This window comes from Scyliorhinus canicula, chromosome 15, assembly GCF_902713615.1.
Source record: "Scyliorhinus canicula chromosome 15, sScyCan1.1, whole genome shotgun sequence".
NCBI lineage: Eukaryota > Metazoa > Chordata > Chondrichthyes > Carcharhiniformes > Scyliorhinidae > Scyliorhinus > Scyliorhinus canicula.
This window is the reverse complement of record NC_052160.1, coordinates 15,761,070-15,833,158: the sequence shown is the minus strand read 5'-3', so window position 1 is coordinate 15,833,158 and position 72,089 is coordinate 15,761,070.

Genomic DNA, 72,089 nt, shown 5'->3' with positions numbered 1-72,089 from the left:
CTATCTACATCTATCTGCAAACCCCGCATGGTTTCTTCTCAACATACTTTCCTGCCTATCTTTATGGTGGTCTGCATATTTAGCTATTTTGGGCGGGATTCTCTGACCCGCCACACCTGAAAATGGGTGTGGCTCACCCCCCGCCGGCAGCGAGATCCACCATCCCAGCAGCCGGCCAATGGATTTCCCATTGTGGGCACCCCTAGGCCATTGGGAAATCCACGGGTGCGAGTGCACTGCCGGTGAAATGGAGGATCCCGTTGATGGAGAATCCAGCCCCATGCCTTTGTTCCCCTTGTCTAAATCATTGATATAAATTGTAAAAAGTTGAGGCCCCAGCATAGGCTCCCACAGGACACCACTTGTCACATGCTGCCAATCAGACAAAGACCCATTTATGCATACTCCCTGTTTTCTACCAGCCAGCCAATCTTCAATCCAGGCTGATATGTTAGCCCCTGCACCATGAGATGTTAGGGAAGGGCTGAGGGTCACCAGGGGGTTGATCGGGGTCACAGGGGATAGATCGGGGAGGGAAGTCCGAAGGTCATCATGCCTGAAGGGGAAGGCACCCCCAGTCAGAAGGGTGCTTCTGATAGAGGCGTCTTCCTATCCAAGATCGACCTTTCTTTATTTCTGGGTTTACCTTCCTGAGGTATGATCTACCCAACAGCCTAAAAATTGAGGCTAGGTGGGAAATGGCCCTTACGTAGCCATTAATTGATCTCTTGAGAGCCTCAATTAGGGAAATGGCGTGTTTCCCAGCTCAGGCCTTGCCCTCCCCAGTGTGAAATTGCTGTGAGGCTCGGGTGGGCGGGAACCCAGAGGGAAATCACATCCATGTCATTTCACACTCACTCCCTGCCTCAGAACCCGCTGTGGGGGGAAGCTTAAAATCCTGGCCAGTATCTTTTTTTGTGACCTGGTGTCATATTATATTTGATAATGCTCCAATGAAGCACCTTGGGATGTTTCATTACGTTAAAGGTGCGAAAAGTTGTTTATTACAATTAACTGGAGAGGCACAGATCTTTCTATTGGCTGTCCTCTACAGTATAAATAAGCCAAGGAACAAATGGAAGCTTAGACCATAAATGTGTGGGTCTTTGAAAGTGCTATTGAATTATGGGAGAGTAGACCACCGGGAATGTGGCCGCCACCTTTCTACCACAATTAACCGACCCATGCAACACCAATACTGAGGGATGAAGTAGTTTGATTAGGGTGCTCAGGGCATCATGAATATGGGGCAGGTTTGATGGAGCAGCTAATTTTTTCCTTTGCATCAATGACCTTTGTTCCTATTAATTTCTCAGTTGCCTATACTCTGAACACGGAGGCGCATTCTTAGTAATTTTACATTGCTTTGGGAGAGGAAAGGGTCAAGAGGGGAAAGCTGTGTATGATAACCCTCGTTTGGACCATGGGAAGGTTGGCTGATTGATTTCCCCGTGGGCTTTTCGTAGAATTCAAGTTTCCATGGTGAGTGGGTGGAGGCCGGCCCAGCTGGGGTTCATTCGTGAGACCTTTCAATGTAGCTCCCAGACCCGGACCGGCAGTTCCCAATAGTCCTGGGCTGGGACGTTTGTTTTGTGGGCCTTGGTAGTGGCTTCACTCTGCGCCTTCTGGAATTGTTACGCTATAATTGCCTTGAACCTATTGCTTTGCCAGTTTAATGTCACCGTCTTCGATACCGGTACAATGGAAATGGCAAAGAACAAAGAACAATACAACACAGGAACAGGCCCTTCAGCCCTCCAAGCCTGTACCGGTCATCTTTGCCAAAACCATCAGCGCTTCCTTATGCCTTGTGCCATATCCCTCTAAAGAACCTCCATGTAACAAAAGTGCTGTCATTAAAAAGCTCAGATTTTAGCCAGTTCTTTTTTGGAGAGCCAATTTCTTGTATTTAGTGCCCAGCTCCTACAATGCCCAAGTGCAGTTTGCAAGGGTTGCATACAGATGCTCTTAAATCTCCTTCTTGGAGTCTGAGCCCACATGTTGTAAAGATTGATGTTGTCCCACTGCACACTTACTGATGAGGTCCAGCTGGAGGAACGGGAGGTTGGGCTCGGGGAAAAAAATGAAGGAGAACTAAAATTTCTGGAGTTTGAAACGTTTTTAAGGACAAAAGAACCCCCGCAATGTTCAAAGATACACTAACAAAAACCTAACCATATCTGTGAGAATTGTGAATCATTTGATTTCCAATTGGACCATTGGCCTGTAGATTCATAGATTCATCGACTTTTACAGCACCGAAGGAGGTCATTCAGCCCATCATGTCCATGCTAGCCAAAAAAGATCTGATGACACTTATCCCGTTTTCCAGCTCGTGGTTCATAGCCCTGGAGGTTACGACAGTGCAAGTGAATATCTAAATACTTCTTAAATATTACGAGAGTTTCTGATTCAACCACATTTTCAGGCAGTGAGCTCCAGACTCCCACCACGCTCTGGGTGAAAAGGTTTCTCCTCAACTCCTCTCTTAGCCTTCTACCTCTTACCATCAATCAATTCCCCCTGGTTAGTGACCCGTCTGCTAATGGAAAAGGTGCCTTCCTATTTACCCTATCTTATACCCTCATAATCTTGTACATCTCCAACAGGTCCACTCTCAACCTTCACTGCTCCAAGGAAAACAGCCCCAGCCCATCCAATCTCTCCTCATCGGTCAGACCCTCCAACTCAGGCAACATCCTGGTAAATCTCCTCCAGTGCCCCCTCCAGTGCAATCACATCCTTCCTCTAATGTGATGGCCAGAATTGCACATAGTACCTCATGTTCCAATATGACTTCCTTACTCTTATGCCCCATGCCTCGGCTAATAAACGTAAGTATCCCATATACCTCTTATCTATCTATCCTGCCACCTTCTGGGATCTGGGGATTATGCACTCCAACGTCCCTCCGATCTGCAGTACTTTCCAGGGTCCTACCAGTTATGGTGTAATCCTTTGCCTTGATAGCCCTCCCCAAGTGCTTTACCTCATAGTTATCTAGGTTGCCACTGCTCTGACCAGTCCATAGATATGGACTGGACTTGTTCTCACTGGAGTTTAGAAGAATGAGAGGGGATCTCATAGAAACATATAAAATCCTGATAGGACAGGACAGGCTAGATGCCAGAAGAATGTTCCCGATGTTGGGGATGTCCAGAACTCGGGGTCACAGCCTAAGAATAAGGGGTAAGCCACCCAGGACTGAGATCAGGAAGAACTCTCAGAGAGTTGCGAACTTGTAGAATTCTCGACCACAGAAAATAGTTGGGGCCAGTACGTTGGATGTATTCAAGAGGGAGCTGGACGTGACCCTTGCGGCTAAAGGGATCAAAGGGTATGGAGAGAAAGCGGGAATGGGATGCTGAATTTGGATGATCAGCCATGATCATATTGAATGGTGGTGCAGGCTCGGAGGGCCAAATGACCTACCCCTGTACCTATTTTCTATGTTTCTATGTAATCCTCCTGCAGTCCACATATCCATTCTGTGACAACAGAACTATAAGTGCCTAAAAAGTGCTTAAAAAAATAATTTGTCCATAGTATGTGGGTGTCACTGATCAGGCCAGAATTTATAGCCCATCCCTAATTGCCCATGAGGAGGTGGTGGTGAGCTGCCTTCATGAACTGCTGCAGTCCATGTGATGTAGGCACCTGTTCCTGGATTTTGGCCCAGCAACAATGAAGGAACGGCGCTATATTTCCAAGTCAGACTGATACGTGGCTTGGAGGAAAACTTGCAGGTGGTGCTGATCACATGAATCGTTGGGGATCTAAATGTTCATTTCATGCATATATGTATCAGAATGATCATGCAGTTGTCCATTGATGATTTCATTTTCTGGGCAGATGCATAGAGATTGCTTGCTGGCCACAGAAAGTCTCAATGGTATTTTGTTCAATTACATGTAAAAAATTGTGTAACGGTCCTTGTGAACACAAGCTTGCAGCTGCAAATCATAAACCTGGTAAGATCGTTTCCAGAACCTACATCTGTGTGCTTTAGTTGCATGTACTTGCTGTGTACGTGGCACCACTAAATCTATTGCCACTGCTTCCCTGCCGAATGACTATAGAAACTACCGATCCTTTTATTGCCATTCTTTGCTACTTCGAGGTTTGACTATCCCAATGCTCTCCCAATCGGTCTCCCGCCTTCCTTCGGGTGCACCCTGTGTAATCTCAAGCTCATTGAAAACTCTGCTGCCAGTATCCTTAACCAACTCTTTTTCACTCATCGCTGTGCTCGCTGACCTTTATTGCCTCATGGTCCAGCAATAACTTCGTTTGAAAATCCTTGTCCTCGTTTTCGAATCTCTCCATGGCCTTGTCCCCCCCCCCCCCCCCCCCCCCCTCCTCCCCCCCCCCCCCCTCCCCCCATCCCCCCACCCCTGCAACCGCCTCCAGCCCCACAACCTTCTGGGACACGTGGGCGGTTCCAACTCTGGACTCTTACACGCTCTCGCTTTATTTCTCGTCTTTATTCACGGTTTTCAACAACGTGGGCCCACAGCTCTGCACCTTGCTCCCTCATCCTCACCACTTTTCTACCTTTCCCTCCTGCTGATGCATGACCCTTGAAACCTCCCTCTTTGACCAAACTGTTGCTTACCTGTTCTAATATCTCTATGCGGCTCGGTATCACATTTTGTCTCGCGGTCTGTTTGACCACGTTCAAAGTTCCATACAAATGCAACTTTCTCTTGCTGTTCCCTTAATGTTTTTTACCATCCCCTCAACATTTCTGATGCCGACAGCTATTTGCTAGACGCAGGTCATTGGGTGATTGTCCCCAGCCAAGGAGTAGATCTAGAAATACTGGCATGTTTGGCGATGGCCTATTTATTCGTGTAACACCAGAGACTAAACTTTCTATCCACACCTGGTCTATATTTGGCCTCTTCTGCACCTCTGGTATCTTCACTCTGTCTGCTTTTGTAACTTGATCCTAGGCATTTATTAACATTTGGGAATCTGTCTCGTCTGGTCAGAATATGAAATGAGATTCTGCTGTAGTAAAGCGTCTAATGGGTTAGACTTGCCCGCTTGCACTCATCAGCTCACATAAGGTTGCTGAAAGTGCAATCTAATAATGGCACATTGAGGAAAAGAGGCTTCAGGAATCTGAGGGAACAGGGCAGGCAACAGGGCAGCATGGTGGCGTGGTGGTTAGCACTGCTGCCTCACAGCACCAGGGATCCGGGTTCAATTCTGGCCTTGGGTGACTGTCTGTGTGGAGTTTGTACTTTCTCCTTGTGTCTGCATGGGTTTCCTCCGGGTGCTTTGGATGCATCCCACAGTCTAAATATGCATGGGTTTGGTGGATTGGCCATGATAAATTGTCCCTTAGCGTCCAATGATGTGCAGATTGGGTGGGGTTATGGGGATAGGGTGGGGGGTGGGCCTAGGCAGGATGCTCTTTCAGATTGTCGGTGCAGACTCAATGAGCCGAATGTTCTCCTTCAGTACTGTTGGGATTCTATGATGTTTCCTAAAAGGGCTAAAAGGATTAGGAAATAAACAACACAAGGGCTAAGAAAGTTGGGAGTGGATGGGGGGGGAACTAAAGGAGGTGAATTCGATATTAAATTAGATGCGGAAAGAGAAATAAATAAAGAGAGTTGAAGACAGATTGAATGAAATGAAATGAAATGAAAATCGCTTATTGTCACGAGTAGGCTTCAAATGAAGTTACTGTGAAAAGCCCCTAGTCGCCACATTCCGGCACCTGTTCGGGGAGGCTGTTACGAGAATCGATCCGTGCTGCTGGCCTGCTTGGTCTGCTTTCAAAGCCAACGAATTAGCCCTGTGCCAAACAGCAAGACAAAGAGAAAAAAAAAGCAAACAAAAATTTGATATTTTTAAATCTCCGCTAAAAATTCAAAACCTGATGGAATGAAAGTCCACACTTACAATAGTTAGCTTCAGTGCCAGAGAGGTCGATTGGCAGTAATTACCAGTTATCAAATTGTTAAAAGGGTACTTGTGCTGTGAACTACTAGCCCTAAATATATGCAGGAGCTTAGCTTGCATGCAAACACAACAACTTTATGATATTCACTGCATTCCAATGGTGAGTCAGACGGCCAAATCCCATTTTCACAAAGCTAATGGCAAAGTGTCACAACCCTGACATCAACATGTGTTGTCAACAGAATACATCCCAGATGCATATGTTTTTTAAACGTTTATAAATTTAGTGTACCCAATTCATTTTTCCAATTAAGGGGAAATTTAGCATGGCCAATCCACCTAGCCCGCACATCTTTGTATTGTGGGGGGTGAAACCCACGCAAACACGGGGAGAATGTGCAAACTCCACACAGACAGTGACCCAGAGCTGCAGTCGAACCTGGGGCCTCGGCGCCGTGAGGCAGCAGGGCTAATCCACTGCGCCACCGTGCTGCCCCCCAGATGCATATGTTAATGAAACCTAGCTCTTTAAGGACCGATTGCAGAAGTAGGGCTGCGCTGAGCAGAGCAAATAGCAAGCCTGAGCCTCAAAGGTTTACCAGTCTTTGTTGCATCCTTACAAGTGGCCAACAACGAAAGGGTCAGGTTATTTTTCCTTTATTATGACATGGTGCTAGGAGGAGCAGGATTGCTTCCCACAACGCCGAGGCACTCCTCAGAGCTGCAGCTAAGCTGCACAGTTCCCCTCCCTCTTTCTGCACTTCCTCTCATGACCTACCTGAGGGCTGAAGTTCAAGGAACAGATGTCCCAATTTTTTCATCTTAAAAACATCTCTGGAGGCTGATAGCAACCACAGCTGACTGGTAATATTGAAATGAAGCCTGGAACCAGCTTCTTATATGTGAAAGAAGTGCAGCAGCCATTCTGTGCCTGAAAATAGATCTAAACAAAAATTTAACCTAACGTGTTTATCTTACGTGAACTACAAATACGAGTTATATGGGGAATTGGAACATGGGGGCAGAATTCTTAAACTGCATCCAGGTGAGCTTTTTGAGCCAGCACATAGGAAGTTCTGCAAGAGAGGGGGCAGTGCTTGACCTAGTTTTAGGGAATGAAGCCATAGAGGTGGTAGAAGTGTCAGTGGGGAGCATTTTGGTGATAGTGACCATAACTCAGTAAGATTTAGGGTAGTTATGGAAAAGGACAAAGATGGACTGGAAATAAAAGTTCTGAATTGAGGGATTTTAATAGCATAAGACAGGATCTGGCCAAAGTTGACTGGGAGCAGCTACTTGTCGGAAAATCCACGTCAGAACAGTGGGAGTCAATCAAAAAGGAAATAGAGAGAGTACAACGCCATCATGTTCCCATAGAGGTAACGGGTGGAACCAAAAAGCCCTGCGAACCCTGGATGTCAAGGGAAATTCAGGATTGAATAAGGGAAAAACAGGAAGGCTTATGGCCAGATACAGGGGGCTGAAAACAATGGATGACTCAAAGCAGTGTTTTCCAAACTTTATTTCCCTGGGCAACTTTTGCTAACTGACTGACCTTTGGGACCCACACCGGCCGACCTTCAGGGCCCACGCTGGACGACCCATGCTACCCAAGCAGCCGACCTTTGCCACACACGCCACGTTCGCTTACCTTTAATGCAAAAGGGCACCTGCATGTTCCTCACAATCACACTCCAATCAGGTTCAAAGGAGGAGAGAACAATACACATATCAGGTGCAGACTTCAGCCTGGTCCATTTGTACCGTCTTCACCTTTGTGAAAACGGAAAATCCAGCCTCGCACATATAAGCCGTCGTGAGGGGCAATAGCAACAAAATGCTTGTTTTACTCAGCATTGGATACTCCTGGGAGTTGCTACTCCAGAATTTTGACAACCTCATGGGCTTTTGACATGTTTTTAATGTAGTATCACAGGTCAGGTACAGCAGTAGCCTCTTGTAGTTTGCAGTCAGCTGTAAGTTAATAACTGACTCTGGGGTCTCAACCTCAAAAGGAATTTTTCATCCACCACTCCTCTTTCAAAATCTGAAACTTCTCCTCGCATTTGTCAGTACTTCCCTGCATATAACGCACATGGGCTTTGCCTCCTTATTTGCATTGGCACAATTGACAAAACCATACCTCATGAAATCATCTCTATACTGCTTTGTTCCCGAGTTAAGTTTCTTCTTTGTCGGATGTTAACCAGAGGCCCTGGAGCTGTGCACAGAGATAACACTAGCAGTACTCTGTCCTGCCCTGGACTCTCCTGAAAAGCTCTCTCCAACAGATGCTGTTGTGAGATCCTGCCTAGTATATACACTGTCTATTTGAGCCTCTGGCTGTCTGTTACTTGAAGAAATTGATTCACCTTCACAGTCCTCTTGCCTTGTTTGCCAGAAGCTATGAAATGGAAGCAGCACTTCTCCATGATTTAGCTCCAAATGCACATGCATAGAGGGGACTTGACATCAGGTTTACCTTCAGGACTCATAACCTGCTCACTGCTGCCGCTTTTGGCTGGAAGACTGCATGCAGCTTCATATCCTTTCATTTAAAAGACCGCAGTGACCGCCAATCTCAATTTAAGTGCCGGTGGCGGCCATTGGATGCTTCTCCCGTGATGGGGCCACTGGGGAAATGCTCTGTCTGCAACCCTCCCGACACCCGCGTCCCATAGTTTGAAAACTCCCGGCCTTAGAGGTGTATAGAAAGTGCAGGGGGCTTCTTAAAAAAGAAATCAGGAGAGCAAAGGTGGGGGTGGGGGGGGGGGGGGGGGCATGAGAAAACACCGGCAAGCGAAATAAAGGAAACTCCCATTGTGTTTTATAAGCATATTAAGGGCAGGGGAAGAGTAGGTCCCATTCGGGACCAAAGTGGTAATCTGTGTGCAGAGCTGAAAGATGTAGGGGAAGTATTTTGCATCTGTATTTACTATGGAGAAGGATGATGTAGGTATTGAAAGCAGGGTGGGGGCTGTGCTATAATTGGACAGATTAAACATAGAACATACAGTCCAGAAGGAGGCCATTCGGCCCATCGAGCCTGCACCGACCCACTTAAGCCCTCACTTCCACCCTATCCACATAACCCAATAACCCCTCCTAACCTTTTTGGTCACTAAGGGTAATTTATCATGACCAATCCACCTAACCTTCATGTCTTTGGACGGAGCACCCGGAGGAAACCCACGCAGACACACGGAGAACGTGCAGACTCCGCACAGACAGTGACCCAGCAGGGAATCGAACCTGGGACCCTGGCGCTGTGAAGCCACAGTGCTATCCACTTGTGCTACCGTGCTGCCCTAATTAGCATTGAGAGAGAGGTGTTAGTGGTTTTAGCGGACTTAAAAGTGGATAAATCCTCAGGCCCAGATGAGGTGTATCCTGTGTGTGGCAAGAGAGCTGATTGCAGGGACTCTGACCTTAATTTTCAAATCCTTGCTGGCCACTGTTGAGTGCCGGGAGATATGTTCTGTGTTGTGGCCGTGGTAAAGATGCACACAGAACATTTGATTCTTTGACTAGTAAGATAGTTTATTAACAAAATGAACATGTGAAAAGGAACCAACAAACTATAGTACAAACAGTAACAAAGCATTGCATTCTCCTGGAGCTACTTCTAATGCGGCTGTCCTCTAGTATGACTTACTACCAACTCCCAGTTCTGTGGAGTCACATGGTGGATCTCTATCACCACCTGCTGGTCGGACGTCATATATCTAACCATCTGCATTACTACACATATGCATATCACCATACCAGGTGTAGTAATCCACGGAAGGCCGGAGTTCCGTCACCACACCAATATTTATTTACAATAACGATATTACAGGAGCAGCTACAAACAGTGCTGCTAGCAGTCCAGTCAACTTAAGACTGCTCACAAAGCCTACACAGGTGATTATATGGGCCCCCTCAATGAGCTATCATTGAGGGAGCTCATACTCCAATTGGCCAACCAATAAAGCCAATTGGAGTTCATTACACCTGGAATTGAAGGACAGCTAACATGGTACCATTATTCAAGAAGGAAAGTAGGGAAAAAACAGATCTGTGAGTCTAACATCAGTGGCAGGGAAATTATAGGAAGAAATTCTGAGGGACAGAATTAATCTCCACTTGCAGAGGCAAAGATTAATCAAAAATAGTCAGCATGGCTTTGTCAAGGGGAGATCATATCTAACAAATTTGATTGAACTTTTCGAGGAGGTGATGAGGTGTGTAGATGAGGGTAGTGCGGTTGATGTACTCTACATGGACTTCAGTAAGGTTTTTAACAAGGACCCGTATGGGAGACAGATCATGAAGCAAGGTCAGTAGGGATCAGTGCTGGGTCTCTTGCTGTTTGGTCAGTAAGTTTGAAGATGACACAAAAATTGGTGGTGCGGTAAATAACGAGGAGGAAAGCCTTAGATTATTGGGCAATATAGATGGGGTGGTCAGATGGGCAGTAGAATGGCAAATGGAATTTAACCCTGAAAAAGTGTGAGGTGATGCATTTTGCGAGGATTAACAAGGCAAGAGAATACACAATGAGCGGTTAGACACCTGGAAGTACAGAGGATCACAGGGACCTTGGTGCGTCTGTCTAAAAATCCCTGATGGCAGCAGGAAAGGTGGACAAGGTGGTTAAAAAGGCATATCGGATACTTGCCTTTATTAGCCGACGCATAGAGTAGAAGAGCAGAGGGGCGATGATGGAGCTGTATAAAATGCTCGTTAGGCCACAGCTAGAGTACTGTGCACAGATCTGGTCGCCACACTAGAAGAAGGATGTGATTGCACGAGAATGGGTGCAGAGCAGATTCACCAGGGTGTTGTCTGGGCTCGGGCGTTCCAGCTATAAAGAGAAACTGATTAGGCTGGGGTTGTTAGAGCAGACAAGAACACCTGATTGAGGTGCACAAAATTATGAATGACGTAGATAGGGTCGATAGGAAGAAACCTTTCCCCTGAGTTCAGGGGTGAATAGCCACGTGGCATAGATTTAATGTGAGTGGCAGGAGATTTAGCGGGGATTTTAGAGAAAAACATTTCACCCAGAGGATGGTGGGGATCTGGAACTCGCTGCCTGAAAGGGTGGAAGAGGTTCGAACCCTCACAACATTTAAGAAGCTTTTAGATGAGCGCTTGAAATGTCATAGTATACAAGGCTACGCAACATGCTGGATAAGGGATTAGAATAGATAGGTGCTTGGCGGCTGGTGCAAAGATGATGGGCTGAAGGGGATCTTTCTGTGCTGTAAATGTCTGACTCTATGACACCCATACTCTTTTTAAAAAAAATATTGACATGGGATCTTGCACATCCATCTACAGGGCAGATGGAACCTTGATTTAAAGCACCATCCAAAAATGGCACCCCTGCACTGCGGTGCCAGAGTGTCAGACATGACTGCCACACTCATACATCAGCTTACCGAGAACCGTTCGGTATAATGTATCTGTCCCAGAGCAGTCTGGTTAAATTTCATACCCGTTACTCTTAGCGAATATGCTACTCCCCTCCATTGCCTCTAGAATTGACTATTCCAATGGGCAGCCTTCCACACTCTACATTTTATGAACTGCCTTCTAACTCATGCCAAATCCCAATTGCCTCTCACCCCCCCCCCCCCCCACCCCCTCCCCCCCCCCATCCCCTCCTCAAAGCTTAGCCGCCTCACAGCCCTCACAAGCCACCGAGGCACCTTCTCTCCCCAAATCCCGACCAGTTAATCATCATAGATCATCATCAAATTTACAGTGCAGAAGGAGGCCATTTGACCCATCGAGTCTGCACCGGCTCCTGGAAAGAGCACCCTACCCAAGGTTAACACCTCCACCCTATCCCCATAACTCAGTAACCCCACCCAACACTAAGGGCAATTTTGGACACTAAGGGCAATTTATCGTGGCCAATCCACCTAACCTGCACATCTTTGGACTGTGGGAGGAAACCGGAGCACCCGGAGGAAACCCACGCACACACGGGGAGAACGTGCAGACTCCGCACAGACAGTGACCCAAGCCGGAATCGAACATGGGACCCTGGAGCTGTTAAGCGATTGTGCTATCCACAATGCTACCGTGCTGCCCCTAATTAAAAATGCCCCTCTGTAATCACCACACCAATGGTGATCATACTTTCAGCGACCGAAGCCATAAGGTTTTGGAATTCCCAGACTCAATCTCTCTGTCCTTCTCTCTTTCTTTCTCTCATCCTTCTATGATGCCCCTTGCAACCTACTGCCGATACCAAGCTTTAGGTTACCAGATCTATCATGGCTCAGTGTCAAAATTTTGTTTAATGGAGCTCTTCTGAAATGCAGTGGTTACTGTTAAAAAAAAAAGGCGCTATACGAATACATGATGGTATTGTTACAACACACGTAGATTGACAAATTAGCATGGAGCTGGCCAAAATGCCTACAGGATGCTTATTTGTTCTTCTACTAATTATTTTGCTTGCTGAATTTACTGATGTTCCTCATGCCCTTTGCATAATGATGTTCAGGACTAATAGTAAGCAGCTGCAGGCACAAACTTGGCAAATGTTGAAATAATTTTGAGCAACTAAAGCTTATAACTATATTTTTTTTCTCAAGTGATCTCAGATCTATGGGGTAGATTAAATCTTTGGAATTTTTCATGCCAAGACTCATTTAATGAATGCTAATTAATAGGCTCCATACATGTTTTAAGTGATTACCTCATGCCTTGTTAATTTTGGAACTTTCATGATGTCCAATTGCATGGTAGTAGTGGTAATCGTGTTGGGTTGCACTGTTTTACAGATTTGGGAGCGTCCTGCCAGACTTTCTAGCAAAGGACCAATTTTGGCAGACGTCAGGCTTTCCAGCTTAACGGACGGCTGGAAAGGTTGTCATCCCTGTTCGAAGGTCAATCACGGACATCTTGTGCTCTCCCTGTCATCCATCAGCTGGCATGCACTGGATTCAAAGATGGACATTCACCTCACTTTTGGCCTGGCTTTATTTTCGCCTCAGTTACTGTCAAGACGGCTCCTGTTTTGTTAAATCCCGAAGTAAACATGAACCCTATGCTGAGCCAAACATTTGAGGTTTCCAGCTGTGGTTTTAGAGGTAACTCTCCTTCCCCTGAATTGGATGGTCGCATGTTCCAGCCCTATACTCCAGAGATTTGTAGTACAGATTCTGAGCTGACATCTCATTGCAGTGCCGTGGCGTGCTGCATTTTGAATGTGAGACATTAAACCAAGGCTGTGTTTACCTTCGTGGTCAGATTGTCAAGGGCTCCATGATATTCTTCGAAAACTGGCTTGGGATTGCTCCCCGATATCTTGGCCAACATTTATCCCTCAACCGACATCACTATCATGGTCATTAACTCATCCTGTTTGTGGGGCCTGGCTGTGCACAAATCCTCTGCTGCATTTTCTACATTGCAGTAGTGACAACATTTCAAAACTCTGTCATTGGCTGTAAAAAAAAGTCTTGGCAGGCGTGGAGGCTGTGAAAGTAGCTATATAAATGAAGCTTCATTGAATAGTTTGATACCTCAAACTCTTATTCACATTTACACAGGATCAGAGGCTATTTAATGTCAGAGGGTAATTTATAACACAGAATGGGGGGAGTCATTCAGCCCACTAAATGCATGCCGGCTTCCCAGCCAATTCCACTCCCATCTTTGATCCCGGTTGTCCTGCAACCTTATTTTCTTCCAGTTTCCGTCCCATTTCTCTTTGAAAGCATCGATGGTCTCCACGTCTGCCACCCTCATGGGCAGTGGATTCCAGGCCATTACAACTCACTGCGTAAAAACATTTTCCCTCACATTCCGCTTGTACCTCTTGCCCCAAGTCTTACATTTTCCTCATCCTTCTACCATCAGCTAGTGAGAAACATTTTTTTCAATGCCTATCTTATCTAAGCCCATCAGAACCTTGTGCACCTCTATCAAATTGCCCCTCAATCTCCTTCGCTCCAAGGAAACAATCCCCAAACTTTCCAACCTGACCTTGTGACTAAATCTCATCCCCAGAACCATCCTGGTAAATCTCAAGGGCCTTGACATCCTTCCTTAAGTGTGGTGACCAGAACCGGATCTAGTTGGGACCTTGGGGCCTAACTAGAGCTTTATAAGCATTCAGCATAACTTCCTTGCCTTTGTACTGAATGCCTCTATTTATGAAGCACATTCATGAAGTGTTGCTAACTCCTCACTGAAAATGTCCTTCCATTTTCTAAGATTGATGCACGTGCACCCCAGTTCCCAATGTCCCTGCGCACACTTTAGGATTGTGTCAGTGTGTCGATATTGTCTCTCTCGATCCCTTCTGTCAAACTGCACCGCCTCACTCTTCCCTGTATTGAATTTCACCAGCCACTTGTCTGTCCACATTCAGATAGGCCTACCTGTGGCCTGGTTCCATCTCATCCTCACTGTTGGCCAATCCTCCCAATTCGGTAACATTGGCAAATTCTGAAATTTTACTCCGACTTCTCAGATCCAAGTTATAGCAAAAAAGCCGTGGACCTTGCACTGATACTTGGGGAAGACCGTTGTCGACTACCCTCCAGACTTAGAACCAACAACCGCGACTCACCACTTTCTGCCATAACGCCGCCATTTATTAACAGGTTGGATGTTGATCCACTGATTCCATAAACCTCAATTTTGTTCAGTAAGAAGTCTTACAACACCAGGTTAAAGTCCAACAGGTTTGTTTCAAACACTAGCTTTCGGAGCACTGCTCCTTCCTCAGGTGCTTCCTCAGTGCTCAGTGGTCCGAAAGATAGTGTTTGAAACAAACCTGTTGGGCTTTAACCTGGTGTTGTAAGACTTCTTACTGTGCCCACCCCAGTCCAACGCCGGCATCTCCACATCATCTCAATTTTGTTAACCAGCCTGTTATGTGGTACTTTACCAAATGCTTCCCTAAAATCTATGGCGATATATCCATCGCTCTTCATTAATCTCTGCTGTTACTTCATCAAAAAAAAAATCACTTGGGTGTTGAAATAATTTTGAGCAACGAAAGCATATAACTATATTTTTCTCTCAAGTGATCTCAGATTAATGGGGCAGTTTAAATCTTTGGAATTCTTCATGCTAAGCCTCAGTAAATGAATGGTAATTAATAGGCTCCATACATGTTTGAAGTGATTACCTCATGCCTTGTTAATTTTGTAACTTTCATGATGCCCAATTGCGTGGTAGTAGTGGAAATCACGAGGGGTGATTTAGTCAAACATGATCTGCCTTTTACAAATCTGTACTGGTGCTCGTTAATTAACTAAAATCCCTCTCAAATTTCTGCTGATTTGTTTTCCCTGATGAAGGATTCCTAAATTAACTCCCTAGCATCTGTGGATACCAGGACTGACTGTCCTTATACCCTTTCTTGATTATTTACCATTCTCCAATCCGCTGGTATTTCCCCCATTAATCGAAAAATTAGGACATGCCCTTTCACTATCTCCACCCCCTTTAGTGACATGGGATGCAAGCCATCCAGACCAGTTAACTTATCAACTCAGACAAAGCCAGACTTACCAGTGCCATCTCCTTTCCAATTTTCACATTATCGATTGCCTCCATCATCTCCAATTCTACAGATATTTTGTCAGCTTCCTCCTCTTTAGTAAGCACAGATACAAAGAACTCATGGTGTACTCTAGCTTTCCGCTAGCTGCTCCTCTTTGTCCTTGAGAGGATCCTACACCGCTTCTTACTATTGTTCTTCTGCAAAATCTCCTCTTCCACCAGGAAAAAATATGTCGCTTATCCTTTTAGCTAGATGATTGCAGGGAAAATGATCTTTCACAAACTTGACATTGCCACTTTCAACATGTTCCTCAGTATTTTAAAAGTAAATCTGGCAAACGTTCAATCGAGCCTTAGCCAATTTGACTAAAGCATTGCAGATTTTATTTTTATACAATGTTTAAAATGTTCTGATCATTATTTAGCTTCGCCAAAATGACGCTTACATGAGCTGCAGGTGAAGAGAATCTGCATTATTCACTTTGAGTTGAACCGAAGAAGTTTGATTGAAATCCACAAGCGTTCTTATCGTATGTGTGCAGACAGATGGAATCATTATTTACAATCTCTGCATCTCCTTTGGTATTGAGATAATTAGGGAAACATTTAAGCTTGAATCAAGATTGTGCATTTAAGTGTTTAGATCTGATTTAAGAATCCCGTGTAATAAGAGCCAAGCAGAAATGGTTTGGTGCACTAAGATATCATTTAAAGAACAGGGCCACATCTTGCTCTATTGCTGAGTTTGCCAATTGATAAATGCCTTTCTGTTATAGGTGACAGTGGGTTGAAGATATTTCTGCATGATCCAAGCTATAAATTTGTCAATACACAGGACAATAAGAAGGATCTAAATTTATAAAATGCCTTCCCGCCCTCAGGTCGTCCCAAAGTGCTTAGCAACCAATGAAGTACTCTTTGAAGTGTAGGAAACAAGCAACAATTTGTATGCAATCGGGGATAATGAACAGACAATCAGAGATGTGAGAGCATGTGGTGTGCATGGGTTAGAATCTTACTCAGATCTCCTAACTCGAGGAAAGACAGGCCTACATTTATATTGTGCCTTTCTCAATCTCTGAACATTCCAAATAGCTTTACAGTGAAAGAAGTGTAGCCACTATTGCAATGTAGGCAGCCAATTTGCATAAAGGAAGGTGACAATGGCTAAATAATCAGTTGTATCAATGTTGGCTCGAGGATAACCAGGACACTGTGGTGATCACCCCTGCTATTCTTTGAAGTACTAACATGGGATCTTTTCTCTTCACCTCAGAGGGCAGGCAGGGCCTTTGTTTAACAGCTCATGTGAAAGACACCACTGGAGTGTCAGCCTAGAGTGTGTGCTCATCAATAGTTGGGAGATGTGTTTTTTAATCTAAGCAATGCAGAGATTTACTCATTTCAAAGTGTGCAACAAGACTTTTAAAACATCTCTGCACTCACAAAATGTCTGTGGTCGTGCTTACATCTCAGCATCCAGTAGCTTCTGTGGTGCCTGTTTACTTTGCTGGGAGTCCACACCCAGGCTAACCAGTCAAGAACAGTGAGCACAGGTCAGTTACCTGACTCTGATAATTGAACATGGAACATCTGAACCATCGAACACTGCGGGAATACTACCCACTGAGCCACAGTGAAAAATATTCATTGGTACAACATCAGTTGTAAGATGTTACTGCGCTCTGTCAATGGGCAATTACGGAAAATGATAAATGATCAATAGCTTTCATTTTTAAAATACCTTTGCAGCGCAATGAGAGCTACAGCCAGGATGGTGACAATATATAGTAAAATCTTACATCAACATTTCCCCCTTCCTGCCTCTTCTGCAGAATTGTTCTGGAGTGAGGGTTCACACACACTGGGGTGCCTGTCAGTGTTCATTATTCGTTTCACCAGCAGGCCACTATTTAGTTGTCCAGCTATTCACCCATGTAAAGCATCACAATTGAGACCAATAGCCTTCTCATCTGCTGGACCTTAGTCTCCCATCCACTCCTTAGTCTGGTGTCCTGATGACATCAACAAGTGCAGCATTGCCTGGGACTCCACACTCTAGAATGAATCAGGAATTTAAACAAAATTCACCCCCCCCCCCCCCCCCCCCCCCCCCTCATTGTTCCTCCAAATTAGTTACGGGCGGGATTCTCTGATCCTGAGGCTAAGAGTTGACGCCGTCGTAAACGCCGTCGCGTTTTACGACGATGTCAACAGACCCTCAGGAGCAGCGAGTCCGAGCCCCTAAGTAGGCCAGCATGGCACTGGAGCAGCCCATGCCGCGCCGGTGCCAATGGTGCTGATTCCCTGCTCTCCAGAGAATCGGCGGACGGCGTTTTGCGATTTGCGCTTGGCCCGGCCTGGGCTGAGAGAATCCCGCCCTACAAAGAACGAAGAACAAAGAAAAGTACAGCACAGGAACAGGCCCTTCGGCTCTCCAAGCCTGTGCCGACCATGCTGCCCGTCTAAACTAAAATCTTCTACACTCCGGGGTCCGTATCCTATTCCCATCCTATTCATGTATTTGTCAAGATGTCCCTTAAACGTCACTATCGTCCCTGCTTCCACCACCTCCTCCGGCAGCGAGTTCAAGGCACCCACTTCCCTCTGTGTAAAAAACTTGCCTCGTACATCTCCTCTAAACCTTGCCCCTCGCACCTTAAACCTATGCCCCCTAGTAATTGACCCCTGTACCCTGGGGAAAAGCCTCTGACTATCCACTCTGTCTATGCCCCTCAGAATTTTGTAGACCTCCATCAGGTCTTCACGTTTGACAATTTCTCACTTGGTATTTGCAAAATCCCTAACATGATAAAGCGCAGTTTCTGTTCCACTAGTTCGCACAATGCACCATTTCACACTGCAGCGACCACTTAATCTCCATTCTATTTTAGGCAGGAAGGGGATTGATTAAAGTGCAGGAAAGAGGCAGAGGTTATAACTGGGAGATTAAAAGATACGAGATTGAAATAACAAGAATAATATGATTAGCCATGATCACTCAACAAGCACAACCTGCTATGTTTCTCAAATCTATAGACATTTTCTAAAAAAATATTCAGCCTCGTTGGGGCATTGTATTGGATTTCACTGCAAGGTCAGAAAGAGGAGAGCAAGTTTCAATATTCGGAGACAATTGTGCATTGAGAGTACTATTGATTTGAAGAAATATATTTGTGGAATATATCCATATTCCATTATCCAATAATACACAATCCACCCCTTGTGAAAATGTAGTTAAAAAGTACTCTTTCTCAGAAATTCAATTTGTTTCCTGTACCAGGTTTGCTTATCATGAAAATGTATCTATAGTTTGTGGATGTGTGTGCGTGTGTGTGGAGCTCAAAATGTCAAGGCAGAATAAAAGTCAATTTGAGTCACACATCATATTAACTTATCCGACAGGATTTCAAACCTTCCTGCGGCATCCCTGCAGGGGCGCACCAATGATGTACCCTTCGTAGTCAAAGTTATATCAGATGTTATTTTAATTTATGTAATTCCTCTCTTTCTCATTTGCTCTCCGCGTCACGCTTTGTAGCCATGTCCAGAATGGCTGACTTTCTCACACATATCTCTGTGCTGTTATCATGCTGACTGAATAAGAGATTCCCTGATCAGGCGCAGGGGAAGACACATGGGGGACAACGATTAAAGGGAAAGGTTCAGCAAGCTTTAGAAAGATGTTCATTGAGGTGATCCAATGACACAAGTGGCATCGTTTCATGACACCAATGATGAAAGCCAATCACGTCTCCTCTCACTCCCTTGTTTCATTGGGAACTTTGTCCAACCCTATCAGCATAACCTTCTATTCCTGTGTGGTCAATGTAATATGATAATTCACAATATGTCTTTGTAAGCGCAGCAGCGTTATCCGACCACTAGGGGGAGTAGCTCCGGGAATGCTCAGGAGCTTGTACAGGGCTCCACCCTTAGCTCCACCCACGACTTCTCCCCCTAGTACCCTTGTCCAGAGTCAGCCTGCAGTTCACTGAGAGTTCATCAACGGGTAACAGGCTGGCTCTGTAGTAAGTCGATTAAAGCCTAGATTCATATCGGAGACACGTGTCTGGTGAATTGATGGTTCCATCATCCTGTCTCCCTCATATATTGACCAACTTTGCTACAAACCATTTCTGTTCATCACCTCAGATAGTGCACGTGGGAGTGAGTTCCATATTCTATCTACTCTCTGGGTAAAGAAGCATCTGTTGAACTTCCTATCGAGTTTTAAAAATTATTATTCTTTCATGGGGTGTGTGCATCGTTGGTTAGGCCGGCACTTATTGCTCTTGATGGTGGTGACCCAAGTGACTCTCTCACATCGATATCTTCTATTTCTTTTTTGCGTATTTCTCTTCAGTTAATTCAAAAGTGAAATTAAAGTCTGACTTTACGTTTTAACCTTCAGTGAATTTTAATACATTTAATTTGATCCGAAGTGATTAAAAAGTAGTCACCAAAGTCCCAGACGGCCATCGGCTGCTTTTGCCTTTGAGGGGGAGAGCTGACTGGTGGTCATTTAACCTGAGGAACACCACACCTCAGGCAAGGTTGAGAAGGCGGGGACTTCTTGAATAACCTCAGCCGGTACTGGAATTGAACCTGTGCTGCTGGCCTTGCTCTGCATCACGGACCAGCTGTCCAGCAAACTGAGCAATATAAAAGGGATGGACAGAGTTCCACATACAAGGGGTGGGGGGGGGGGGGGGGGGGGGGGGGGGCAATGGTGAGGCCTAGAAGATCCCACCGGTGGAAACAGCCTGAAAATCCCACCTGACATTTCCGACTGTGCGACAGCCCCTCAAGTAATACACTGGAGTGTCAGCTTAGATCAGTGACGGGCAACCTAGGCTAGTGAGTGGGCCAAATGAGTGCCCCTCACCCCCCCCCCCCCCTTCATCTTAGTGGGCCACAAGAGTGAAATCAGAGCATGTTCACTAACAGTGCCACTTGAATAAAATTGAATACGTTTAATATACGCCGGATATTTTGTAACCAGAAAATGCTAAACCATTTATATATTGATAGAACTGTCATCAACGTCACGTGGTAAAAACAAAATAAATATTCGCGCTTGATTGGACGCAGAGGGAGCGCACGGCTCTCACAGTCAATGTTGTGAGCGATCAGCACACGCCTCGCTTCACTTGCCTTTGCTTTACGTGTGTATCATTTCAATCATACCGGTAGGAAAGAAACTACGTGGATGGAAACCAGAGGAATCTGACAACTCTGCGAGCAGAAATCTTTAACAAAATGGCCGCACTCAGAGCTCTGATAGGCCGCATGTGGCCCCTGGGCTCAGGTTGCCCACCACTGACCTAGACCGTTCCCTGCGTTGGGACTGGAATCCATGCCTTTCTGGCTCCGAGGTGAAAATGCTTGAGAACATAAATCCACAGACGTGTTGCAAAGTGGTGAGGTGGAAAGAGGGAACGTGTTGGGAGGGCTGGCTGGCTGCCACCCAGAGAAATGGCACTGGCTATGAAGCACTGCGAGACGAGCTTTCTTAAACTAATAATGTTTGGGGGGAAAAAATGCAAGCATAAAATACAACAGGAATAAAATATCAAAGGATCAACATGGCTTGAATTTATCAATAAGGTCTGGGGAATAGTTCCAAATTCTGTGTCTGTATTATTTTTGGAAATGCTGCTGTAGTCCTTGAGGTGTCAATGCCAGAACTCATTTTACTTGGGACCCATAACAGCCATGAGGGATCTGAGACTAAAGTCCCAGATGTGAAAGGATTATACCTCACACCACATTGCTAATAGGCCGTACCACCCGAATGCAATTCATGAGAACTTGAATAAGCATCAAACACTCCCGCATATAATGAAATTATCCTAATGCGAATGAGACGCTAATGATCCTCTTTTTTCTGAGTCTATTTTTTTGTTGTTGAATAGGCATACTTGGACGAAACAGGCAATCATCTCACTCTAATCTCAGCTCCATCGACCCACTGTCCATCATATAATTAGATGATGAATTATACAAAGGCACAATAGATACCATGTGCAATAGTTTTACCTCTGACTGGGTGCGAGCAGAAATCTTCAACAAAATGGCCGCACTCAGAGCACTGATAGGCCGCATTGCAAGCGAAAGTGTATTTTCCTGGATTCCCACATGACCTTATTGAAAAAAGGCCTGTGGTGAACAATGTATCACCAGTCTGAATGCATGTTCAAATCGGGTGCAGGTCTCCTCACTGCTACGTTGGGTATTATTGTTCCCCCCTTTGAGCCCACCATACGAGCACGTCAATGTTATTGCTGGACCCCACTGCGGCCGTACCCATCCACTACCTTTCACTCTACCATCCATCCTCCATGGCATCTGGTTAATTCCCTCTAACCCCTCCCCACCTGGCTAGTTTAAATGATTTTCAATTGTTGCCTCAGATGGTCTTCACAAGCCTTGATGTTCCTCATCGATTCAGGTGCAGCTCTTTTTGTTCCGATGGTGTTCCCGGCTATTCGTTTGTTTTCTTAATTTTACTTCTGCCCTCGTCTCCTTTCCCAACCATATATGGAGATGCCGGCGTTGGACTGGAGTGAAGCACAGTAGGAAGTCTTACAACACAAGGTTAAAGTCCACCAAGTTTGCTTCAAATCACTAGTTTTCGGAGCACTGCTCCTTCCTCACATTCACCTATTTTACCTTTTGGACTTTAACCTGGTGTTGTAAGACTTCTTAATTCTCCCAACCTGGGAAGTGTACATTACTCGATATTCCGTTTTAAGGCAATCCTTGTGTGTGCCTTTAAAGGCCTCTGCGATTGTTTCCCCTCAAGTTATTTGCTCCCCATCAGTCTACAGGACCGCCTGACCCCTTTATCATCCCTTCTAACCTTCCCTCGTTGCCGTCGCTCCTGGTTGACATCCCACCATTCCAGGGGTTGTCTTTCTCTTACCTACAGAGCACGCCTGAATCCAAGCTCTCCTTTCTATTATTTTGAACGATGCCCGGAATCGAACAGAAAGAACTTGTGTTTTCTATGGCACCTTCTATAACCTCGGACAACCCAAAGCATTTTACAGCCAATGAAACACTTTCAAAGCACAGTAACTGTAGTAATACAGTAAAACCAGCAGCCAATTTCCACAAAGTGTCACTTCACAAACTACACGGAGATAATGACCAAATAATCCTTTTTGTGAGGTTGGCTCAGAATACTGGCCAAACTACCAGGGAACACGACCCTGCTCTTATTCAAAATAGTGCCATGGAAGCTTTTACGTCCACCAGAGAGGGAGGGTAGGCAGACTGAACTTTGGTTTAACACCACACGTGAGTTCCAGCAACCCTCAGTATGGCACTGGTTTAGCTCACTCGGCTAAATCGCTGGCTTTTACAGCAGACCAAGCAAGCCAGCAGCACGGTTCGATTCCCGTACCAGCCTCCCCGGACAGGCGCCGGAATGTGGCGACTAGGGGCTTTTCACAGTAACTTCATTGAAGCCTATTCGTGACAATAAGCGATTTTCATTTTTCAAGTGTAAACATAGATTATTGACTCAAGACTCTGGAGTGAGGTTTGAACCCACAGCCAGAGCAAGAGTTTTTTTAATGTGTATTGTATTCTTTGTATTGTTCTTCAGGATGGCGAAGGTTGTAGTGTTGACAAAGAACAGCAAGCAGTGTTTAACAAATAAAGCTAATTTATTACACCACACTTAATTACATTTGAACATCTGCTAAGGAATTAGCAAAGTAAAAAATACACTACACTTCTACAATACTGAACTATGCTATCAGCTAAACTATCTCACATCTACTCAGTCTGGCCCCCTTCCACTCTCTCCCAGACGTCAAGGAGGAATGTGATATTTATATGGTTGCTCTACAGCACCATCTAGTGACTAGAGTAGTATCATTACATTAACCCTTTATGTTCCCTACAAAATCCACATATTGTGACAATGCACTTATGGGATATGGGCATAGCTGGCTGGGCCAGTATTTATTGGCCACCCCCAAGCCTACTTAAGAGTCAACCACATTGATGTGGAGTCACACATAGGCCAGACCAAGTAAGAACAACAGATTTCCTTCCCTGAAGGACATTAGTGACACCGATGGGGTTTTACGAGAGATGGCAATGGTATCATGGTACTTTTAATTCCATGTTTTTTATTGAATTCAATTTTCATCATCTGCCGCGGTGGTAGTCGAACCCCAGTCCCAAGTCCATTACCCTGGGTCTCTGGATTACACCACTGCCTCCCCCGAGTGCTACTAACTGAGCCACAGTTGACACGGGAAATAACCAATTCCTTAATGGGAACTTGAGAATACTTTACAGGCTATCCGGCCATTCCTGCTTCTTTTTACAAACTGAATCCTTTCAATATTTCCACTTCCATGACTTCTCTCTGAGCCCTTCACCGAACCGATCACAACCTTTTGCCCTCACATTTAAACCGGTCTCTGGCTCACACGGTTTCTTTACTGTCCGTCCCAGAGTCCACCTGAGTGACATCTTCTCACGGAACTACATGGTTGGAGGATTTCAGGAGCAGGTCTATCTTGTCCATTAATTTTGCACTGGGGAAGTGCGCTGGGGGCTGCTCCGAGTTCTCTGAGCCTTCAAAGAAGATAAGGTTTCAGTCCATCTGTCTGCCTTGGACATTTGCCCAGTTCCCAGAGCTCAGTGCACCAACCAATTCACATTATGAAAAATATGTCAACGAGTGCATTTTGCTAATCTAAATAGCAAACCATTAAATAATGTAAACATGTGAAATCCCTCTTGGAATTCAGGCTTAGAAGTTGATTGGAAAGTACAGATTACTGGAGGTATTACTATGTTTTACAATGTGTGTCTCGGGAATCGAAGCTGTGCAGCATTAATACTAGACGTCTGGACTCCTGACCTGTAATAACTACAAACATATCAAATGGCTGTCTTCACACTACTGTATGGTGACTGAGGTGGTTGGGAAGGTTCTGTGTATCATTTTGCACAAGAGATCATTGACTGTACAGGCAGAATAATCATGCTATTCCCCCAAAAGATGCACACTCATTAATCATAGCACTCACACTTGTGGACACATTGTGATTGTAATGCCACATGCATTTAAACTGAGAACAGTGTCATGTTAGACTTTAATACTGGGATGATGCCAGGACTGAGAAGTTAGAACTATCAGGAAAGATTGAAAAGATTGAGGGCGAAATTCTCCATTTGCTGATGCCAAATTCGGGAAACGCGTTTGGGCAGAGAATCGGTTCTGCCGCTAAAATCGAGGCAGGCGCCAATTTGACGGCAAATCGCAATCTCTGTCACCTCGATAGTAGCAGCAATGCGGTCCGGAATGCATGTACAGTAAACGCCGTTGGCATGTCATGAGTGGACCTGATCCAGTATTCTCCGGGGCCTCCGTGATGCTCCGGCTCCGATGGGCCGCGTTCCCGACAACGCAGTTCGCTTGTGCTTTTAAGGATCGTGGAACCGGCATCATGGCTGCTGAGGGAGAGTGAGGGAGTGTGGAAAGTGTCCAACGTGGCCATAGTTTGCTGATAGTTGTGCCACTGGCGGGGTCCCCTGCCAGGGCCGGGGGCAGTAGCGGTAGTTGGCCAGGAGGTGGGCTGTGGGGTCGGGGTGGATGGGCACGGAATACCATTGGCGCAGCCAGAAAGGCAGTCATGCAGTTGTGCACGCCGCTGACTGCCCACTGTGAACTTCGGGCCATGGGTCATATAGGTGTCCCCCCCCCAGGCCACCCCCCTGGGTACACTCTGGCCCCAGCTGACCCATCAGCAGGATGGGCCTGCATCAGCACGCCAGTGCCTTCTTGTTGGCTGGGTTGAGTGTATGGGGGGAGTGTAATGTGTAATATGCGGCTGTAGATTGTCAGCTTCCCGAGTGTCAATCACGGGCCCGGCGAATTCCACACCATTTTTCATTGTAATCGATTGTGTCCCATGTGGCGCCGGTGCTAGCCCCTCCACAGTTGCTAAATCGGTCCCAGTTCGGCACCAGTTTTGCTGTCATGGAACTACACGAACCTTGCGCCAGGGTGAACACATAGGGTGGGATTCTGCAATCCTGAGGCTAAGTGTTGACGCCGTTGGAAAAGCCGTCGCGTTTCTCGACTGCGTCAACACGGCCTCAGGATCAGCAATTCTGGCCCCTACATGGGGGCCAGCACGGCACTGGAGTGGACCACGCAGCCCTAGCTGCTGTTCCGTGTGAACTGGGCGCCGCGGGATCCGCGCATGCGCAGTGGCACTGGCGCCAACGCGCACATGCGCAGTGGCTCCCTTCAACATGCCGGCCCTGACGCAACATGGCACAGACTACAGGGGCCAGCGCGGAAGGAAGGAGCCCGCCGGTGGGCCCCCGGACGCGAGACAGGCCACATCAGAAGCTCTCCCCCCCCCCCCCCCGGGGGTCGGTCCCCCCTTCCACCCCCCACAAGCCGCGCCCCGACCCTTCCACGCGAGTTCATGCCAGCTGAGAGCAGGTCTTGACGGACTGGCGGGACTCGGCGTTTTTACGATGGCCGCTCGGCCCCTCTCTGGCCGAGAATCGGCGGGCCGGCCGTGTAGAGCGGCCCCCGACCGATGCCGTGCCAACCACGCCGGTGTTAATGGCGCCGATTCTCCGCTCTGGGGAAGCTGGGTTCCTGGGCAGCTGGACAGTTCCTGGGCAGCAGGACAGTTCCTGGGCAGCAGGACACCTCCCAAACACTTATTTTTTTCTGCTTGACAGTTCCAATGAGTTTGTGTATATAATGTGCATAATCATGCTCACTTTCAACAATCCCAAAGGGTAACTTAGCTCTCACAAAGGCGTTCCGAAACACTACCCAAAGGGGTGCCTTAGCTCTCCAAAGGGGTAACCTGGCGATCCAGCTGAATTTGCCAAGTTCAGACCCCTTCTTACCTGTTCTAATCTGCACTCTCCAGATTCCACATTCCTTTCTTCAAAACTCCCATTTCAGTGGAGGCAGCGGATGAGTTAAATGGTTACTTCCATGAATCGCACTGGCGTGACCCCACTCTAACTCCAGTTCCACTCGTAGCAAACTTGAAAATGCCAGTTTTGGGGGGGGGGGGGGGGGGGGGGGGGGGGCGCAGGACTTATAAATTTTGCTCATTGCCAGGATTTTTGCTACAATGGAGAACCTCTCCATTGTGGCAAATATCTGGGTGTCTAGCGTTAATGTTACAGATCCAATATGATTGTTCTAGACTCGTATCGCACTTAAAATGTTAACTCTGTTACTCAGCCAAAACTGCTGAGGGTTTCCAGCACTTTGTGTTTAAATTTCAGATTTCCAACATCCACAGTATTTTTACATTTATTTCATTCCTTTCCTACTTGGCTCAGCTACTGATGAAACTCTCATTTATGTCTTTATCCTATTGTCCCAATGCTCGCTTAGCTACATTGACTTTCAGTTAAGCAGTGCGCCGATATTAAAATTCTCATCCTTCACTCCTCATCGCTCCAATGCCTTTTCAATCCCCGCGCTCTCTGAAGTGACCTCCAGCCCCACAGCCCTCTGAAATAACTGCACTCCTCTAATCGTGGCCCCTTGAGCATCCCGCATTTCAGCTGCTCCACTCCTGGGGGCCACGCCTTCAGCTGCCTTCGCCCGACGTTCCGGAATTCCTCTGCTAACTCTCTCTATCTCTTTTTCCTCCTTTTAAACACTGGGCGAGATTCCCTGCCCCCCCCCCCCCCCCCCCCGCCCCCCCAATGCGTGTTTCTCAATGGCGGGAGGCAGCCTGCCATTGGCCACTAGCGGGATCTTCTGCTCCCACAGCTGCCAACGGGATTTCCCATTAAATGCGCCCCACGCTGCTGGGAATCCCGTGGTGGGGGTGGGGGTGTTGGGGGTAGAGGGGGGATGCTGTCAGCGGGACCAGGACCAGGAGAACCTGCCGGAAGATCTCGCCCAATTATTCTTCAAAAACCTATTTCTTTGGCCAAGTTTTTAAATCATCACCGCCAATGTCTTCGTATGTGAATTGGTCCAAATTTTGTTTGAGAAGGTTCCTGTGGTTCACCGTGGGACATTTTACTATATCACAGACGCTACATAGAAATACAGGTTGTTGTTGTCAATAATGGGTCAGATGAAGTTGCGTGCAAGGAGCCTTTTGTGGAACATTTACACTAGCCCAGACAAATTGGGCTTGACTCTGCACTGTAAATTCTATGTCAGTCCAGATGTGCTGATCGTCATTCAGCTCATCAGGAAAGCTAGAATATTTCCTGCTCATTGAAGCACAGCGGCTCAATCTAACAAACGTGTTACCATGCCAACAGAGAGCTACGGCAATCCCTCCTCAATGGAGTGGTAAAATTAAGAGAGGGTCATTCTGTTCCATAACTTGTAAAAACAGTGCATCCGGAACTTTTTGACGTTGGTAGAATCACGTTTCAAAGATTTGTATCAATATCTCTACCATGATGATGAAGTTGCTTTAAAATGTTCCATTTTGTAAAACTGGACTACAGAATTACAGGCCGGAATTTCATGCTCCCCCTGCCCACCCACTCACCCACTAGGCGCGTTCTGAGGCTCGGGGTGGGTAGGGTCCACGGACAGGAATCCCTCCAGGTTTGTGCCTCCCCTGCACTGCTTGCAATTTTACGCTGGGTTGGGAAGGGCCTCAAACGGGACGCCTGCCTTTGCCCCAGTTAAGGCGAGGCCATGTAACGGCCTTTTCCCACCCAGCTAGATTTTTAGGCTGGCAGTTCAGGAGGAAGCCCGGAAAAAGCGACGTTCGATCTGAGACGGGAAAGGGAGGGATGTCTTTATCAGAGTTGGGCGCCCTCCCCTTAAGACCTGACAACTGACAGAGCTCCCTCCTGCCCCAGCCTGACACCCTCTTGCCCCCCCTCTTGACCTCCCAGGTATTCTCACCCCCCCCCCCCCCCCCCCTCACCATCCTGGGACCCCTGCCACCTAACTGTCTTGATTGGCTGGGAACTCTCGAAGTTGGGACTTCAATCCCGAGTGAGGGCAGAAGTGCTGTTTTATGGCGATCAATGTTCGTTAGAACGTAATATGTCATCGGGGGATGTTCCCCGCTGACTCTCCAGATGGTGCATACTCAGTCCTGCCATCCTGAAAATTCAGGCCTTACAGAATTTTCAGCTCCGAAACATGTCATTCAGTCCAACTGGTCCACAAGAGCCTCCTTCCATCGTACTTCATCTAACCCTCACTGCATCACCTTCTATTCAATGAATCTAAGCTATTCACTTAACCACTCCATGTTATAGTGAGTTCCACATTCTCACTGCCCTCACGATAGAGAGGTTTCTCGATTGGATTTATTAATCACCATCTTACATTTATGACCACTAGCTCTTATTTCACGCTCAAGAGAGCATCTTCTCCACATCAACCCAATCAAACTCCTAACCTTAAACATCTCGGGCTGGATTCTTCATTCCTGAGACTAAGTCCTGACGCCAACGGAGGATCCGTGGAGTTCCACGACGGAAAAACCAGGGCGACACCCATATCCGATTCCACACCGGTGAGGGGCTCGCACCGGCGCCGCGTGAAACACCCCCAGAACATGGAAAAAATGGTGGCGGAATTGCCAGGTCCGTGCTGGACACGCGCATGGCTGACAAGCTACAACCGCGCATACGCCTACACCCCCCACGCAATCAGCAATTGCGCCCGAAAAGATGGCGCCGGTTGTGCTGGACCGCGTACTCGTCCACCCTGACCCCAGAGCCCAGCTCCTGGCCACCCCCCACTACTCGTCCAGCCCTGGCAGAAACCCCCCCGACCAGCGGCACGAAGTGTGGCGGTGCTGGACACTGTCCGTACGCCCTCTCTCTCTCTCTCTCTCCCCGCAGCCGCCCCGCCAGGCTCGCGACTATTGAGACCACACATGGCCCGCGCCGTCGGGAACTTGGCCCATCGGAGGCGGAGCATCGCGGGTGGGCCTGAAAATGATATGCAAACGCAGTTGCAACTAAACGCGTCGCAATGACGCCGATTTGGAGGAGGCGGAGCATCGTGATCCGGCATCAAATTGGCGCGATTTCCGATTTCGCCATCGTCAACGGAGAAATAGGCCCCCCTTTTAGGTCCCCTCTGGGCCTTCTCTTTCCTATCAAAAAGAGCTTGCTCAACCTTTCCTGGTAGTTATATGAATTAAGAACCGTCTTGGTTTATGAGGGGAAGTAGAGATTTCAGATTGATTGCCACAGAAAGCCAGTAGCACAAACCCCAGTTTTGCAAAGTGACTGAGATGGAAGTCGGCTGCTTGGAGGTGATGGGGGTGGAGAAACAAAGCGTATCAGAAGATTGTCTGCAATAGAGATTTAGCACAATTAACATCCTTACAGCCCACCAGATGAAACCAATAAAAGTTTGTAAATCCTAGGAAGGAAATACCAGCTTCTAAGGTGTCCAGCTCTATTTTTGAGAGGCAGCGAGTGTTGCTCTGTAATGTGTTACCTCATGGGGTTGAAGTGGTGTTCTTTTACTGTAACCTACACCTGTCTCCCACAGTGAGCCAGTACTGGAAGGAATCCAGCACAATGCTTTCCATCTGGACAGGATCAGCAGTCCATATGGAGGTTGAAAATCAAAAGGAAAAAGAGGCCCAAAGCGCATAGCCGGTGGCTGACATTCTCTGCAAGCTGCCACATGGCTAGTAACAAGCGTCAGAGGTTGACTGTCATGTATGCAGAGCTCGGGATGGGTGGACAACGTGCGAGCAGCTGTTGTTTGGTGGTTGGGGGTGGGGGTAATCAGGATGCTGTGGGGAGGGGTTGAAGGGTGGCTGTGTATTGATGCGGGGGCGGGGCAGGATTGGTCTTTCAAAGGACAAAGGCATTCCCCCTTCCTCTTTCAAATGGCTTCTGCCTGCAATGAGATCTGATGTTGACCAGTTTCCAAAGTAATTGATAAAGTGGTTAGTTTTCAAAGGAATTGTTACATAATGTCATGGAGCAGAGGACAAAAGGAGCAAAATGACCGTGATGGTTCCTTAGAACTACTGGTCAACTACCAGTCAACTACCGGTTAGCTACTGGTTAACTATCGGTCAACTACTGGTTAACTACCGGTCAACTATTGGTCAACAACCAGACAACTACTGGTTAACTACAGGTCAACTATTGGTCAACTACTGGTTAACTACCAGTCAACTACTGGTCAACTACTGGTCAACTACAATGAGTCACTTTGAAAGTATGAATTCAATTGGGTGCCTCTTTGAGGACTAACACTTTTCACAACCTATTTTCTACCATTTAATATCAGGAAGATAATACTCCCAAAATTGGAATTTACATAGAAGGACTTTTGGTGCACAGTGGGCGCAGAGCAATCTTGAATCCTGGACGGGATTCTCTGACCCCGCGCCGGGCAGAAGAATCGCTGGCGAGCTGTGCGAATCACGCCACACCGCCCCGATGGCGGGACGCGACTCTCCGCAGAGCAGCAGTGCCATTGGGGCTGGCGTGGTCGGCGGGGCGCCAGTCAGGGGCCGCGCCCGCGATTCTCCGGCCAGGATGGGCCGAGCAGCCGTAAAAAAATAACCGAGTCCCACCGGCGTCGTTCTAACCCGCTCTGAGTCTGCTCCTCCATTATTATGATCATCAACTTCAATACACTGATCCTGCCTTCCCCCCCATATCCCTTGATCCCTTTAGCACCAAGAATTATATCTAATCCCTTCTTAATCTTTAAAAAAAACCTTTATTATTGTTACAAGTAGGCTTACGTTAACACTGCAATGAAGTTACTGTGAAAATCCCCTAGTCGCCACATTCCGGCGGCTGTTCGGATACACAGAGGGAGAATTCAGAATGTCCAATTCACCGAGCAAGCATGTTTCTCGGAACTTGAGGCAGGAAACCGGAGCACCCGGAGGAAACCGGGAGAACACACAGGGAGAACGTGAAGACTCCGCACAGACAGTGAACCAAGTCGGGAATCGAACTTCGGACCCTGCCGCTGTGAAGCAGCAGTGCTAACCACTGTGCTACTGTGCCACCCATGGAAATTACACAGTGATTTTGCCTCAACTACTTTTGTGGTAGTGAATTCCACAGATTCACCGCGCTCTGGGTGAAGAAATTTCTCCTCACCTCAGTCCTAGAAGGGCTTTATCCCCAAATTATGACCTCTCGTTCTGGATTCCCCCACCATCTGGAACATTTTTTCTGAATCGGCCCTGTCTAATCCTGTTAGCATTTTATAATTTTCTATGACATCCCCTCTTACTCTTCTGAACTCCAATGAATATTGGTTTGGATTGGATTTGTTTATTGTCACATGTACCGACTGCAGTACCCTCAATAACGACACGAGAGTGTGGAATGGTAAATGAAGGTTTTAATAAGCAGAGAACTAACCAGTTACCGAGACGTGTGCTTATAAGTGCCGCCTACAGGGCGTCACCTTATATACGGCTCCCTGGTGGGCGGAGCCGGAGGCGGAGTCCCCCAAGGTTCCAAACCCAGTCTTAAAGGGACATCGCCTACATGGTGTTAAGGGTACAGTAACCATTCATCGCACTGAGGTACAGTGAAAAGTATTGTTCTGTGTTCAATTCAGACAGATTATTCCATCCATGACAAAAATACATTGGGCAAACATAAATACACATTGTAAATACATATGCAAAGGTGCCAGGTGAAGCATACAGGAGTGTAGTATATAATCCTGACCAATTTAGTCTTTCCTCATATGACAGTCCCGCCACCCCAGGAATCAGCCTGGTAAACCTTCGCTGCCCTCCCTCCATAGCAAGAACATCCTTCCTCAGATAAGGACACCAAAACTGTACACAATACTCCAGGTGTGGCCTCACCACGGCCTGATAAAATTGTAGTAAAACATTCCTATTCCTACACTCAAATCCTCTCGCTATGAAGGCCAATATATACCATTTGCCTCCGTTGCTGCCTGCTACACACTTACTTTCAGCCATTGATGCATGAGGTCACCAAGGTCTCGCTGAGTATCCACCTCTCTCAATTTACACCCATTCAAATAATAATCTGCCTTCTTATTGGTCGAATATGCTTGTGTTTTACAGATATAAGGATTTCCATAACCATTGTCCCATGAGGTCTCCTCAATTTCAAATGTCTATCACACAGGCCTATGCATGGCAACTATTACCCAAGCATGAAGTAATTATAATTAAAGTATTAATGTTCAGAATATTTAAGGGGGAGCTAGGTGAGTAGATAAGGGATCAAGGAATAAAAAGAATACTGGTAGGATGGGATGAAGATGTGAAGCTTGTTCTCCCAATCATCAGCAAATTTGGCTCGAATCCCTACAGTGCTGGAGGAGGCCATTCAATCCATCAATCCTCTAAAAGAGCACCCCACTGGGGCTCATGTCCCCTCCCTACCCCTGTAATCCCACCTACACTGATACTTACAAGTACAAAACTTTGGTGCTTCGCTTTATAGCCAACAGTGAACAACCTCCAGGGCCAGAATTTTACGCTCCTCCCTCAGTGGGTTCTAAGGTGGGGGGGGAGGGAATGTGAAATCGCACGGACAGGATTCCCTCCGTCATTCCGCCTGCCCTGACCTCACAGTGGTTTTACGCTGGGGTGGGTAGGGCCGCAGACAGGAAGTCCAACTTTGTCTCAATTAAGGCCTTCAAATGGCGAATTAGTGACCGTTTCCCACTCAGCCTCAACTTGTAGGCTGACCGATAGATGACAATTCAAACAGAAAAAGCAGAAATGAAGAGAGTTAGATCTCAGTGGGAAGAGGGGCTGTGGGGACACGACACGGAGAGAGGGTTGGCGTCTCCATCAGCAGCCCTCCCCATAAGGCCCTGTGGCCTCCCGAACATCCAGAACATGAGGCAGAGCTCCCCCACATTATTTTCAAATAGCAGCAATGGAATCTTTCATATTCCCGTCAGGCATGGCTTAACATCTCATCCTAAAGATGGCACCTCCAGCAGCACTACACTCCCTCAGCACTGCGCTCGACTGTCAAACCTCGATTCTTATGCTCCAGCCCAGGCAAGGGACGCCAACCTGGAGCTTCCTGGCTTGCGAGGCAGGAGAGCTACCCACTGAGCCCTAGCTGACACCAGACCACGTCAAGGTTTCCTGTTTATTTAACGGACTAAAGATGAAATGATGATGGAGACACAATAGGACAGCGGTTTGCTCACTTTCTGCTGCTTGCATGTTCTTTGGCTCCAGCTGTTGACCTCTTTAGTTGGATTTTCTGCCAACTGACTAGAAAACGGGCAGGATTCCAGCTTATGTTGCGTGTGGGCTGTTGCACCCTTCATTGGAATGGGCTTAATGCTCATTTAGAACAGTGTTTACTCATAACCCAGCCAATGTGACCGAGGACTGAACTGTGCCACTCTTCCTCACTCTTCCACTCACACAGACCTGGGACCTATTACAACAGGGGTGTCTTCCGATGCATCCATGAAGCCGGACTGCACACAACAGGCAAGGTCTTTTCTTTTTAAAATTGTGACCCCCAATAAAAACGGGGCTGTATATCGGATAACAGACCCCCTTGGCAGAGAGGGTGGCCTGGGAATGTCAATGCTGAGCTGATAGAAAGCAGAAGTGCAAGATTCAACTGGCTTGCGAGCTCCATCTGAAGTTGGGGTTGGAATCACAATCTGTAACTCGCTCAAAGACAATTGTTGCCTTCTGTCACATATGCAAATTAGATGCTGCGTTTCTGATAAGTTGCCACTTTTGGCGAAGGCGTGCCAAGCGTGTCAATAAAGTGGTTTAAGACGGCGGTGAATGCATTGTGGGACTGACTACAAGGTAGCGGAAACTGCTGCCAAATGTTTGTCACCTTTATTTGACCATTAACAAAATGGCAGGGTTTAGTACATCTGGAAGGAAATCATTTGGAGTTCAGATGATTCTGTAAAATGCACAACATCCGACCATTCGTCCATTGTCCATCTTTCCTGATTTGTGTTTCCGTTGAAATCATTGACATTTGGGATTTTTTCAGTGAGTTTATGCTTCCCAGAACCAGAAAAATAACTCAAGTCATAATGAATGAGATTTGATCATAAGCCTGATCTCTTCAATTTTATTTTCTGTGAGGTATATTTAAAGCTGATTGCGAAACCTCTGACTATAGGACAGTGACTTATACAGCAGCCTATATTTTCACATACCACTGTGATTTATATCACATGCTTAAAAATAGGGAAGTGGCTTACACACCAGATTGCATTGGAATGTGTTCAGCACTCGGCATTCATGACTACAACAGCTGCCACAGCTCGCTGAATGCAACTGGGTTCCTGCCTGGAGCAAACTTGGATTTGCAGCTATCATGAAGTGACATTGTTTAAATTTGAGTCTCGGGGAAAAGGACGAGGACTGACCACACCAGAGAGCAGATTGTGGTTTAATGATTACTTGGCCCGACATCAATTGGGCTCTTTTCTTCCCAGGGATGACTAAAGAGCTGGTCCCTCTTGTTACAATGTGCCTTTAGCGGCATTACATCACTAGAAGGGAAGTGTGTCATGCAATCCCATCTTAATTTTACTTTTGCTTCTGAGCAGAGCACATACACACACACACACACACAGCTCTGCTGCTGGTGTCTTCAAGCTTTCTATCCATGTTCATCTGTGCTCATATGTTTGGTCTAAATAAATGAATCAACAACATGTTCACACAATCCCTTGAATGATTGGTGCCTATATATTATTATAATGATATATAATCAAAGTGCAAAGGTATTGACACAACATATACACACAACATATACAAACACACGTACATAACACACATGCACAACACATATACACACAACAAACATGTATAACTTACAAACAGGCACCACACTCACATAACACGCACACACTCACATAACATGCACACACATATAACACACACACATAACATGCACAAAATACACACACACATACTCACATAACATACATACCCAAACACATAACATACACACATAACATACATGCACACACTCATATAATATACACACACATATAACACACACACTTGCATAACATACAGATACACATAACACATAACACATGCAAACCATAGGGTGGAATTTTACCAAAAAATTGCAAAGTGTCAATTCCGGTGAGATAAACTGCAAATCATGGCGTTGGCGGTAAATCTTAAGAAATATTAATCCTCTTAAAAATAAGTTGTTTTCTTCACGTGAATCACGCTGTGCTCTTGGTGGCTTACTGCTACTTCGGTCGAGTCGGGGAAACTTAATCACTGCGATCACTGGGGAGCTCCATTTAAACACCTCCCTAGCACTCCCCAGTCCAACTGAGCGGCTGGCAGCCAGGAAACCTGCTCCAAGATTCTGGAACTCCTGGATGGAGTTCAGCAGAGATGGGACCTCCTGTACCCCTGTCCAAGAAGGTGTTCCTCCAGCAAGGTAACCACCCTTGCAACTTTAGTCAGTGCCAGCTTCCTGCAGATGAGGATGGGGTAGCAGTATTGGAAACAAAATCAATGACCTTCTTTGCATGATCATGTACCCCTCAATGTACCCCTCACACACTCCTCATACCTCCAGGGTGTTCACTCACCCAGCCACCTTATCGGTGGCTCACCTGTCATGAGGCCCTCTGGTCCTTCCCCATCCCTATGGTGTCTCTCGAAGTCTCTTCTCAGCTCCTCGCATTCCCGCTCCCACTTCAGTCCCACACATGCCGCTCCTCAACCATCTGAACTGTCAGGACTCCCACCTACACTCTCCCCACCTGACTCTCCGCAGGACAAACTCGAGTACAACCAGTGTGAGAGGGTCCAGCCATGCGGAGTCTGGCAGGGGCTCTGCACCCAAACCCCACATGAGGAAAGATCCCTTGACATGACCAGGGATGAGCAGACCCGTGCCTGTGCAAATGGAGAAGAAGCAAGCAAAAGTGGGAACTCTAAGGACACACAGTCATTCCTCAAACTTCACCTGAGTAAACATCTCACATCATTTATCGCCCGTGATGCGCTAATTCCATCTCCATTCCCTTGCAGGGTAATCAGGAGGACAGACTGGACCATCCTTCTGCCCGCTGGAAACCAGGGACCCGAGCAGCTCTGAGGGAGAATTCTCGGACATCACCATCGAAGAGGTGTCATAGCTGTTGCCCGCACCCTCCACCGGTCCAGATCCTCACACCACGGTGGGATTAAGTGGTAGGCAGACTTCTGGGTCACTCACTGGAGATCACCTCACAGCTGAAGATCCACAGCAGATGGAGGCAGGGATGTCCCACTCGGAGCGCTGTCGGAGTCCAGGACACTGCCGAACCCCTGGCCGAGGGTGTGTCCCCCCTGGTACGGTCTTCCCAGAGCTGTTGGAACTACAAAGGCAGAGTTGCGAGCATCAGGAAGGGATGACAGCATCCTTCCTTGGACTGCAAGGCCGACTGGAGGAGTCCTATCGCCTTCTGTCCCAGGAGATGGTGCCGCCACTCCACCGCAATGAGGCCAAGACTGCGAGGGTGGTGTCTGCAATGGGGACTTGGCGCAGGAGGTGCATTCCAAGGCAGTGGATGTCCACTCCATGGCTCAGCTCATGACCTCCATGACGGAGGACATGAGCTCCATATTGCAAGGCTTCACAGGTGGGGAACCACGGGCGGGATTCTCTGGTCGCCGTGCCGAAATCGCGTTCGACGATCAACCGGAGAATCAAAGTTTGCACCGAAATTGGGGGGGCAGCGCCGCTTTCATGATGCTCCATCCCCCTCCAAAGCGGCATACTCCGCACGCCATATCGACGGCCTCAGGATGTTGCCGGGTCTGCACGTGGCTGGTGCCATGTTGCACGGTGCTGTGGCCACAGGCTGCCATTGTGCCGCAGCCAGGGACCCGGCAATTCTCCGGCCCTATCAGCAGCTTCGAACCGGGTGCTCTACGCTGCCCGCATGCTAGCCCCCAGCCAAACGGAGGTCATTTTGCGATGAACTTTCAGTTGTAAAAGGCCACCGTTCCCACGCCGGCGTCAGGACATAGCCTGAGAATCGGAGAATCCAGCCCCTCGGGTGTCTGCGCCAGGGGACGGCGGGTATTCTGGATTTCACTCCAGCTGCCCCTATATCAAATGGAGGAGCATGAGGGCACCTGGGTACCCGAAGGGAAGCACTCCACCATTGAGACAACAGCCTTAGCATTGTGACTAGCCCGTCAGAACTTTGAAATTTATATCTGCCGTGATAATAAGCAAATCCTAGTCTGTGCAGACTCGCATTTGTGGAAAAATGTAAAACTCGGAAAGCAAGATTGTTCAGTTGGAGCTTATGGTTGCAACCTTTCAACGTAAAAATTGTGCATATTTCTGGAAAGGACAATGTTATTGCCAATGTTCAGTGTTGATATAAGAATTGGGGGAACTTGTCTAGTGGGAAAGGAATGATGAATGAATGTGTGTTTTGAAATGAAATGAAATGAAAATGAAATGAAATGAAAATGAAATGAAATGAAAATGGCTTATTGTCACAAGTAGGCTTCAAATGAAGTTACTGTGAAAAGCCCCCAGTCGCCACATTCCGGCGCCTGTTCTGGGAGGCTGGTACGGGAATTGAACCCGTGCTGCTGGCCTGCCTTAAAAGCCAGCTATTGAGCCCTGTGCTAAATCAGCCCCTGATTTGTGGTTGATATCACATACCTTGTGATGAAACATCCTGGCAAAGACGGTTCATCACTCTAAGGGGGGAGGTATGCAAGAGTCCTTCCTGTCTATTTCGTTTGTTCCCATTTCTTTTATGTTATTTTATGATTTTGGTCTGTGGACCCATAATGGCAATGTGCCTTTAAGCAGAAGGCTCAAGGTTGAAGCAGCCTGTTTTCCAGGACACTGTGTTCCCAGGTTTTGATTTTGGAGAGGGGAAGCGGACCCGAGTGGATCTTAGGAACCAGGTTTAGAGGGAGTCAGATCGATTGGTTGGCTAGTGGCTGGTGGGTTGGCCAGGGATGGTGTTCTGCCTGACAGCAGTTAGCGGTTGGTTCCTGCGTGATGCTTCCGAGAGAACTAGCTGGAAGCCTTTAGACCTTGGAAGTGAAAGGATCTCTCTCTCTCTCTCTCTCTCTCTCTCTCTCTCTCGTTCCTCCTTGCTGAAGTGGTAAAACTGATTTATTGCTCTGAAAGCAGTGAGTGTCCAGCACATCCTTTGCTGTGAACCTGGAATGATGCTGAGTCTGAGAAGGTAGACAATCTTACCAGAGAATTCCAGAAGGAAGAACTATCAAGACGAATGCTAAACTTCAGAAAAGTATTAACTAGAAGTCATCCCAGTGCACGAAAGACCCGTGTACTTATCCTTTTATTTTCATTGATATTTTCTTTCCCGCTCCACCGCGGGGTTCCCCTTGGAATGCGCCCCCAGCTCCCGGGAAACCCATGGCGAGGATGCACCTTTGGCAGAATTGGAAGATCCAGCCAGTTTCAGCAGCTGTTTGTTGCAGTCCTGGTATCCTGCAACGATACCAGTCCTCGGGTGTATGGCAGCTCCTGATGGGCGGGATTTCCAGCCGGGATCCTTGACCCTGGGGAAGGCCCACGACTGTTCGGTTAAGTGCTTGAGTGGCTGGAGAGCCAACAGGCGAGACCCCCATCATGTCTCATTAAATACCACCCAATCAAACGGATTATCAACCCATCAATCACCCCCCAGGTGTTCCTTATTCTTTTACAGTGGACTTAATTCGAAGTCTAGGTTTAGCTCCAATGGAAGGACTTTTAGGATCCAATCTATTTTATATGTTCCATTTATTTAAGTTACTTTCTCGTTTTTTGTGCCAAATGAAACAGAGAATGTGCCATCCATCACAGTGAAATGAGACAGTACATTTGAGCTGTAAAGATATAAAAGGGAAACATGTAACATGAACCAAAAACATTCATTTAAAAGAAGCTTGGAGCCTAAAGAAAATGAAGCTCTCCAAAGCAATAGTCATTTTACCTGTTTTTTAAAATTGACAGCGTGCTATTGCAGGCCAGATGCACAAAGGTTCTTGAAAACCCAGCGATAATCCCTCAGCTATTGTGCAAACAAATGGATTTCCCACCATCATGAACTAAAGAAAGACGCGTGTTTAGATGGCGCTATCATGATCTCAGGACCTCCAAGATCGCTCAGTGATGAGACCATCAATTCACGCGACACGTGGTTAGAAGTGAACAGTTGTTTTAATCATCTTACAACAGAGCCTGCCTGCGACAGGATGAACTTTAGATGAACTGGCAGGCAGGCTCCGACTGCCAAGCTTCATACAACCAGTGGGGGGGAGGAGTCATGGGCGGAGCCAAGGGTGGAGCCCAGTACAAACTTCCGTACATTCCCAGTACACCTCCCCCTAGGGGCAGAGCCGCGCAACTGCTCGTGTGCCGAGCTTACAGAGGCATGGTACAACATGTGTGATAACAGTGTGAATTATGCTATTATGATTCACCACACTCAGCATCCAATGAAGGACATTTGATGTGTGGTCACCGTTGTAACGTGGGAGGCGTGGCACCCAATTTCCACACAGCATGCTCCCACAAAAAGTTACAAAATGAACCAACCAGATCATCTGTTTGAGACCTTGGTTTAGAGATTAATGTTGGCCTCTACGATGGGTAGAACACCTCTGATCTTCACAGTGGAGCAATGGCACCTGTGCAAGACAGAGTGGGCCTTGGTCTAACACCTCATCGTTAAGGTTGTACCTGTAGTAGTACAGCGTTACCTCAGAAGTACACTGAACTTTCAGCCTCCTGATGTGGGCCTTGAATCCTGTGACTTAGGGTATTAGAGAAGGCTCTGTACTTTTGCTGCTACAGTTTAAGTCGTAGATCGCAGCGTTGCTGAGAGAGTGATTGAAAATGAGGCCTGTTCTGCAATGCGCCGTTCTACATCTGAATGTGAGAGCAGTCACAACCAGAGCAGAGCACTTGCACATTGGAACGTAATTCCCACTTATACAGTGTTCCTTGTTGAAAAGGACAGCCATAACTCCAAGGTTCCAATTGGGCCAGATCCAGCCATTAGGCAAATACATCCTAAATTGGGTCACCAATTTCATGCTGTAATGAACCCGATATTAACGTTATCCCGCATTAAGATTTTATAGTTTTGTTTCCATGGTTTCTAGACTAGAGCAATATAAGTACAGGACCACATTGCTACCAAGGCAATAAAACCTCGAAAATGCCTGATTTTAATAACTGCTTATAAAGCTAAACTTCATAATGATGTCGGGTCAAAATTGCTGTGTAATTGGTTATAAAATTAGAAAACAGAATCCGTGCAATACTTAAAATTGGGTACTGTGTGTTTGGCGGAATTGACAATGGCCGTAAAAGATTGCTTCTGTTTATGTTGACTGGTCTGGAGTCTCTCATAATAAATCCTCAAATGATGACACGTGGATTCGCCCTGCTTAATATGCAGACTTTTCCATTAAATAAAATGTGCAAAGCAGCTTGCACGGTTGTGAAGCTCTTTCTCAGGAGATATGTGCATTTATATAGCACCATTCACAACATCAGGATATCTGAAAAATGCTTAACTGACAACCTTTGAAGTTCTTTTGCAGTGTGGTCACTGATTTCAGATCGAAAATGCAACAACCAATTCGCCCGCAGCAAGTTCTAACAAACAGAAATGGGGTAACGACCGGATTATTTGGGATAAATTTTGGCCATTTCACCATGGAGAACTCTCTTCTTTTTTGATGTTCAGGAAGTTCTTCTCTTGTCGGGCAAACGGAGGATGCTGGGAAAGCTCAGCGGGTTTGGCAGCATCTGTAGGGAGAGAGAGACAGAGTTATCGGGCGCGATTTACCGGCCTCCTTGTGCCTGACTTGATGACGCATCAAGGCCATTAAAGAGACTCGCATTGCTCGAAATGTCTCCCGAGATTGAACGCCATCTCAGAAGACATCACGATCCGCATCACGCCCTCACTGGGCAAGATCCAGGTTAGCATGTTTAACTGAACCATTAGGCCCATTTAAATATGTCTGCGCTGGATCCTCTCAACCCCCCCGGACCTAACAGCCTCGCTTGGGAGACCGTGGCAGAGCACCGTCTATCACTGGTGCACACGAACGTGGATCAGGAGTAACGGCACTTGGGGAGGGGGTCCCCCAGGTCATTAGAGAATCCCGGGTGGTCGGGCTCTGGGGCAGCGTGGTACCCTGGCACTCCCTCTGGCACTCAGGTACCGTGGCCCTGCCAGCCTGGCACCTTGACACTGACACCTGGGCATCCTGGCAGTGCCAGGGTGCCAGGCTGGCGTTGCCAAGGTGCCCGGTTGTCCATACCAGGGGTCAGACCCTGGGTGCGTTGCCAATAAGAGGTGAGGAGCGGGGACTCAAGGACCTTGTAAGAGGTACAGTGGGTGCAGTGGGGGGGGGGGGGGGGGGGGGGGGTCGGAGGCTACCGTGGGGCACTGAGTCGGGGGAGGGGGCAGGCATTAAAAACGGCGCTCCGATTCGCAAGTCGTCTTTCTGCACTGGCGAGCCGAGCTTGTCAGTGCAGGAAATGATGTAAGTGAGGACCCGACGGGGCGTTCCCCACCAAGGCTAAACAAAAGAGCAAAGTGCCATTGCATAGCGGGGTCTTTCCTGCCCTGAGAAACACCCCGCTCAACACGCCCTCAATGTCCCATTGAACCGCACCCAATGTTTTGAGACCATTTGGCTCTTCATCAGGACGAAAGAGGGAAAATCTGTTCGATACTGTACTGTAGCTAGAAGAGATTGCAACAGCAGTGTGGGAAATATAGAATTAAAGATAGATGACCAGGTGTGGGGGTCGGGAAGGGAGTAGAATTCTGCTGTTGTCCTGAACAGTTGTTGAACCAATGCTACCAAAAAACAAGATATTAATCTCTCTGATTGTGGGGTCTTGCTTTGCACAAGAATGGCTGGCCCACTTAAAGCCAAAGTAATCCATAGCATGCACTCAAATTTGGGGCATTCCTCAAAGTCACAATGTGGCACTTTATAAAAAAACTTATAGTACTGATTTTTTTTTAAATGAAGGTGTGGAGGTGGGAAACAATGGAGAGGGAGATGATGGGGTAGTGGTAATGTCACTGGACTGGTAATTCAGAGACCCAGGGTCGTGCTGTGAGGACATGGCTTCAAATCCCACCATGGCAACTGGAGTGGCATTTGAATTGTGATAATAAATCTAGGATTGAGCTAGCCTCAGCTGACCATAATGGTCCAATGGGATGTGCAGGTTAGATGTGTTGGCCATATTGATGCACCATCAATTGGACTTGAGTCGTGAAGAAGTTCCAAATATCAGGCTTTAATGAACTAGTTGTGTGCCCGGCAATCGACTTATAGAGAAAGGCCGACTTCCGGCTGCTACGGGTTCTTATACCCCGCCTTGTAGGAGGGGCTACTGGCCTCTCGGTGAGCAGTCACATGACTGACCTCAGCCAATTGGCAGAGAGACACATGACCTGCCTGAGCCAATGGGCAGCGAGTCTTCTGCACCAATGGCAGCACTACTCTGAGGTACCATAAATCTCCTAGTCATACCACCACACATATTAAATTGTTTCTTTGCGCCAAAGGCGAGGTGGGGGTACGGGGTTGCGGGGAATGGGCCTCGGTAGGTTGTTTTTTCAGAGGCTGGTGCAGATTCGATGGGCCGAATGGTCTCCTTCTGCACAGTACGAATTCTACGATTCAACACTATCCTCGATTGCTGTCAAAACCTATCTGATTCACTTATAAAATCTGCCATCCTTACCTGGCCGGGCCGACATGTAACTCCAGCACCATAGCAATATGGTTCACATTTAGAAGTCCTCTGAAGTGACCTAACACGCCACTCCGATCAAGGGAAATTTGGGATGGGCAACTAATGTTGGCCTTGCCAGTGAAACCCACAACCCATGAAAGAATGACGAAAACACAGAAGAAGAGAAATTGGTCCTCACTCAGGGAAAACCCATGCAAAAAGCACCAATTTCCTGTTGCCTGAAGGGCATTGAACTCCAAAATGGGTCAGGTGATTTTTCAAGCGTCGACCACTGCTGCCCAATGATACGCAAATGCCGATCTTAGGCCCCTTCTGCTAAATTGAATCGACTCAGGAATCATCAACTGTGGCCATGGTTACGAAGCTGCCGCCCACAAAAAGGATTTTTGTTTTGAAGGCAGGTGTGGACAATGGGGACAACGCTCCTCCCAGCTCCACATCACGCCCAAGGACCGCTGCCAGACTACGACCAGTTCCTCAGTCCCCTTACCCACTGTCCTCCATTCCCTCTTCCTTAGGCTGACGTAAGGGCTGCAGCAGGTGAGGCCAAGCCATTTGAACTTCGCCCTTTCGAAGTATCGGCCCCAGCTTCCTCAAGCACTGGCGACTCACTCAAATTAGTGAATTAAGGCCCAATTTTAGGTGAGCTTAGTACCTGTTGATTGGGTTACAAGTCATCCACATGGCGTCAGTTATGCTTTCAAAGACCAATGACAAATTTCTACCCTCGCATGGTAGTATGACTCGGAGGGCAGTCCAAGATCTGAGAGCCAGCCTCCGATCACAAATTCCGCTGGGTTAGCAAAAATATAGAGTTCCTGATCTCACCCATTTTGCCAGAGAATTGCTTAGCAATGGAAGAAAAGAGACGTGGGCCATGCACCCAGTGATTCAAGTATCCGTCCTCCTGACCAAAGAGGGTGAAGCCCATGGCAGCGTTTCTAGGTCTGCTCTCCTTTCAGTAACAAGTAACAAGGGGTGGGACGATGGCACAGTGACTATCTGTGTGGAGTTTGCACTTTCTCCCCGTGTCAGCCTGGTGTGGTGAATATATTCACCATAATGTATGCATAATACTGTAACCTGTGACCTATGACCTGGAAGTGGTGATATGAACTGCTTCCAGGTACTGTACTGTAACCCTGGTATGGCTCTGCCTCTGGCTCCGCCCACACCGGGGCATATATAAGCCGGCCTCTTGTCGGCGGCATCCATTCTGTACTATTGACTCTGGCTAGGCAAGTTCATGACTAATAAAGCCTACTGTTCACTTGCTCTCTCTGCCTCACGGTGAATTGAAGGTATATCAATTTATTAATCATAGACAGCACTATGGAAGCCGCTCTAAAGCCAGACAGGCTCGAACTCGACGCCCGCACGTCCGAAGCCAAGGAAATATTCAAACATTGGCTCCGATGCTTCAAGGCCTACCTCAACTCCTCCTCAACACCTCCCACAGGGACTCTCAAGCTGCGACACCTCCACGCACGGGTGAGCCATCGAATCTCAGTAATGATCGAAAAAGCGGCCACGTACGAGGCGGCGGTTGCAACTCTGAAAGCGCATTTCATGAAGTCCGTAAATGAGGTGTTCGCCAGACACCTCCTCATTATTTGCCGTCAACGCGCCGGAGAATCGCTGGACGAACATCTCGAAACCTTGACTCTACTCGCGAGGAACTGCAGCTATCGAGATGTGACGGCGAAGGAACACATGAACTCACAGATCCGGGACACCTACGTGGCCGGGGTCCGCTTGAACTATATCAGGCAGCGCCTGCTGTAAAATGGGACCTCCGACCTGCGGGAAACTGTAAAGCTAGCGACCTCAATGGAGGTGGCTTCCCAGAAACTCAGCACATTCCCTGCGGGCCTACCGAACCCCTCGTGGACGTCCTCGTCGCAAGCCCCGTCGGACCCGACTACGTCGCAGGCCTGCGCCGCGCATCTGCCAGCCCAGCCCGGGGAGCCGCAGTTCTACTTCTGCAGCCAGGGCCAACACCCCCAGCAGCGCTGCCCAGCCCACACATCAACGTGTAGCAATTGTGGGAAAAAGGGGCACTTCGCTAGGGTCTGTTTGGGCGGCCTAAGGCCCAGAAATCGAAAGCACACCAGGCCCGACCCATGGACTCGCAGCCCCACAGACCCCGCAATGTGGCTGCGTGCCTGCCCGGAACGCCCCCGTCAGATGCATCATCGGCAGCGTGCAACTCATGGGGGCCGCCATCCTGGACGCCGGCCCCAACACCAACCGACACGTGCGACCGGTGGGGGCAGCCACCTTGGTTGCCATCTTCGCCCCAGCCCGACACGTGCGACTCATGGGGGCCGCCATCTTGTGACCACCGACCACACAGACTACCCGCAGCTGGGCGCAGTCACCCTCGACCAGTCACAGCCAAAACAGCTGAAGAACTCCATGATGGTCGTCAGGGTCAACGGGCACGAGACCCCTGCCTTTTCGACTCCGGGAGCACAGAGAGATTTATCCACCGCGACACGGTAAGGCGCTGCTCCCTCCACACCTACCCAGCCCCCCAAACAATCTCCCTTGTCTCCGGGTCCCATTCGGTTCAGATCCGGGGGTACTGTATCGCCAATCTCGCGATGCAGAGCGCTCAGAACGCGCGTTTTAAGCTCTACATCCTCCCCCACCTCTGTGCCCCCCTACTGCTCGGATTGGACTTTCAATGTAACCACCGAAGCCTGACCCTACAGTTCGGCGGACCCTTGCCCCCGCTCACGGTGTGCAGCCTTGCGACCCTCAAGGTCTCCCCCCCTTCATTCTTTGCGAACCCCTAACTGTAAGCCCATCACCACCAGGAGCAGACGGTACAGTTCGCTGGACATAGATTTCATAGAATTTACAATGCAAAAGGAGGCCATTCGGCCCATCGGGTCTGCACCGGCTCTTGGAAAGAGCACCCTACCCAAGATCAACACCTCCATCCTTTCCCCATAACCCAGTAACCCCACCCAACACTAAGGGCTATTTTGGACACTAAGGGCAATTTATCATGGCCAATCCACCTTACCTGCACACCTTTGGACTGTGGGACGAAACCGGAGCACCCGGAGGAAACCCACGCACACACGGGGAGGATGTGCAGACTCCGCACAGACAGTGACCCAGCCGGAATTGAACCTGGGACCCTGGAGCTATGAAGCAATTACGCTATCCACAATGCTACCGTGCTGCTCCCTCCAGAACCGGGGTTCTTATCAAGTCGGAGGTTCAGCGACTGTTGAGTGAAGGGATCATCGAGGCCAGCAACGGCCCCTGGAGAGCGCAGGTGGTGGTCGTCCGGATCGGGGAAAAGAATCGGATGGTCGTGGACTACAGCCAGACAATTAACCGAGTCACGCAACTCGATGCGTACCCCCTCCCCCGCATAGCGGAGATGGTCAACCAGATCGCACAGTACCGTGTGTTCTCCACGGTCGATCTGAAGTTGGCCTACCACCAACTCCCAATCTGCCCGGAAGAGCGCCACTACACTGCCTTTGAAGCAGCCGTCCGACTTCCACTTCCTGAGGGGTCCCCTTCGGCGTCACTAAAGGGGTCTCGGTCTTTCAGAGAACGATGGACCGAATGGTGGACCAGTACGGTTTGTGGGCTACATACCCATACTTGGACAATGTGACCATCTGCGGCCATCACCAGCAGGAGCACGACGCCAACCTCCAGAGGTTCCTCCAGGCCGCCCAATCCCTCAATCTCACATACAACAAGGAAAAAGGCATCTTCTGTACTACCCGACTCGCCATCTTTGGCTATGTTGTAGAGAACGGAGTCTTAAGGCCCGACGCTGACCGTATGCGCCCCCTCACAGACCTCCCCCCTCCCCACAGCCTCAAGGCCCTAAAACGATGCCTGGGGCTGTTCTCCTACTATGCCCAGTGGGTCCCCAACTATGCTGACAAAGCCCGCCTACTATTCAAACAACTACATTTCCCCTGACGGATGAGGCCCGCACAGCCTTCAGCTGCATCAAGGCCGATAGCACCAGGGCCGCAATGCACGCGGTGAATAAGTCTGTCCCTTTTCAGATAGAGAGCGATGTGTCAGACGTTGCGCTGGCTGCCACACTCAACCAGGCGGGCAGGCCTTTAGCATTTTTTTCCAGGACCCTCAACGCTTCCAAAATTCGACACCCCTCAGTCGAAAAGGAAGCACAAGCCATAGTGGAAGCCGTGCGGCACTGGAGGCACTACCTAGCGGGTAGGAGGTTCACCCTTGTCATCGACCAACGATCGGTAGCCTTCATGTTTGACAACGCACAACGGGGAAAAATAAAAAATGATAAAATCTTGAGGTGGAGGATCGAACTCTCCACCTGCAACTACGATATCAAGTATCGTCCTGGGAAGCTAAACGAGCCCCCAGATGCCCTGTCCCACGGCACATGCGCCAGCGTGCAAGATGACCGACTTCGTGCTATCCACAATGACCTCTGCCACCCGGGGGTCACCCGGCTTACCCACTTCATTAAGGCCCACAATCTGCCCTTCTCCTCCGAGGAGGTCAAGGCCATGACCAGGGACTGCCAAGTCTGCGCGGAGTGCAAACCGCACTTCTACCGGCCAGACAAGGCCCACCTGGTAAAGGCCTCCCGGCCCTTTGAGCGCCTAAGTATTGACTTCAAATGATCCCCTCCACCAACCGGAATATATACTTTCTCACTATCATCGATGAGTACTCCCTCTTCCCCTTCGCCGTCCCCTGCCCCGACATGACCTCGGCCACTGTAATAAAGGCACTGCACAGCATCTTCACGCGGTTCGGTTTCCCTGCGTACGTCCACAACGACCGGGGCACATCATTCATGAGCGATGAGCTACGTCAGTACCTGCTTGACAAAGGCATCGCCTCGAGCAGGACTACAAGCTATAACCCGCAGGGAAACGGGCAGGTGGAGAGGGAGAACGCAACGGTATGGAAGGCCGTTCTTCTGGCCCTTAGGTCTAGAAGTCCCCCCATCCCCTGCTGGCAGGAGGTCCTCCCTGACGCCCTCCACTCCATCAGATCGCTCCTCTGCACGACCACGAACTAGACCCTTCACAATTGTTTGTTTATCTTCTGCAGGAAGTCCATCTCCGGGGCCTTGCTTCCATCTTGGCTGAAAACCCCGGGACCAGTCCTTCTCCAGAGGCAAATGAGGAGCCATAAGACCGATCCCCTGTTTGAGAGGCTCCAGCTGCTGCACGCCAACCCCCAGTACGCCTACATTGCGCACCAGGACGGATGGCAAGATACGATCTCCCTACGGGACCTGGCACCAGCTGGTTCCCCCGCCAACGCGCCCCCCCGCCAACATCCCCCCCTCCCCGCTGCCTGCCGCCACCCACAGCGCCCCGTACGCTCCCCTGGGTCTCCTGTATTGTCCCGCGCCGACACTGCCGCCACCCATCACCCCCCACCGTACCCCCGCACCCCAACCTTCTCTGACACCCTGGACTGAGGCTCAAGCTCCGGACACAACGCCCCTGGAGTCACCACCTGCGATTACTGAGCCCGCCGCACCGCCAGAGCTGCGGAGGTCGAAGAGAACAATCTGGCCTCCAGATAGACTGAATATGTAATGACCCCACGTCACTCCCGCTGGACTTGATTATTTTAACAGGGGATGAATGTGGTGAATGTATTCACCATAATGCATGCATAATACTGTAACCTGTGACCTATGGCCTGGAAGTGGTGATATGAACTGCTTCCAGGTACTGTACTGTAACCCTGGTATGGCTCCGCCTCTGGCTCCGCCCACATCGGGGCATACATAAGTCGGCCTCTTGTAAGCGGCATCCATTCTGTACTATTGACTCTGGCTAGGCAAGTTCATGACTAATAAAGCCTACTGTTCACTTGCTCTCTCTGCCTCAGGATGAATTGAAGGTATATCACCTGGGTTTCCTCCGGGTGCTCCGGCTTCCTCCCACAGACCAAAGATGTGCAGGTTAGGTGGAATGGCCATGCTGAATTGCCCCTTAGTGTCCAGTGTTTGGGTGGGGTTACGGTGACAGAGCGGGGGAGTGGGCCTAGGCTTGTTCTGAGGGTTGGTACAGACTCGATGGATAATTCCTCCTTGCAGAAACATTCGAAAGTCGGCACAAGCCCACACGAGACAGTCCTTGAAGGGTTAAATATTTTCTTTATCCGACTTGTATAAACAGATTGCTCCTGTGTGTTGAGTAGATAGGCTAACAGTTACCAGATGCTCGATTCAGGAATTTAAAAATGCAGAGAGTAGTGCAGATGTGAAAATTCACAACACATCTCAAACAAATGGTAAAGGGAAAACAAATCTAGAAAACGTTAATGCCAGCTGAAAGCTACCAGAAATATTACTGACTGTCATGCACGTATGTCATGTTATCTCTGCCCCATCTGTTTACGATTCCCCCACATGTGTTTTTGTACCTATTGCCTATACATTTTTTCCTATATACCTTAATAAAGCGCTGTGGGGTTAGTCATGCTTTTCTGTTCGAAGGCACCATGGAGTTTATTGTTCAGAAAGGCAGCGATATAAAACACTGCAGCTGCAATGGATGGTACATTCCAACCTTTGCAGTTAATGGGGGGAAAGACAGGCTTTCACCTTCAAACGTTCTTTCTGTTGTCTAATTCAGTTTCTCTCATGCATCTCGACGGTGACACAAAGTACATCACGGCTGAAATTGAATTGCGGCCTCACCTCCTGCTTCATCAGAGATTGGAAGTTGAAGCCCAACAGATGGCAGGAAGATGAGCAGGATCAGAGCCAAGGTGATTGCGACAGACCATAAAGGGGTGGGAAAATGGCCAAGCCGCATAGATTTGTTAAGGGAATCCTATCCAAACCAGCCAAAATATGCAGATAAATCTGCGCGTCAAGTCTACAAAGATTTTGAATGGATTAATGTCATGTGTGGACTGTTTAGTGCAATTCTTTGGGAACTAGATTGATTGCCCATGGCTTCGAGTCAATGGGCTGATAAGTATCGCTCATATTTATTGCAAAAATATTGAATTGAAGCTGCATGTAATACAATATATATGTGGAGAGGGGGAGTTGAATATGTGAAAATAATCCAAATCAAGATCTGCCCAGCTCCTGCATCTTCCTAATGTCACGGTGTGGAATGTTTTGCACGTCTCGCCAGTGTTTTAGTTAAAATGAAGAAAGATGCTCTGCCAATGGCTTAGCACATGAATGAATTTCATGCTCTGTTGTGTGTGTGTGTGGAATAGTTTAGAACTGCTTCAAATCCCAACAGTATGACAACGTGCCAGCAAGACTCAAACCTCTGCACGATAATTCATAGCTGCAGTGCACAGGTTAGGCTGGGGGCAGGGAGTCAACCCAGCAGTTACCTGGGCAACTCTTGGCATTAATATTGCTGTTGGAGTAAAATGTATGTTTCAAATAATTGCCACGGACATTCCGAGGGACCAGCGATTGATGGGCTGGCACTGGTTACCACAAATCAAACCAATCTTGGAGACGGGAACTCAAGCAGGCTATGTTTCAGCAAATGTTTCTTGTTTGTCCTTCTCAAATATGGCAGGCCAGGTACCTGGGCTGTGTTAGGAACAAATAAAAAAGTTGTTTTAAGGGATTTGTATTTGTACAGGTAAACGTTAGAAATGAGGCATGGGGCTGGATTCTCTCTTTCAGCGGCTAAGTGCCTGCTGAAATGGAGAATTTGCGGGTGTTTTATGAGACCAAAATCGGCGCCAAAGCCTGAGCGATTCCGGGACCGGTGAGGGGCTCGCAGTGATGCCGGGTGAAACCCCCGTCTCCGGCGCTGAAAATGGCAGGGGAATTACCGGGTCCCTGGCCGCACATGCGCACAGAGATGACCTGTAGCCGTCGCGCCGTACAACATGGCGCCGGCCGTGCATGGACCCAACCCGCGATCTACGACCCCACGGGCCACCCCCGGCCACCCCCAAACCAGTCCCCCCAGCCCTCGCGGAAGCTTCCCCGACCTTGCGGCACGGATCCCGTCTTGAGTGTGGCGGTGCTGGAGAAAGTCCGCCGTTGCCGCGCTGGGTTCCCAACCGCTCAGACCACACGTCAACCGCGTGGTCGGGAACTCGGCCCATTGGGGGCGGAGCATCGTGGTAGTGCCTTCCAATGATGCGCCAATGCCGTTCCAACAGCATGTGGCACGGGAGGCAATTGCACCACTTCCGAGTGGGCGGAGCATGGCTGACCAGTGTCAAGCCAGCAGCTGCCCCGATTTGAAATGAAATGAAATGAAAATCGCTTATTGTCACAAGTAGGCTTCAATGAAGTTACTGTGAAAAGCCCCTTTGGGCGTCAGAATGGATTCTCTGTCCGATCGTCGATTATGATATTGACGTCGGGCAATGGAGAATCAAAGTGAGTTTAATTTAATGTTTCTGTGCCTGGAAGGGTAAACCCTATAGTTAGATTCATGCTGGAAAAAGGTGTTTGTATGTGCAGGGGTTGGTTAAGTTCCAACTGTGTTTCTAATAATAATCTTTATTGCTCTAACAAGTAGACTTACATTAACACTGCAATGAAGTTACTGGGAAAATCCCCTCATCGCCACACTCTGGCACTGGTTCAGGCCTTACTCCAGTTAGTTAAGGAAACTAGAGAAATGAAGAGAAGTGTCCGATAAGTCTGGAGTTAAATGAACAGAGACCAAGGAATGGTTCAGAAGAATTCAAGGTAAACAAAGAGTAAAAGAGACAATAGCAGCAAACAGATTTAAGGTGGGACAAATCAAAATGTCTGATTCAATTTTAATACAGTCTGGGAATCGAGAGTTAAAGCAATTGTGAACCGTTTGCACAGCAGCCAAGACAAATAAATCCTAAAGGGGTTGATGTAAAATGCTGGACTGGATTCTCTGTTAAAGGTGGAGCGGAAGCTTTGTTTAACAGGGTAATTTGGAAAACCTGGTCTATATTTTGAACTGTAAACCACTAAGGGAAAGCATGCTTATGAAAGAAGATTTTAAAATGCATTTTCGGAGTAGAGTTTGGAAACTTTCACATGACAGTCTTATGGGGGGATTCTGGGGAGACATGCACAAGCATCCACGTGGGGTTTAGAGTGGAGAGTGTATTTGCCCACAGTCACCTTGTGTGCTTAAAAGGGACTTAGTGTTAATGAGAGCATTGTAGATTCAGGTGTACTTTGTAATCCATGTTAATCCTAAAACCGATGTGTAATTATTAAGATAAGGGGGGAGTAAAGGTGTACCATATCATCCAAATTTTTCATGTTTAATAAATGTTTATTTTCTTGTTGTTAAAACTAATTAGCAGTCCTGAGACTCTGTTCCTCCACATTTTATAAAACATAATAGTTACGGGACGGGATTCTCTGGTCCGCCGGCCGTGTTTTCCAGTGCGGTGCCCCCCCCCCCCCCCCCCCCCCCCCCCCCCCCCCCCCCCCCGCCAGCTGGATTCTCCGTTCCTCCAGCTGGCCAATGGGGTTTCCTATTGTGACCACCCCACGCCATCAAGGAACCAGCCGGGGAGGGTGCACTGCCGGCGGACCACAGGCTCCCGCAGACTGAGAATTCCGCTGATGGCCTTTTGAGCCAGTGTTCCATTCTGGGATCTTGCCATCCGGTTGTAACATCAACAGCTGTGTGTTGTCTTTTATGGAGAACTAAATAAGCTGCTTTCCAATATACGTTACATTGACATTCAGATCATGGCCTTGCTGCAACCTAGCGAATCTTCTCTGGACTGCCTCCAATGCCAATATATCTTTGCTTAGATAAGGGAACCAACACTGTTCACAGTATTCCAGGGGTGGTCTAACTCGTGCCTTGTCTAGTTTTAACAAAGTTCCCCTATTATTTTACTCCATTCCCTTTGAAATAAAGACCAACATTCTATTTGCCTTCCCCATTAATTGCTGATCTTGCATGTTAGCTTTTTGTTATTAATGCATAAGGGCCCCCCAAATCCCCCTCAGCTGCAGCTTTCTGCAATCTTTCTCCATTTAAAATCAATTTTCAATTCTTTCTCTTTGTCTCGGTGGTCTTGCAAGTTAGCACTTATGGATCGCGACGGTTAATTAAATGGGGATGTAACATTTGGAGGCACAGAATATCCCAATGGTTGCCACATTCGATTCTGCCTCAGAACGGGGTTGGGATATTTTAATAGGTCTCACAGATCAGTTCAAAGGTCAGTGAACAGCTGTTAGTGAAGAGTTAGTTGGGGGGCAGTCAAAGAAGAAGGTGGTGAGGTCCAGACAGCTGAAGTGCTGCTGTCAGCTCTAAGGAGCTAGGAAGCTCAGAAAAGCCCCAGGAGCCTTTCGATAGCTCTGCAGAATTGAGGCTAGGGGACGTCCTGGGGCACCTATTAGCTCAGTGTAGCGGAAAGGGAGCTGTTTGCTTACCCCAGTTGGGTAAAGAAATGCCTGTAAGCAATTGTATGTTAGTGAAGCTGGACATTGGGTAAATGAAGGTCCATGAGCAAAGGCTGTATTACCTGCCTAGTGCCAGGGGTAAGATATCTCCTTGCTGCTGCCCCCTGACCCGCCCCCCCAAAAAACCTGTCCACCATCTACAAGGCGCAAGTCAGGAGTGTAATAGAATACTCTCCACTTGCCTGGATGAATGCAGCTCCAACAACACTCAAGAAGCTCGACACCATCCAGTCCAAAGCAGCCCGCTTGATTGTGACCCCTTCCACAAACTTTCAAACCCTCCACCACCGATGAACAGTGGCAGCCTTGTGTACTCTACAAGATGCACTGCAGTAACTCACCAAGGTTCCTTCGACAACACTTTCCAAACCCACGACCACTACCATCTAGAAGGACAAGAGCAGCAGATACCTGGTAACCCCACCACCTGGAGGTTCCTCTCCAAGTCACTCACCACCCCGACTTGGAAATATATCGCCCTTCCTTCGCTGCTGTCGCTGCGACAAAATCCTGGAACTCCCTCCCTCACAGCACAATGGATGTACCTGCACCTGAAGGACTGTAGCAGTTCAAGAAGGCAACTCACCACCACCTTCTGAAGGCAACAAGTGATGGCAATAAATGCTGGCCTAACCAGCGACACCCACATCCCGTCAATGAATTTAAAAAAAGAATTACATGAAGTACCAATTTAAGAACATCAGTTCTTAAATATGCTATGAAATATGCTTGTCAGAAATTACATACATTCCTATGCAGGGACCTGTCTACTGCAAACTAAAGGAGGCTGACCAGACTTTGCACCATTTCTGAATAAACAAAAGTCCCTGGGACAAAATCTCTCTGATGCATTTGCAATGGCCTCATCTGGACTATCAACTGACTTGCCAACCAATCAGCGCACCCTGTTTCTCAGGCAATACAAGTGACTGTTCCTTTTGAAATCTGCCATTCTTCCATCACTCCTGTTGAGTGCAAGATTAAAGGCTTCAACAGCATGCCTCTTTCTTCAGCAATATTCAGGTTCTGTACTACCAAGCAACTATTCGGAATTCCTGCTGTAAAGTAATTAGGTCCAATATGGCGTGCTGGGTGTCTGGGTGATCCCTGAATGCTATCTCAAGAATTTTTGTGTCAACAAGAAGATTCAATATAATCTGGGTACTGATGTTTCAATTAGTTTTGCCTTAGATGATGGATCCAGTCAACAGTATCAACTGGAATTTCCAACTGCTAGATTGTCTGTTTTATTTTTGAAGGTTAAATGAAATCTAACATGACAGTGGATTGTTTACATGGAAGAAGGGGATTCCTATCATGCCCCTCCTATTCATAGCTTCTTACCTCAATTGCTGTTGCAGGCAGAATATTCTATTACAAACTCTTTCTGCCAAATTTTGATTCAGGCAAAACCAACATAGAAGAAGGATTAAAATGCATCTGACTTTGGTGATTATTGGGCTGAATTTTCCAGTCAGTGTCTAGAACTTGATATCAAGACCATTTGCGACTTCCACGCCGACAGTGCGCCCACCGGTGCAGGTTACGGGAGTAGCCTACCAATTGACCATCGTCAAGTGCGCCATCCAATTAAGGATGGCAAGAGGAACAGGGCAGCAAGGTCTGGCCAGGGTCTCTACTGGGAGAGTGCCAGAGAAAGAGGGAGATCTGGAGAGCACGTCAAAATGGAGGCACTCCAGAAGGCCCAGGATTTTGAAAGTCTTCAGTGTGCAGGGGGAACCCTGAAGCGTTGCCAATCAGCGGGCACACCGGGGACCTCATGTGACACTAGCCAGCTAGCATCACTGTCAGAAAACGGACCTTTATTGAGGCCTTAATGACCATACTGCCCTGCCCGCCTCCATCTCCAACAAGACGGCTCACCACTATCTTCTTGTAATGTTCTTGTCAGATGTCAGGTTTATTACAAGAACACTTGTAGCTAAAGCTAGAAGCGATTTATTAACACTAACTGAGGGTAAACTATATACAAAACAGTGGATTAATAACAGTAAAATCATGCACAAGCGACCTCTCTCTTCAGCTTCCTCCAGCCTGTCTGAAGTCAGCTGACTTTAACATTCACTCATATACCAGTGAGACTCCTAGTGGTCAGTCGGTGAATTACAACACAACCATGACATCACTACACTTAGCAAGGGGCACAGGGTTTTCGAGCTGTAAGTACAAAAATCCTGGTAAATCTCATAAACATTGAAGACACAGATTTGACGGAATGACTCTTAAACTGCCCACGGTAACGCCTTCTAAAAATGGAGGAAGGCCTTTGGGAAACCGAGCTGCTGAGAAATGTTTAGCTTTTTATTCACACCAGTACTGTCACCTGCTGCATTTTAATATGCAGGAAATGGCACTTATTAATGGGCAATAAGTTTGTCTGCTACTTAATACATTGTAATTCCTTTGGAGCTCTCCAGCTTTACAAGTGTCTGGCAATGATGACTTTAATAGACAACAGTTACCCAATGATGGCATCATTTAGATAACAAGTTTCATGTTGTTTTGCTGTAAACGCGTCTAATTAAAAGCTCTTGCTAAACGTGGTCAGTCATTACAACTTCCTTGAATCGTGTGAAATTGAAAAATTATTACAGCAAAACCCGAGCACGTTTTTTTAAATCGTACTGTCTGTTGATTTACAGTTAGAGTATTGGGCCACAATTCTCCCATTTGGGAAGATGCCCCATGGTGGGGGCAGGAATGTGGAGCGTTTTCTGCTGCGGAGGATGCTGGGAAAACACACCAAATATTCCCACCTTGACCTCATTATCTATGCAACTGAGTGTTTTGTGCTGTATTCTGTGGTGGGGCAGACCCGGTGGCGTGAAGTCTGCCGTTGCTCTGGCGCCATATTGAAGAGGTGCCCAACATCACTGGCCCACTGTTGAATGAAGAAGATGGACCTCCTGAAAGTGAAGATGGATTTCCAGGAAAATTCGGAGGCAATTCTCGATGGCACTGAATCTGGAATATCCACCTGCAGATAGGCCCCACACCCAATGCTCTTGTGTTCCAGGGTCCAGGGTTGCTGGCAGCCGACATCTCGATCTCCGGAGACAGCCCCACGCGTCGCTCAGGTGAGTCCTGACATTTGCATGCCACATTGTTCCAGATGTGTTTCGGACCGGAGGATTTTCGCGCAGGGGTGAATATTCCGGTCGGGCTTTCATTTGCATTCTATCAGCAGGATGCAAATCAGTTTCATGCAAGCCCCCAGCAGGATTCCCGCTCCACCATGCAGAAGATACCACGGGAAATGCACACCAGCGTGACAGCAAATGTTTGCAGCCCTGCAAAGTGCTCTTCCGCCCCCCCCCCCCCCGCCCACCTTTGAACCCGCCTGTGGGTCCATTGAAGAACCCGTCCTTTTTAACATTAACAACTTGCTGTCTGAAGAAGACGCCATTCTCCAGTTTCCCCTCTTCTGCTCTCCCTCCTCTCTGTTGCTTTCCTGAAGGTGATAACTCAGGCCTTGGTTACGGGCTACCTCCGGGATCTTGCCTGAGTGTCTTCAGATGCGAATCTGGACAGTGATCATTGGTAGGCTGGCCACCTGTGATCGACATTACCACTGAATCCCAGTCCTTTCCCTCCATGACTTTCCGGCAAGGGTCACTTCGGTTTTCCACTCAAGCTAAGGTAAAAAGTTATTTTTTGAACTGCAGGAAGGTAGGGTTCCCCCAGGGACTGTTATTAGATCCCTGCTTTGCTTGATCGATGTTAATGACCAATTTCAACATTTGAGGGTGACACAAAACTTGGAAATATTATGACCAGAGAGGAGAATAGTGATAATCTTCAGGAGGGCAGTGATGTGTGAAGTGATTTATTTGCTAGGGAGAATGCCAAGAGGCATGGGCTGTAAATTCTTGGCTCCCCATTGTCACATTTTTGGGGTACCCCAAAGGTGCACTGGTGGATCCCTCTCGGATGGTCCAATGTAAGGGTTTACGTGGCAATAGTTGAGAAGGGTTAACTTCCCCTGGATAATTGGGCTGTGCTGGAGACCAGACGGCAAATCGCTAGTTACTCTGAAAGAGTTAGAAGAAATAATACCATTTCTAATTTCTGCGTAACTATTTTAAACACCCAGACAGAGCCTTGCACCAGTCACCCCCACACTCTAGACACCTCACCTCCCCCCCAACTAATCGACTCCCAGCGTATTCCCAATCCACCCCTTCCCCCTCCCCACCATGGGATTCCCATCTCTTTACTGCCAGTAAGCCACCACCATCACCAATATCCCCCCGACCCACTATTGGAGAAAACCCGACCTGACTTCCCCCTCCCTTGTCCACCCGTTCAACCACACCCCCCATCGCCCCTCCCCTTGGACTCTCCAAATTCCACCCAGTTACCTGGGCACTCACCTTCACCCTGACCTGTCCGGTCCACTGGGCCCTTTGAAGCTACCTGTTTTCCAACAGCAAGTGTAGTAAAAAAAGGATGTGTGGCCTGCTTGAGCTCACTGTAGTCATGCTACATTAGGGCCGACGGGAAATCCTTCACTGCTGATCCCTAGCAGCTCCAGTCAGCGGAGGTTATAGCACAGTTTTCCAGAGGGAGGTAAGTGCACTTTGTAATTCCAATGCACCAGGACTTTACGCTGCTGGATGGGGTTATGACCCCTAATATATATTAAAGGGTCCAATTCTAAAGGAGTTTGCAGAGAAGAGAGACCCGGGGGTATATGCACATAAATCATTGAAGGTTGAGGACATGGTTAATAAAGCATTTGGGATCCTTGGCTTTATAAATGGGAGCAAGGACGTAATGATAAACCATTAAAAATCACTGGTTTCCTCTCAATTGGAGCCATGGGGACAAGTGGGGAGCATTCCATCGCACTCCTGACAGGGGGGACAGGAAGTGAGACACCTACTCTGCAATACCCAACCTCTGACCTGCTGTAGTAGGTATGACATTTATAGGACTGGTTCCTGTTGGGATTTTAAACTGGGGACTCAGAATTGTTGGTGAGAGGTTCAATAATTGTAATGTCCTTGAATGTCAAGGGAAGGAGGTTGACAACATCTATTTTGGAATGGAATGGACAAAGAGTTCCCGGTGAATAGCCCACACCTGTTCGTACTATTACTGTGTAAGGCCTCAACTTGGCCTAAAATGAGAGAAGGTAAACCAACAAGATGACACTTCAACTTGTGAAGGTGCTCGAACAATTTGTCAAAGTGGGGGGGGGGGGGGAATAATGCCTGAAGGCAGACTCTTACAGCTGCGGATGCAGTGGCCCAGTAGAGCTTTGTGTTCAGAGTTAATTAGCATTTTGGCCTTGAGGAATCATCGCAATGGGAAACACTGGAGTTTTTTTTCTCTCCCAGCTCAAAACTGTTACCTGGTGGTGATGAAGGATGAAGTGGAATGAGACAATGCACTTCATGTGGGAGGTTTGGGCTCGACTTCAGTCCAGTGAGCTTTTGAATTTTCACAACACAGGGACCGGCACAGCAATGAAAATCAACACCGCAAATTTCAGCCTGCAGGCCCCAAAATAAAGATCGGCTTGCCGCATAATCTAACGGAGACAGTAATCATGCCCCTGGGACTCAATTAATTGTACAGAAAATGGAAATGTCATTTCTTACATTGGAGGGTAGCTGAAGTGAAGGATTAGGTTGCATAATTTGGGTAACGTTTGAGGGATTTTGCATTACTGCCGGACATGCCATGTGTAACTGTTTTAATTCTTGTTGCTTCATGTGTTTGCAGATAAGAGTGGAGTCACCGTCAGAATGAAGACAGATATTGCATGCAATTATTGAAATGCTGCATTTAATTTGCTTTAACATCCATCATGCAGGTTAAGATTGTATCCCTCTCTCGAAGATACTGTAATTTCCCAGACTAACTGGCTGTTTACAGCAAATCCAATTATTTTTATGTCTAATAGAAGCTAATCCTGCTCGCTAACTCTGCTTGAGCATTTCACAGTGTAATGACAGTCCATCTGGTGGCCTCCCTCCTCAATAAATAACAAACAGCATCTCAATGCTTTTGGCTGGATACTGGTTTTTGACACAATGGGGCTGGTCTTTTCTGCTTAATGTAGCATGGAGGAATATTAAAACTGGTGCAAAGTTAGGAGTAAAGCCCAAACTGTCAGCACTTCATTCTACCTCCTCAGAAAGAAAGGGAATAAATTGATAATTTACAACAAACACCTTATGAGGGCCTGTTAACACCACGCTATGGAGATTTCAGAGGAAAAATGTGGCAGTTTTCTTTCCAGCTTGATTAAAAGGCATATTAAAAGGCTCATCCACGTGGCTGGGGTGAAGTCAATGATGGGGCAGCTAAATACTTTGGCAGAGGGTGCATTTGGCACAAGGTTTGCTTCAGTTGTTACATTGATTGGATCAGCACTGCCAGTGGCAAGGTAAGAACATAAGAACTAGGAGCAGGGGTAGGCCATCTGACCCCTCTCGAGCCTGCACCGCCATTCAATGAGATCATGGCTGATCTGAGGCTTTATAAAGCACTAGTTAGGCCCCATTTAGAATACTGTGAGCAATTTTGGGCCCCACACCTCAGGAAGGACATACTGGCACTGGAGCGGGTCCAGCGGAGATTCACACGGATGATCCCAGGAATGGTAGGCCTAACTTACGATGAACGTCTGAGGATCGTGGGATTATATTCATTGGAGTTTAGGAGGTTGAGGGGAGATCAAATAGAAACTTACAAGATAATGAATGGCTTGGATAGGATGGACGTAGGGAAGTTGTTTCCATTAGCAGGGGAGACTAGGACGCGGGGGCACAGCCTTAGAATAAAAGGGAGTCACTTTAGAACAGAGATGAGGAGAAATTTCTTCAGCCAGAGAGTGGTAGGTCTGTGGAATTCATTGCCACAGAGGGCGGTGGAGGCCGGGACGTTGAGTGTCTTTAAGACAGAAATTGATAAATTCTTGATTTCTCGAGGAATTAAGGGCTATGGGGAGAGAGCGGGTAAATGGAGTTGAAATCAACCATGATTGAATGGTGGAGTGGACTCGATGGGCCGAATGGCCTTACTTCCGCTCCTATGTCTTATGGTCTTATGGTCCACTTGGAGCATCCATCACCTATCTTTGAGCTAACTTTGCTGCTCACTAGCATGTTCTTTTGTTATTTCATGGGGTTGTTGATATTTCTGGCCCATTCTTAATTTCCCTTGAGCAGGTGGTGGTGAGCTGCCTTCTTGAACCGCTGAAGTCCAAGTGGTGTAGGTACACCCACAGTGCTGTTAGAGAGGGAGCTCCAGGATTTTGACCCAGCGACAGTGAAGGAACAGCAAAAGAGTTAGTTCCAAGTCAGGCTGGTGCACGGCTTGGATTGAACCTGCAAGTGGTGGTGGTCTGCTACACCTGCTGCTTTTGTCCTTCAATCTAGAGGGTGGAGGTTGCATGTTTCAAAGGAGCCTTGATGAATTGCTGCAGTGCATCATGTGAATTGTACACTGTGTTGCCTCTATGCATTCGTGGTGGAGAGAGTGAATGTTTAAGATGGATGGGGTGTCAATCAGATGGGCTGCTTTGTCCTGGATGCTGTCGAGTTTTTTGTGCATTGCTGGAGCTACACTCATCCAGGCAAAGGGAGAGTCCTCCATCACACTCCTGACTTGTGCCTTGTGGACAGGATTTGGGGAGTCAGGAGGTGAGTTTCTCTTTGCAGAACTGTCAGCCTCTGACCTGCTCTTGTAGCCACAGTCCTTATACGGCTGGTCCAGTTCATTTTCTGGTCAAGGGTAATCCCAGGGATGTCGATAATGGGGTTTCAACAATGCTAGTGCCAGTGAATGTCATGGAGAGATGGTTAGATTCTCTCTTGTTGGAGACGCTCATTGCCTGGCACTTGCCTGGTGCGAGTGTAACTTGTCACTTGTCAGCCCAAGCCGGAATGTTGTCTTGCTGCATTTCAATGAACTGAAATGCGCTGGGCCCAGAAGCACTTTAAACAGATGAGCAATAAACCCACGGAAAGCTGCTTAGCTTTGTATTGCATCCCCTTCCCACTGTAAATCTAAAATGGCAAGATTTTCATAAATGAATTAATGACCACAGCATGTAAGCGTCAATCAAGAAATTGATGTACCATTTTCAATGCAACCTATATAAGTGGCCAACAACGACACTCTTTAAAAATAAATATCATGTTGTAGTGTACTATTTGTTTCTGATTTCAAAATTCACTTACACACACTGAAACAAACAATTTGGTTCTGGATGTCTGGACCTATAAATCACGTTTTTATATTCTGGAAATGGTTATGTCACTGAATCAGGCTATACAAGAACACTGCTGTGCTTAATTTCCTAGTTTCCTGCTTTCCAAAATGGATTTATATCCTTGGCTGTTACAGAACTGGTCAAATGACTATCAGCCACTTGAGAGATATGGAAAGTGCATAACTTCTTGCTGATGTACGTCGATTGTCCTGGGCTCTGCCAATTAAAAGAAAATACAGACTGAGACTGGGATTTTTCTAACCCTTCCCGCTGTTGGGATCTTCCAGCCGAACCGAAGATGACAGGTTCCCCGGCTGCCTATCAACGCGGATGGCCATTGGCTGGCAGGACCGGAAGATCCCGCCGACAGCCAATGGCGAGTCACCTCAGCTGGCAGAAACCCCAATGGGGGAAGGGCTGGAAAATCCCAGTCTCAGTCTGTATAAACTAAAGTTCTTTCTTGTTCTTCGGGGCGGGGGGGGGGGGGGGGAGAGCTGGAAAATTCTACCTTCAACCTTCCTTGTCCTGGGATATTCCCAAAGTGCTTACAATCAGTGAAGAATGTTTGATACGTCGTCAGTTGTAATGTACGAAATGTGAGTCAATTTGCACACAGCAAGGTCCCATAAACAGCAACTAAATAGATGACCAGATCAGCTGTCTTACCTGTTGGCTTAGGCATTGGTCAGTCTATTATAATACTATCAAAGGAAACTAAAATGAATGACATTCCTAAATGCTGATGTTAAAACAAATTAAAATGCTAAGATAAACACCTGGTTCTTTAACAACAACAAAAATCGTCCCGATATTTATTGTAATATCTTTACCATAGAAAGCATCCTATCTGGCTGCATCACCGCCTGGGTATGACAACTGCTCGGCCCAAGACCGCAAGAAACTTCAGAGTTGTGAACACCACCCAGACCATCTCACAACCCCGCCTCCTATCCATTGACTCAATCTACACCTCCCGCTGCCTGGGGAAAGCGGGCAGCATAATCAAAGACCCCTCCCACCCGGCTTACTCACTCTTCCAACTTCTTCCATCGGGCAGGAGATACAAAAGTCTGAGAACACGCACGAGTAGCTTGAAAAACAGCTTCTTCCCCACTGTTACAAGGCTCCTAAACCACCCTCTTATGGACTGACCTGATTAATATTACACTCCTGTATGCTTCATCCGATGCTGATGTCTAGGTATTTACATTGTGTACCTCGTGTTGCCCTGTTATATATTTTCTTTTCATGTACTAAATGATCTGTTTGAGCTGCTCGCAGAAAAATACTTTTCACTGTACCACGTGACAATGAACAAATCCAATCCAATCATTTCGATTTCTCACACATTACTCTGCTCACTATGAAAATATCTGAATCGAATTAAAAGTGAGAGTCTGTGGAGTAGATTGACTCCAATATGGAAAATAATTTGAGGTTTCTTATAGAAATGCAAATTATCGATAATGTTAAATGGAAATCCTTTAATCTTCTCCATGTGTAGTCGTACTTCCTGTCGGATCAACGTGGAGTCCACTTTAAATTGTGGATGTTCATTTCCTTTTCTGAGATGTGGGTATCATCGACAAGGCCCGCATTTATTGCCCATTTCTAATTGCCCTTGAACTGAGATACTTGCCGTTCCATTTCAGAGGGTCGTTAAGGGTCACCCACATTGCTGTGGCTCTGGAGTCACACTGAGGCCAGACTAGATAAGGGTGGCAGATTTCCTTCCCCAAGTGACTTTAGTGAACCAGTTGGGCTTTTACGACAAGCAGTGATAGTTTCATGGTCACCGTTACTGAGACTAGCTTTCAATTTAAGATTTTACTAACCAAATTTAAATGGCACCAGATTTGAATTCATGTCCCAAGTGCATGAGCATGGTCCTCTCGATTATTAGTCCTGCGATATTACCACAATGCCACCACCTCCCCAGGTAAAATTCATTAGTCTAAGACCAGTGGCTCGTTAGTTTAATCTATTGTGTCTGTCAGCACAAGTATAGTCCCTCAAATGTCCTTTTGTTTACCCCCATATGCCCCTCAGTGTTTCAAATTACTGGATAAGTAATGTGCACACAGATTGCTGCCACTCTTCAATGAGGGGCAAGTTAGCAACGTGGAGATATCCATATGGTTGGATAGCTCCAGTGTGCCCATGTGGCATTCTTGTGTCGAAGAAAAATGTAAGTGCTGGCGGAACTCAAGTGACTGGGAGGGGTGGACGTAAGGGGTGGGTGGGATCAGAATGTTGGCTAGAACCTGATCTGGGCTGGCTTTCACCCATGGGGGAGGGGGTGGGTGATTCATTTCCAAATGTCCACATTGTTTAGAGCACCTTAGAATTGTGGGTGTGCAACCACTTAAAACCTCAATTTAACCTTCACCGGCTGGGTGCCAGTGTGTGTTCCATTGCCAGCTCTTGCAAAGGTCTCAGCATCAGGCCGTTCATGCAGATGGTTATCTTGATGAAAATATATTTAACCTATTCCAACATCCATTGGCAGATTGGGGCAGATGACGTGGCAGAGCTCTTAAAGGGACAGGTCCAGACTGTAACCCTGCAAACGACCTGGGTGACAGCCACTCCATCACGAGTGAATGGAACTGGGGCCTGTGGGTTTAAAAACTCCCTTGGAGCATTAAAACACAATTGAAACTGCTCCCCTTGTTTCTTCAAAACCACCTTTTCATCCTGTTCCGCATGAAGCTTACACATATTACTCTAAGCTTGTTCTATCATTGATTTCACAGCATCGGCAGAGAAATACACTATAAATCATATATCTAAAAAATCGTTTTTCACAATATTAAACACAATGAACTTCCCCTTATGTTGTTATTTCCTTGAGTGGGTAAACTAAGGATGGGAGGACTTGTCTTAAAATTAGAGCCAGACTATTTCGAAGAGGAACTTTGGCACACAGAGAGAAGTGATTTGGAGATGCCGGCGTTGAACTGGGGTGAGCACAGTAAGAAGTCTCACAACACCAGGTTAAAGTCCAACAGGTTTGTTTGGAATCATTTTCTTTCGGAGCGCAGCTCCTTCCTCAGGTGAGTGAAGAGGTGGGTTCCACAAGCACATATATAGACAAAGTCAATGATGCAATGTGATACTTTGAATGTGAGTCTTTGTGGGTAATTAAGTCTTTACAGGTCCAGACAGTGTGACTGGAGAGAGGGGTAACCCAAGGTTAAAGAGGTGTGAATTGTCTCAAGCCAGGCCAGTTGGTAGGATTTTGCAAGCCCAGGCCAGATGGTGGGGGGTTAATGTAATGCAGCATGAATCCAAGGTCCCGGTTGAGACCGTACTCGTGAGCAGAAATCTGGAATTCCAAAAGGTGTAAATGGTGAATCAATCGGAGGTTTTGGGACTTGAGATCTATTTTCTTTGTCAGGGAGGGCATTTAGGAATACGGAGCTAAGTTGAGTAAATGGAGTGAGGCGCTTGTCAGCCATCATCTAATTGAATGGTGGAGTAGGTTTGAGGGACTGAATGACCTCCTCCTGTCCCTGTGACAGCCAACCTTGGCAGGCTGTCCCGAGATGACAGTGCGAGCGATTCTGTGCTCAGCCAGTGCTCAGCAGTACAGATTCCACCTCTCCACCTCCCCCGATTTTCCCATCTCGGGCTGCCATTGTCTCCACCTAAAACCACCCATTGAAGGTGACTAAATGGTTTACCTTGAGGGTCTATCCCATATTCCCCTGAGAGATTTGTAGCTTCAATATCTTTAATTCACAAATTAGATTGATACATATTCCTAAACGAATACCAATGTTAAAATGCATTAGACGGACGTGAGCATTCTTGTGTGACAGAAGTACATCACCATTTCACAACATTGCACAGGAAAAATGGATGCTCGAGAGGATCCACAAGACAATTATTCTAGCTGATGGTTTTCAACAATCTCATAAAGTTTTGAAGTGAAACTTAAGCAGCTTATATCCATTGTTTGAACCCTGAGGTAAATTGCAATTTTGCCAGAGTCTGTTCTTTGTAATATTTACCGTTTTGATTTTATGCGGGAACTTTTATTTTGGCTCAGGAGAATGTGTTTGTGGCAGATGCCAACGGCCATACAACCTCCATGTATTGTTGACATTCACACTGGAGGAGTAATGACTAAGGCGTCACTGATATGATTTTGAGGAACAATGTTCAGTTAAGAGAGGGAATTCATAAGCCTAATATCCTCTCCTAGCCCTATGGCTCTCCGAGACACCTACACTCATCCAATTCTAGCCTCTTTTGCATCCGCCTTTTCCTTCACTTCATTAATGGCCGTGTCTTCAGGCTTCTAGGCATTAAACTCTGAAATTTCCTTCCTCAACATCCACCCTTCTCTCACCTCCTTTAACATGTTCCTTCAAACTTAACTCATTCAGCAAACATTCAGTCACCTGTCTTAATATCTCCATGAATGGCTCAACCTCAATATTTGTTTCATAATGCTGAATGCCTCGCAATGTTTTACACTTAAAGAGAATTGTCCGAATGCACCACCCGCCCACCCACTGGGACATCTGTCACTTGTTCTTTAGTTCTGCTTTCGCAGAGTACTGCTAACATATTCTGCTATCTTACCTTATGCTGCTATCAGTCTTTAACACTGCCATTAACACTTCCTTTGTCACACAGTCAAAGACATTTACAGCACAGAAAAGAACCTTTGGCCCATCATGTCTGCTCCGGGTAAAAAAAAACAACCACCTAACTATTCTCATCCCATTGTGCAGCATATGTATGCCTTGGCATCGCAAGTGCACATCTAAATACTTCTTCAATGTTATGAGGGTCTCCGCCTCTACCACCCTTTCAGGCAGCGAGTTCCAAAGGCCCACCACCCTCCGGGTGAAAAGATTTTTCCTCACAACCCTTCTAAACCTCCTGCCCCTGAGCTTAAATCTCTGGCCTCTGATCATTGATCCCTCCACCAAGGGAATATTTTCTTCCCATCTACTATACCTATGCCCCTCAGAATTTTATGTCTCAATCATGCCCCCCTCAATCTCCTCTGCTCCAAGGGAAACAACCCTCGTCTGTCCGAACCTGCTTCATAACTAAAGCTCTCCAGCCCAGATAACATCCTGGTAACTCTCCTCTGCACCCTTTCCAATGCTATCACATCCCTCCTATAATGTGGATTCCAGAACTGCACACAGTACTCGAGCTGTGGCATTTTATACAGTTCCAGCATAACCTCCTGCTCTTAAACTCTATGCCCTGGCTGATACTGGCAAGTATACCATATGCTTTGTTATCCACTTTATCTAACTACCCTGCTACCTTAAGGGACTGGTGTACATACACAGGAAGGTCCCTCTGATCCTCGGTGCTTCCCAGGCTGCCAATCATCACGTATTCCCTTGCCTTGTTTGTCCTGTCCAAGTGCATCACCTCACAATTATCCTGATTGAATTCCATTTGCCACTGATCAGCCCATCTGACCAGCCCGTCTATACCCTCCTCACTATTTATCACCCCACTAATTTCCATATGATCCGTGAGCTTACTAATCAACCCACCTACATTCAACTCTAAATCATTTATATAAACTACAAACAGCAAGGGCCCCAACACTGATCCCTGTGAGACCCACTACACTGGCATCCAGTCAGAAAAACATCCCTCGACCATCAAACTCTGCTTCTGGACCCAGTCAATTCTGGATCCAATTTCCTTGGTTTCCATGAGCTCTTATCTTTGCTATCAGTCTTCAATATGAGACCTTATCAAAAGGCTTGCTGAAGTAGACTATATCAAATGCATTGCCCTCATCGACAAACCAGGTCACCTCTTTGTGAAATTCAATCAAATTGGTCAGTCATGACTTCCCCTTAACAAAACCATGCTGACTGTTCTTGATTAATCGCTGCCTCTCCAAATTCTGTCTCTCAGAATTTCTTCCAATTGTTTCCCCACCATTGAGGTCAGACTGACTGGCCTGTAGATTCCTGATTTATCCCTTCCTCCTTTCTTGAATCATGGTACCACATTGGCTGTTCACCAGTCCTCCGGCACCTCTCCTGTGGCCAGAGAGGAATTGAAAATTATTGCCAACCCCTGCTATTTCCTCCCTTGCTTTATTCAACGGCCGAGGATACATTTCATCTGGCCCTGGATATTTATCTATTTTTAAGTCTGCTGGATCAGTCAGAACCTCCTCTCAGTCTAAGTTAATCTCTTTAATTTTATTACAATCCTTCTCTCCAATTTCTATACCCACACTGTCACTCTTGCGAGTGATAACCGACACAAAGTATTCATTTAGAACCCTCTCTATGTCCTCTTGCTCCACACACAAGTTACCACTGGGCCCTACTCTATCCCTAGTTATCATTTTACCCTTAATGTACTTAAAAAACAACCGAGACTTTTTCTTTATTTTTTGCCAGCATCTTTTCATGTCCCCTTTTTGCTCTCTTAATTTCCTTTTTAAGTTCCCTCTCGCACATTCAATACGTCTCTCAGGCTTCCGCTGTTTTGAGCCCTCGAAAACTGCTCTCAGCCTCCCTTTTCTTCTTTAAGCAGTGCTGTATATCCTCGATATCCGGGGTTCAGCCGATTTGTTGGTCCCACCCTTTTTCCTCATTGGAACAAGTTGGTCCTGTACTCTCCCTATTTCCTTCCTGTGCCCTATGCATCTTTTTCAAATCTCTCACACCTATTCCAGATCTTCTACTTTGCTCCAGCGTATAAAATCCATCATATTGCTCCCCCGCTTTAACCCCGAAGAAGAGGCATGTAAACATGAAACATTAACTCTGATTTCCTTTCTGCAGATACTACCAGGCCTGTTTTGTTTTTACTTCAGATTTCCAGCATCTGCAGTATTTTGCTTTTATATAAATATATAAGCTATGGTTCTAATGCATATTATATTTGATCTAACACTGTTGATAACACTACTGGGTGCATTTGTTTTAATGAGCCTGCCTCTTTGTTCTTGAGCAAAGAAAGGTAGTGGGGGCTGCCCCTTCACTTTCTATGAAGCACTTGAGAACAAAGAGGCAAACTCATTAAAAAATATCCGGTTAGAGGAACGGCTGCGACCCTGAGTTCATGGATTCCAGGTTGGCACTGCCAGGAGTGGGGCCTGAAAGGGGGAAATGAGGGGCAGAGCTGAAAGGGTGGGGGGGGGGGTGCTGGGTGAGTGGGGGTGAAGTTAGGGAATGAGGGGGGAATTAAGTTAGGGAATGAAGTTAGGGAAGTTAGGGAATGAAGTTAGTGAAGTTAGGGAATGAGGGGGAACTGATGGGGAGATCTTGGGGTGTGGGAGGGGTCCTGGGGGGGGGGGGGGTGCTGAAGTAGGGTTCCAAGAGGGAGGCCTTGCCAGCGATTAGGGTGGGGTGGTGCCGTGCCTGCAATCTGGGGTGGGGTGGGGGGAACGGGTGGGGGGGATGCCGCAGCAGTTAATGGAGATCCGAGCACCCTTTAAAAATGGTGCTTCGATCTCAGAGGTGCAGGATCTGTCCCAGAGAATCGGTCCAGCCCTTATCATTTGTAGGGCAGAGCCCAGTGTGCCATGGAACGGCTCAGACTACCCCATTTCCCAATAAGCTTTTTCCAAGTGTCATGTGGCGCTTGAGGGGGTGCTCATAGCAGCAACGGGGACCAGTCCCAACTCTTTGCTGGCGGGGACACTTCGACTCCGGGAGGGAGAATCCCAGCTCTTGTTTCCGAGTCAGAAGGCTGTGAGTTGAAGTCCCACTCCGGGGTTTGAGTACAAGGTTGGCACTCGAGTGCAGTACTGAGGGAGTGCTATGCTGCCTTTAGCATGAAACGTTAAACCAAGCTCCTGTCAGGTGGATGTGAAATATCTTATTTCACTATTCTGAAGATGGGTTAGAGAGGTTATTCCCAACGTCCTGCCAAATATTTATCCCTCAACATAAACACCACAAAAAAGGGATTTTGGGGTTGTTTTCACATTTATTGTTTCGGGGAGCTTGCTGTGAGCAAATTGACTGTTGCATTTTCTACTTGATTCGCTGTAAAGTACTTTGGGACGTCCTGTGGCCATGAATCTATATAAGTCCTTTTTAAACCTTAATATACATTCCTTACCAATGTAGCCTGTTCTCAGCTTGAAAGGTCTTGGAAACAAAATAAGAAAGAAAGTGACAAGGAAAGAATGTGAATTTGTACCGTGCTGTGGGGCGGCACAGTAGCACAGTGGTTAGCACTGTTGCTTCACAGTGCCAGGGTCCCAGGTTCGATTCCCGACTTGGGTCGCTGTCTGTGCGGAGTCTGCATGTTCACCCCTTGTCTGCGTGGGTTTCCTCCGGGTGCTCCGGTTTCCTCCCACAGTCCAAAGATGTGCCGGTTAGGGGGATTGGCCATGCTAAATTGCCCTTCGTACCTAAAAACTTTAAGTGGGTTACTGGGTTACGGGAATAGGGAGGTGTGGGCTTAAGTGGGGTGCTCTTTCCAAGGGCCGGTGCAGACTCGATGGGCCGAGTGACCTCCTTCTGCACTTATGATTCCATGATTTCATGAGTTCACATTGCCCTGAAGACAATGACTAAGTTTATTAAGTTGATTCATTGTCTTAATGTTGGGCACAAGGGCACTATTTTCATCAATCTCAAAAGAAAAACCTTTAGAAAACCACATTAGTCTCCTTTCAGATCGTCCAGTCAGACAATGGAGTCTGTTTGGGAAAAGGCAGTGATTGTAACATGGACAGTATCAAAGTGAATCGTAATGCATGTATAATCAAAAAGACGAGGTTGCTTCATCAATCAAACTGGTGCATCTCAGCTCCAGACAGATCTGTTTGTCTCAGTTTCAGAAAACCATATGGATTGTTTGATCGGAAAGCAGAGAGATAGAACATCTGGTTCACTTTGAGTCTCTGGATCATACTTCATTCTTAATTTGTTGCTGTTAAACCTGGTGCAGCTGTCACAGGATATTAAAGCTGCATTATATTAGAGAAACATTTTTCTTTGTAGCGCCAGCCTCAGAAAAACTCGAAGCATCTGCAACATTTAACAAAGCCAGCTCTCTTAAAACAAGAAAAATCTGTACTTAAGGGGTCATCCTTAAATTATCAAAAGCCAGTAACATCAGGGGGAAGATACTTAAATTAATTGGTAAGGTTCATGGAGAATTCTTCGGCCGTCTTGCTGGATATTACGATTCTGATTGGGACAATATGTTTGGAATGTGATTGTAAATAAACTCACAGACCCTGGACATGAGTCTCTCTTTTGTTGATCGGCACTCGAAGCTTCACATTCAATCTGAATCAACGGCAAACCTAGATTAAACCCTTTTCCCGGTGTTTGAACAGTATTAACATCATTACTGCCCCCACACAGTCAGAACTTTAGTTCTTTCTTTCTGCAGTTAATAAGTAATTGCTTCTGTGTCTAAATTGCAATAGTTCCAATTCCTCGAGGAATTTTAGTGAAGTCCAGTTGTGCAATCTAACATAGCAGAAGTTAAAATTTTCGGAGGATTAGCGAGCCAGTCTGGAATTGACTAAAGTTCCCCCCGCCTCCCACCCCTGCCAGTGGGATAGGAAATGCTGGACCCCTGCCATATCTGGGATGTCTTGCTCTCAGCCCTGGTCTCCTGGCTTGTGCGTTTGGCTGTGACGTCCTCCTACAATTTTAGTTTGTTGGATTCACTTTCTATTATGTCAAAATCTGCTAAACTAAAATCAAAAGGACTTAGATGAATCCTGGATCACAATCAAGCAAATGCATGGGTGTGTGTTTGCGATTGTCTACATGCGTGTGTGTGTGCATGTGCCTATTCATGTGGGGAGAGAAAAGTAGGAGGAATCTTCAAAACTGGAAGCGCGTGAAGAGCCTGAACTATTTATGGAATGGTTCACTTAATTCAACTCCATATTCTGCTAAAAGTGGTGAAAACGTTGGGATTACTGTCCCATGGGGTATTAGCTACAATAGGCTGCATAATACCGTAACCGTCGGGGGGGGGGGGGGGGGGGGGGGGGTTTTGCATCTCCCCACTGATCTCTGAGCAATGTCTTCTCCAGCTCATTGCCAGCAGGGATGTGTGGCTCAGCTTTTAAAAAGATGGTGGTGGAAATGGAAATGCAAGTGAGGATTTGTTGCAAAGCCCTTCCATATAGTTCCAAATCAGGATGGTGTGTGGCCTGGAAGGAACTTCAAGGTCTTGGTGTTTTCCCCTGTCTGCAGCTCATGTCTCTCCTGGTGGCTCACGCTGTGGGTTTAAAAGGTGATGTCAAAAGAGCCTCAACAAGTTGTTCCGTGT